Source organism: Triticum aestivum, chromosome 6D (assembly GCF_018294505.1).
Source record: "Triticum aestivum cultivar Chinese Spring chromosome 6D, IWGSC CS RefSeq v2.1, whole genome shotgun sequence".
NCBI lineage: Eukaryota > Viridiplantae > Streptophyta > Magnoliopsida > Poales > Poaceae > Triticum > Triticum aestivum.
This window is the reverse complement of record NC_057811.1, coordinates 91,422,455-91,493,526: the sequence shown is the minus strand read 5'-3', so window position 1 is coordinate 91,493,526 and position 71,072 is coordinate 91,422,455. Positions and strand designations below refer to the sequence as shown.

At 44.5% G+C, this 71,072-nt stretch overlaps 4 protein-coding genes and 2 long non-coding RNA genes across 11 annotated transcripts; 2 read left to right on the top strand and 4 right to left on the bottom strand.

Annotated features, from left to right (window-relative positions):
* Positions 1-22,607: 22,607 nt before the first annotated feature.
* On the bottom strand, positions 22,608-30,518 carry LOC123143787 (kinetochore protein NUF2 homolog). 4 transcript variants are annotated; one of them, XM_044562774.1, is made up of 13 exons: positions 30,188-30,518; positions 27,326-27,479; positions 26,926-27,135; positions 26,538-26,847; positions 26,259-26,438; positions 25,292-25,381; positions 24,704-24,811; positions 24,337-24,390; positions 24,132-24,246; positions 23,858-24,015; positions 23,508-23,607; positions 23,352-23,410; positions 22,608-23,170 (listed from the first exon to the last, which is right to left on the bottom strand). In XM_044562774.1, exons 3-12 carry the CDS (start codon positions 27,099-27,101, stop codon positions 23,391-23,393), a joined length of 1,311 nt encoding a protein of 436 aa, XP_044418709.1. In that variant the 5' UTR covers positions 27,102-27,135; positions 27,326-27,479; positions 30,188-30,518; the 3' UTR covers positions 22,608-23,170; positions 23,352-23,390. The 4 variants fall into 4 exon arrangements, with proteins under 4 accessions (XP_044418709.1, XP_044418707.1, XP_044418706.1 ...); XM_044562772.1 differs by having other exon boundaries at positions 23,512-23,607; positions 27,224-27,479; positions 30,188-30,517; XM_044562771.1 differs by having other exon boundaries at positions 23,512-23,607; positions 30,188-30,517.
* A 6,859-nt stretch (positions 30,519-37,377) lies between these two features.
* On the top strand, positions 37,378-38,073 carry LOC123143786 (histone H2A). The gene has a single exon (XM_044562770.1). It carries the CDS (start codon positions 37,469-37,471, stop codon positions 37,934-37,936), a length of 468 nt encoding a protein of 155 aa, XP_044418705.1. The 5' UTR covers positions 37,378-37,468; the 3' UTR covers positions 37,937-38,073.
* Positions 38,074-39,171: 1,098 nt separating this feature from the next.
* LOC123143785 (DNA-binding protein BIN4) lies at positions 39,172-45,021 on the bottom strand. Its single transcript, XM_044562769.1, has 11 exons — positions 44,564-45,021; positions 42,611-42,706; positions 42,264-42,447; positions 42,098-42,165; positions 41,847-41,897; positions 41,245-41,362; positions 41,035-41,081; positions 40,929-40,955; positions 40,687-40,762; positions 40,285-40,427; positions 39,172-39,646 (listed from the first exon to the last, which is right to left on the bottom strand). The coding sequence occupies exons 1-11, from the start codon at positions 44,606-44,608 to the stop codon at positions 39,560-39,562; spliced, it is 942 nt and encodes a 313-aa protein (XP_044418704.1). The 5' UTR covers positions 44,609-45,021; the 3' UTR covers positions 39,172-39,559.
* Positions 45,022-54,046: 9,025 nt separating this feature from the next.
* On the bottom strand, positions 54,047-56,619 carry LOC123143784 (atherin-like). The gene is made up of 4 exons (XM_044562768.1): positions 56,124-56,619; positions 55,305-55,426; positions 55,131-55,214; positions 54,047-55,047 (listed from the first exon to the last, which is right to left on the bottom strand). The coding sequence occupies exons 1-3, from the start codon at positions 56,603-56,605 to the stop codon at positions 55,201-55,203; spliced, it is 618 nt and encodes a 205-aa protein (XP_044418703.1). The 5' UTR covers positions 56,606-56,619; the 3' UTR covers positions 54,047-55,047; positions 55,131-55,200.
* A 1,437-nt stretch (positions 56,620-58,056) lies between these two features.
* On the bottom strand, positions 58,057-64,326 carry LOC123143783 (uncharacterized). 3 transcript variants are annotated; one of them, XR_006471043.1, is made up of 10 exons: positions 63,890-64,326; positions 63,614-63,797; positions 63,396-63,485; positions 63,047-63,255; positions 62,665-62,797; positions 62,506-62,570; positions 59,289-61,186; positions 58,701-59,196; positions 58,409-58,612; positions 58,057-58,287 (listed from the first exon to the last, which is right to left on the bottom strand). It is a non-coding gene; the product is annotated as an uncharacterized lncRNA (long non-coding RNA). The 3 variants fall into 3 exon arrangements; XR_006471044.1 differs by having other exon boundaries at positions 58,057-58,612; positions 63,396-63,488; XR_006471042.1 differs by having other exon boundaries at positions 58,057-58,612.
* A 381-nt stretch (positions 64,327-64,707) lies between these two features.
* Positions 64,708-65,494, top strand: LOC123141198 (uncharacterized). The gene is made up of 2 exons (XR_006470200.1): positions 64,708-64,922; positions 65,037-65,494. It is a non-coding gene; the product is annotated as an uncharacterized lncRNA (long non-coding RNA).
* Positions 65,495-71,072: the final 5,578 nt, after the last annotated feature.

The window sequence follows — 71,072 nt, the reverse complement described above, 5'->3', positions numbered from 1 at the left end:
TCAGAGAGAAGGATTCATCGCGTTTTACGATACAGAGCCGCCGCCAAGCCCTAAACTCTCTCGGGAGGGCTGATCTGGAGTCCGTTCGGGGCTCCGGAGAGGGGAATCCGTCGCCATCGTCATCATCAACCATCCTCCATCAGCAATTTCATGATGCTCACTGTCATGCGTGAGTAATTCCATCGTAGGCTTGCTGGACAGTGATGGGTTGGATGAGATTTATCGTGTAATCGAGTTAGTTTTGTTAGGGTTTGATACTAGTATCCACTATGTTCTGAGATTGATGTTGCTATGACTTTGCTATGCTTAATGCTTGTCACTAGGGCCCGAGTGCCATGATTTCAGATCTGAACCTATTATGTTTTCATGAATATATGTGAGTTCTTGATCCTATCTTGCAAGTCTATAGTCACCTACTATGTGTTATGATCCGGCAACCCCGAAGTGACAATAATCGGGACCACTCCCGGTGATGACCGTAGTTTGAGGAGTTCATGTATTCACTATGTGTTAATGCTTTGGTCCGGTACTCTATTAAAAGGAGGCCTTAATATCCCTTAGTTTCCGCTAGGACCCCGCTGCCACGGGAGGGTAGGACAAAAGATGTCATGCAAGTTCTTTTCCATAAGCACGTATGACTATATTCGGAATACATGCCTACATTACATTGATGAATTGGAGCTAGTTCTGTGTCACCCTATGTTATGACTATTACATGATGAACCGCATCCGGCATAATTCTCCATCACCGATCCAATGCCTACGAGCTTTTCACATATTGTTCTTCGCTTAGTTACTTTACCGTTGCTACTGTTACAATCACTACAATACTGCTATCACTGTTACCTTTGCCACTGTTACCGTACTATCATACTACTTTGCTACTAAATACTTTGTTGCAGATATTAAGTTATCCAGGTGTGACTGAATTGACAACTCAGTTGCTAATACTTGAGAATATTCTTTGGCTCCCCTTGTGTCGAATCAATAAATTTGGGTTGAATACTCTACCCTCAAAAACTGTTGCGATCCCCTATACTTGTGGGTTATCAAGACTATTTTCTGGCGCCGTTGCCAGGGAGCATAGCTCTTGAGTCACTTGGGATTTATATCTGCTGGTCACTATGAAGAACTTGAAACACGAGAAAACCAAAATTTATCCCTCAACTACGAGGGGAGGTAAGGAACTGCCATCTAGCTCTGCACTTGATTCACCTTCTGTTTTGAGTAAGCTTGCGATACCTAAACCTGCTTCTGCTATTAATTCTGATATGTTGCATGTTATTGATGATGCCACTTCTACTATGCATGATACTTATGATGAAACTACTTCTATACTTGATACTACTGTGCCACTAGGTGAATTTCTTGATGAACAACTTGCTAGGGCTAGAGAGAATGAAATTATTGAAACTGATAATATTGATGAAAGTGATGATGAAGATTCTCCCCCTAAATATGAATTGCCTGTTGTTCCTGAGGGTTATGTTATGGATGAAGAAACTGCTAGAGACTTTCTTGCTTGCAATGATAGAAGTGATCTTAAGAAATTATTAGCTAAGCTAAAACAAAAATCTCTGAATGCTAGAATGAAATATGATCCTGCTTATGCTACTTCACCTATCTTTGTTACTGATAAGGATTATGAATTCTCTATCGACCCTGATATAATTACTTTGGTTGAATCTGATCCTTTTTATGGCTATGAATCTGAAACTGTTGTGGCACATCTTACTAAATTAAATGATATAGCCACCCTATTCACTAATGATGAGAAAACTCGCTACTATTATATCCTTAAAATATTTCCGTTCTCATTAAAGGGTGATGCTAAGACATGGTTTAATTCTCTTGATCCTGGTTGTGTGCGTAGTCCCCAGGATATGATTCACTACTTCTCTGCTAAATATTTCTCCGCTCATAAGAAACAAGCTGCTTTAAGGGAAATATATAATTTTGTGCAAATTGAAGAAGAGAATCTCCCACAAGCTTGGGGGAGGCTTCTCCAATTACTTAATGCTTTGCCTGATCATCCTCTCAAGAAAAATTAAATACTTGATATCTTTTATAATGGACTAACCGATGCTTCCAGAGACCACCTAGATAGTTGTGTTGGTTGTGTTTTCAGGGAAAGAACTATCGATCAAGCTGAAATTCTATTGAATAATATGTTGACCAATGAAAATAATTGGACACTTCCTGAACCAACTCCTAAGCCAACTCCAAAGAAAAGGGGTATTCTATTTCTCAGTCCTGAAGATATGCAAGAGGCAAAGAAATCTATGAAAGAAAAAGGTATAAAAGCTGAAGATGTTAAGAATTTACCTCCTGTTGAAGAAATACATGGTCTTAATTTACCACCCATTGAAGAAAAACATGGTCTTGATAACCCGACACAGGTAGTAAAGGTAAATTCTCTCTATAGATTTGATGAAGGTGATATCCCTCGCTACAAGTCTGCTAGCCAATATGTCGGTAGACAATTGAAACACAATTCTGATATGATTGAACACTTGAGTGATTATATGTCTAGAGTTAAAGGATAACTTAAACTCATTAGTAAACATGCTTCTATGGTTACCACTCAAGTAGAACAAGTACTTAAAGCTCAGAATGATTTGCTCAATGAATTGAATAGTAAGAATAATGACTTTGTTGTTAGAGTTGCAACTAGAGGGGGTAAAGTGACTCAGGAACCTCTGTATCCTGAGGGCCACCCTAAGAGAATTGAGCAAGATTCTCAGAGAAATAATGTTGATACACCTAGTCCTTACAAGAGGAAGAAAAAGAAAAATGATAGGACTTTGCATGCTTCTAGTGAACCTGTTGTTGACACACCTGAGAACCCCAATGATATTTCTATTTCTGATGCTGAAACACAATCTAGTAATGAACATGAACCTAGTGATAATGTTAACGATGATGTTCATGTTGATGCTCAACCTAGCAATGACAATGATGTAGAAATTGAACCTGCTGTTGATCTTGATAGCCCACAATCAAGGAATCAACGTTATGATAAGAGAGACTTTGTTGCTAGGAAGCACGGTAAAGAAAGAGAACCTTGGGTTCAGAAACCCATGCCTTTTCCTCCTAAACCATCCAAGAAAAAGGATGATGAGGATTTTGAGCGCTTTGCTGAAATGATTAGACCTATCTTTTTGCGTATGCGTTTAACTGATATGCTCAAAATGAATCCTTATGCTAAGTACATGAAAGAAATTGTTACTAATAAAAGAAAGATACCAGAAGCTGAAATTTCCACCATGCTTGCTAATTACACTTTTAAGGGTGGAATACCTAAGAAACTTGGAGATCCTGGAGTACCCACTATACCATGCTCCATTAAAAGAAACTATGTTAAAACTGCTTTATGTGATCTTGGAGCCGGTGTTAGTGTTATGCCTCTCTCTTTATATCGTAGACTTGATTTGAATAAGTTGACACCTACTGAAATATCTTTGCAAATGGCTGATAAATCAACTGCTATACCTGTCGGTATTTGTGAAGATGTGTCTGTTGTGGTTGCAAACGTTACTATTTTAACGGACTTTGTTATTCTTGATATTCCCGAGGATGATAGTATGTCTATTATTCTTGGAAGACCCTTTTTGAATACTGCAGGGGCTGTTATTGACTGCAACAAAGGCAATGTCACTTTTCATGTTAATGGTAATGAGCATACGGTACACTTTCCGAGGAAACAACCTCAAGTCCACAGTATAAACTCTATTGGAAAAATTCCATCGATTATTTTTGGAGGTTTTGAATTTCCTCTTCCTACTGCCACAAAGAGATATGATATTCTTATTATTGGGGACGTGCATATCCCCGTTGAGGTAACATAGTGTTATTCGAAATTTCTCCGGTTCCATGTTATTCGGAATGAGTTTGTAAACAAGACTTGATCAACCTTGTTAGTGGATTCCTTTTGATGAGCATGAGATGGATGAAGTTAGAAAGCACAACCTTCTGTACCCTCCTTTTACTTTCTGTTATCTAGTTGAAATAAAGTAAAATTAGTATTTTCTATCTGTTTTCTGAATTATCTGTGCAATAGAAAATTACCCCGAAAATAAAAGTTCTCCAAATGCCCTGAAATTTATATATGATTTTTTCTGGAATATTTGAGAATATCTGGCACTGAGAACACGTCAGGGGGAGCTGGCACCTAGCCACGAGGGTCCAGGGCGTGCCCACACCCCCTGGGCGCGCCCCCTGCCTCGTGGGCCCATGGTGGCTCCCCTCCACTTATTGCAGCCACCACACACTCCTTCTTCCTCCCAAAAAGATCACCAACCAGCTCAAGCACGAGTTCTTGCTCATTTTGCTGCCATTTTTGATCTCCTAGCTCAAAGCACCTCCCACAAAACTGCTTTGGGGGATTGTTCCTTGGTATGTGACTCCTCCAATGGTCCAATTAGTTTTTGTTCTAGTGCTTTATTCATTGCAAATTTATGATGCTTAGGTGACCAGGTTCTTGAGCTTGCATGTCAAATTTGTTTGGTCCCAAGTAGTTCTAATGCATGATATGGTCTCTAGGCACTTGTGGGAGTAGTTGCTATCAATTTTGTTGAGTTTGGTTTACTTTTATTTTGAAGTTACTAAATTTTCAGAAATTTTTCAGAGGAAGAAATATGTTTAGGAAAATGTACCAAGGTGGTCCTTCAAGGAAGCAAGGACCCAGGCTCGCAATGCGCGATGCTGACGATGAACCACCGAGGGAAGCTCAAGTGCAGGCTTGCGAGTGGCCTTCAGCGGACCTCATGGATCGAGCGGGAATCAAGGAAGAATTTTACACATATGTGCGTAACGCTGATCTTGAGAGCTTCGAGGCACATAAGTGTCGTCAGCATTACTATCTCACTGATTCCTTTGTGAGGAGGTTTGAATTTTCATCATCACGCAATTCTCAAACTGTCTTGTTTGATCTCTATGAAAATTCTTATACTATGGACCTAGAGGATTTTACCACTGCTTGCAAACTTCCATAATGGGGTAGCACTAGTGAGCCTCGCAAATCTGAGTTTAGAGATTTTCTTGCTAGTATAACTGTGGGGGAGTCTAGAGATATAACACAAGCTACCATAGGGAGCATTCATTTTCCTGCTATACATTATTTTGCTCTCTTCATAGGTAGGTGCATAAATGATAAGGATGAAGCATGTCACATGTGTGTCCCTGATCTCAGTGTTCTCAGGAGTGCTGTGTTAGGAGATAAACATTATAATTTGGGAGCCATTATCGCACGTAGGTTGCATAATAATAGATTTAATGGAGACTTCTTTGTGGAATTTATGCAACCCGTCTAGCTAATTTTCTTGGTGTAGCCATACGTGATTATGATATTGAGTTGCCTCCTGTTTATTTAGATTATGAGGCTATGGTTCGTCATCAGTTTATTGAGAGGAATGAACAACCTCTCCAGTACCGACTAATCTTTGACAGATGACGCACCTATCACGTCGCTCTTCCTGCTCCCACTTTCTTTGACTTTCAGGCAAAGGGGAGATATTTCATAACCAGGGAGGAGGCAAATGAGTATGAGAGGAGGACGAGGGCAGCTCGCCTCCAAGCTGCAGCCCACGATGCAATCGCCGCTGCAACTCAGTACGACCCCAACTATAACTTTGGATATCCGCCAGGCCAGCCGTGGCAATAGACCAACTTAGGCCAAAAGCCTAAGCTTGGGGGAGTACGTATTTCTCACCAGCATTGCATTTATGTTCACACACTCATGCTAGTTGTCGGTGCTCATACTCTTTCATTGTATTATCCATGCTAGTTTATTTTCCTTTTTCCTGCTTTCTTCTTGTGTGTTTGAAAAACCTTAAGAAAAAACAAAACAAAATTAGTAGTAGCTTTTAGCTAGTTTACTTCCTTGCTGTAGTGGTATTAATTAAAAGAAAACTCAAAAAGATTTCCCGTTCTTCTTTTGCTTGTTGGGAGCTTTCCCGTGTAAATAGTTTTACTTCTTTTCTTTGGGGGTCGATAGGAGAAGACCATAATGAAAATGTTGAAGTGGCTCTTATTTGCATTATTGTTGATTTAACCAAGAGCCCATATTGCCTTGTCTTCTCATGTTTATTGAATACTTGCAGATTCCAGCTTAGTCCAATGCACGTGCACTATTATTATTATTCACATCATTCGGTCGTGCAAGTGAAAGGAAATTATGACGATTTATGATGGACTGATTGAGATGAGAGAAGCTGGTATGAACTCGACCTCTCTTGTTTTTGTAAATATGATTAGTTCGTCGTTCCTGATTCAGACTATTATGAATAAACATGTTTGCAATCACAATTAGAGATCATAGTTGCTTGTGCCATGCTTGATTAGCTATGAGTTATAATGGTTTACCTTGCGTGCCAACATGCTATTAAAATGGTTGTGATGTGGTATAATAGGGTGGTATCCTCCTTTGAACGATTCGAGTGCCTTGACTTGGCACATGTTCACTCATGTAGTTGAAACAAATCAACATAGCCTTCATGATATTTATGTTCATGGTGGATTATATCCTACTCATGCTTGCACTCAATGTTTATTAATTTTGATGCATGTTCATGATTGTTGTCGCTCTCTAGTTGGTCGCTTTCCAGTCTTTTGCTAGTCTTCATTTGTACAAAGCGGAAATACTGCTTGTGCATCCAATCCCTTAAACCCTAAAGTTATTCCATATGAGTCCACCATACCTTCCTATATGCGGTATCTACCTGCCGTTCCAAGTAAATTTGTATGTGCCAAACTCCAAACCTTCAAATGAAATTCAGTTTTGTATGCTCGAATATCTCATGTATCAACTGGGGCTATCTGTATCTTCCATGTTAGGCGGGTTATTCTCAAGAGGAGTGGACTCCGCTCCTCACTCACGAGAAAATGGCTGGTCACCGGGATGCCCAGTCCCATGCTTTAAGCAAACCAAATCGAAATAATTGCAAACAAAACTCCCCCGGGACTGTTGTTAGTTGGAGGCACTCGTTGTTTCGAGCAAGCCATGGATTGATGCTTGTTGGTGGAGGGGGAGTATAAACTTTACCATTCTGTTTGGGAACCGCCTATAATGTGTGTAGCATGGAAGATATCTCCATCTCTCGGTTGTTATGTTGACAATGAAAGTATGCCACTCAAAATATTATTTATCTCTATTTCAAAATCAAGCTCTGGCACCTCTACAAATCCTTGCTTCCCTCTGCGAAGGGCCTATCTATTTACTTTTATGTTGAGTCATCACCCTCTTATTAAAAAGCACCAGCTGGAGAGCACCGCTGTCATTTGCATCCATTACTATTAATTTATATTGGGTATGACTATGACTGGATCTCTTTTACCATGAATTACAATTTCTAGTCAGTCCTTGATCTTTAAAGGTGCTCTGCATTTATGTTTTGCGGTCTCAGAAAGGGCTAGCGAGATACCATCTTGTTATATCATATTACGATTATTTTGAGAAAGTGTTGTCATCCGAGATTTATTATTATTGCTCGCTAGTTGATTATGCCATTGATATGAGTAAACATGAGACCTAAGTGTTATTGTGAATATAGTTAGTTCATAATCTTTGCTGGAAACTTGAATGTTGGCTTTACATATTTACAACAACAAGAGCAAACAGAGTTTGTAAAAGTTTTTCTTTATCACTTTCAGTTTATCAACTGAATTGCTTGAGGACAAGCAAAGGTTTAAGCTTGGGGGAGTTGATATGTCTCCAACGTATCTACTTTTCCAAACACTTTTGCCCTTGTTTTGGACTCTAACTTGCATGATTTGAATGGAACTAACCCGGACTGATGTTGTTTTCAGCAGAATTGCCATGGTGTTATTTATGTGCAGAAACAAAAGTTCTTGGAATGACCTGAAACTCCACGGAGATTATTTTTGGAAATAATAAAAAATACTGGCAAAAGAATCAAGGCCAGGGGGCCCACACCCTGTCCACTACGGTGGGAGGCGCGCCTGCCCCCCTGGGCGCGCCCCCTGCCTCGTGGGCCCCCTGGAGCTCCACCGACCTCAACTCCAACTCCATATATTCGTGTTCAGGGAGAAAAAAATCAGAGAGATGGATTCATCGCGTTTTACGATATGGAGCCGCCGCCAAGCCCTAAACTCTCTCGGGGGGGCTGATCTGGAGTCCGTTCGGGGCTCCGGAGAGGGGAATCCGTCGCCATCGTCATCATCAACCATCCTCCATCACCAATTTCATGATGCTCGCTGCCGTGCGTGAGTAATTCCATCGTAGGCTTGCTGGACGGTGATGGATTGGATGAGATTTATCATGTAATCGAGTTAGTTTGTTAGGGTTTGATCCCTAGTATCCACTATGTTCTGAGATTGATGTTGCTATGACTTTGCTATGCTTAATGCTTGTCACTAGGGCCCGAGTGCCATGATTCCAGATCTGAACCTATTATGTTTTCATGAATATATGTGAGTTCTTGATCCTATCTTGCAAGTCTATAGTCACCTACTATGTGTTATGATCCGGCAACCCCGAAGTGACAATAATCGGGATCACTCCCGGTGATGACCGTAGTTTGAGGAGTTCATGTATTCACTATGTGTTAATACTTTGGTCCGGTACTCTATTAAAAGGAGGCCTTAATATCCCTTAGTTTCCGCTAGGACCCCGCTGCCACGGGAGGGTAGGACAAAAGATATCATGCAAGTTCTTTCCATAAGCACGTATGACTATATTCGGAATACATGCCTACATTACATCGATGAATTGGAGCTAGTTCTGTCTCACCCTATGTTATGATTGTTACATGATGAACCGCATCCGGCATAATTCTCCATCACCGATCCAATGCCTACGAGCTTTTCACATATTGTTCTTCGCTTAGTTACTTTACCGTTGCTACTGTTACAATCACTACAATACTGCTATCACTGTTACCTTTGCCACTGTTACCGTACTATCATACTACTTTGCTACTAAATACTTTGCTGCAGATATTAAGTTATCCAGGTGTGACTGAATTGACAACTCAGTTGCTAATACTTGAGAATATTCTTTGGCTCCCCTTGTGTCGAATCAATAAATTTGGGTTGAATACTCTACCCTCGAAAACTGTTGCGATCCCCTATACTTGTGGGTTATCAGCTACCGTCGAACTAAGCAAAATAAGATGCATAAAAGATAAACATCACATGCAATCAAAATATGTGACATGATATGGCCATCATCATTTTGTGCTTTTGATCTCCATCTCCAAAGCATCGTCATGATCTCCATCACACCGGCTCGACACCTTGATCTCCATCGTTGCGTCGTGGTCGTCTCGCCAACTATTGCTTCTACTACTGTCGCTAACGCATAGTGATAAAGTAAAGCAATTACATGGCATATGCATTTCATACAATAAAGAGACAACCATAAGGCTTCTGCCAGTTACCGATAACTCTTACAAAACTTGATCATCTCATACACTAACGTATATCACATCACAGCATGCCCTGCAAAAACAAGTTAGACGTCCTCTACTTTGTTGTTGCAAGTTTTACGTGGCTGCTACGGGCTTCTAGCAAGAACCGTTCTTACCTACGCATCAAACCACAATGGTGTTTCATCAAGTTTGTTGTTTTAACCTTCTTCAAGGACCGGCCGCAGTCAAATTCGATTCAACTAAAGTAGGAGAAACTTACACCTGCCAGCCATCTTTATGCAAAACTAGTTGCATGTCTGTCGGTGGAACTGGTCTCATGTGCGTGGACATGTAAGGTTGGTCTGGGCCGCTTCATCCCACAATACCGCCGAATCAAAATAATACGTTGGTGGTAAGCAGTATGACTATCACCGCCCACAACTCTTTGTGTTCTACTCATGCATATCATCTACGCATAGACCTGGCTCTGATACCACTGTTGGGAAATGTTGCATGAAAAAAATTCTACGCACACGCAATGATCTATCCATGGAGATGCATAGCAACGAGGGGGAGAGTGTTTCTACGTACCCTCGTAGACCGTAAGCGGAAGCATTTCTTAACGCGGTTGAAGTAGTCAAACTTCTTCGCGCTTCAACCGATCAAGTACTGAACGCACGGCACCTCCGCGTTCTGCACACGTTCAGCTTGATGACGTGCCTCGCCTTCTTGATCTAGCAAGACATTGAGGTAGTAGATGAGTTCCGTCATCACGACGGCATGGTGACGGTGATGGTGAAGTGATCTGCGCAGAGCTTCGCCTAAGCACTACCAAAATATGACCGAGGGTGTAAACGGTGGAGGGGGGCGCCGCACACGGCTAGGCAATTGTCTGGGGTGTGCTAGGGGCGCCCCCCCCCCACACACACACACACACATATATATATATATATATATACTTGCTAAAGTCAGTGTGCGTGCATTATAGCCTAGCCTGCGCTCCGGCCGCACATCGAACCACTGGATGTACGCGCTAATTAGCCGACGCGCGGGCTCGATCCATTGTAATGAACTTACGACCAGGCACGCACACTTAACCAAGCCCACTCTCTGAAAAAATCAGTACTCCCTCCGTCCGGGTGTATAAGTCATTCGCGTAGTTCTAGGTCATCGATTTGAGGAATTAAATATGTGTTATATGTCATGAAAAGTATACCACTAGATTTCCACACGGATGTAGTTTCTAAATATATTTTTTTTGTCACATATAATACATATTTAGATAGTTAAATTATCGACCTAGAACTACGCGAATGACTTATACACCGGGACGGAGGTAGTAGTAACGAGTTACGATCCACGTGCAAGTTAACATGCCCAATCCCTCGTACTCTTACAGCGTAATTGACGATGCTCAGCCCGGCCGTTAATTGCTACCATCAGTAAATTGGGCGTGCAGAAGTAGTAATGATGTTACCATCTAATAATTGACCTGCTGAAGTTGTACGAATTACCATCTTTACAATTTCCTTTTAAAATAATTCGACAAATTACAGTCTTTGCCCATGTCCCCATGACTCGTGCCTTGACCGATCACTAAGCGGTCTGTATTCTTTAATCCCACATGTAGTAATGCATTACTATACAGGTTTTACTAGGTTTAACATCGACTCCATCATAGCGTAGTAATTCTTTACTATATGGCTTGAATCATTTAAGGGTTTAAGAGAGCACAAGTAGTAATGCATTACTATCCTGGTACTCCATCATGGCTTTACTAGGTTTACCATCTACTCCATCATAGCGTAGTAATTCGTTACTACATGGCTTAAATCATTCTAGTGTTGAAGAGAGCACATGTAGTAATGCATTACTATCCTGTTTTTACTAGGTTTACCATCAGACTCCATCATAGCATAGTAATTCGTTACTACATTGTAGCAAGGTTTTACTATGCTTAGGGCTCCAACCAATGGTTACTCACTGCCTCATAAACAATCATTGTCCATTACCATCTCTACTATCCCCGTTACTGCCAATAAATAGTCACCGCAGAGAAGGGATACATCGGACGATGCATAGTAATAAAATTAATTGTGTTACTTTTTTTTACAAACATCGTTACCCTCAACTAGAATAGAGGTGGAGCGCAGCCTTCACCGCGTGACCCGTACGGCTAATTAGGAGAGGCCGGAGCATAGGCTAAGCAAAATGCGCGCTCGCTCACAATAGCGTAGCCGTATATATATGGGAGGGGGAGTGTCGGGGGAAATCGACACCTATGGAATCACTGGTATCCCTTCTACGGTTGGCGGGCGCGAGGTTGTGCAAAGAGCGGGTCTGACAGGAAGCACACAGATCGTTTACCCAGGTTCGGGCCGCGGAGATGCGTAATACCTTAGTCCTGCTTTGGTGGATGTATTTGAGTGTTCTTGTGTTCTTGAGCTAGCTACGGGGTGTAATTTGCCCAAAAGATCCGAATCCTTCTCCTGATTGCCTCAAGCCTCCTTTTATAGACAAAAAGGGGTTGCCACAGTGGCACACAGGAGGTGGAAAGGTGTACAGCGGATGAGTCTATCCTCTGGCACCGTCGGACAAACGCATTTAATGCGCTGCCGACGTGCCCCCTTTGCTTTATCGGGGACGGCAAGGAAGCACGTCCCAGCTGTCGCCGCCTCGCCTGGCTTCGACACGCGCCCGGGCTAACGAGGTGTCATGGCGCCATGTTGGCTGGCTGCTGGGCTGGCGCGGTGGTGGAGCCTTCACGAAGATCTGCATGCCACCACGCAGGTGCTTGCTGGGTCGGTGTAGAGGCCGCTCGTCGCCAAGCAGGTGCCTGCCCAGCTGGTTAAGCTAGCAGCTGCATGGGGATGGCGGTGGTGTCTTGGCAGGCGTGGTCCTGGCTGTGGTCCCGCTGATGCCCTCGGCAAGGGCCTTGCCGTGGCGCTGCGGTCGTCCCCGGCAAGGCGCTTGCCGGGGGTCTCATGGATTTCCTCGGCTAGGATCCCACCGAGGGTCGTCGTCTTCTGGTCCTCATCTGATCTTGCGTGTTTATGATCTTGACGAAGATCTACATGCCACCAAAGAGGTGCCTCCCGAGCCTGGGTTCCAATGTGGTTTGTTGGTGGTGTTGGAACCCGTGGGCTCAAGGGTGGCCTACCCTGCTGGCGTCGGGCAAGTTGCCCCGGCAAGGCTCTTGCCGAGGCTGCGGAGGCCGCCCCGGCAAGGGTCTTGCCGGGGGAGTCCGCCCCGCCCTTTTGCTCTTCGTGCCTCTTGGTCTTGGCGTTGATTTGATCGCCTTGTGCTCTGGCTCCCCTTCCCTGCCCTGCTCAGTGTGGTCGCGGGCGCGGCTCTGACTGCCCGTGCACAAGTAAAGGGGTCAAAAGGAGAGCCCCTACTTTTGTACACCGACAGGAGCCCCCGGGCCTGGGCCACACATAAGCGCGGCGCGTTATTGGGCTAGGCCCAGAACGGTGCGCGGGCAGGTGGGGCGGATCTTTTTACCATAGTAACTTTTCCGTCCGCTGCGCTTCCCCATGACCCGCGTTGAACGCGCGACGTGGAGGGTCGTGCGTGACGTGGGGGTCATGCGTGGGTCGGTCTCCGCACGCATGCGTCACATCGTAGTTAATGGAAAAGAGGCGGCCCGCGCCTTCCCCGTAAAAAGGAATAACCGCGGGCGCGCTGCTCATTTACCCTCTGTGCGCTCCCCAATCTTGGAACCGACGTCCCCTTCTTCCTTCCTCTCAAGCTTTTGCCTTTGCTCGCCGCCGCCGCATCTTCGTCGTCCTTCCCCCTTCGCCTCTCGCAGCCGCCATGGCACCCAAAACCAGTAAAAGCAAGGGAGTGGCCAAGGATGCCGGGGCGAAGGAGCCGCCGAAGAGCGAGTTGGCGGTGCGGCGGACACAGTCTGCCTACTTCCCCACATCGGTCGACGCGGTCCATCTCCGGGATTACTTCAAGCACCTGTGGGGGTGCAAGACGGGGGCAGACGACAGGGCATCCGGCCACGCGCGTCATCCCTGCTGCTTTCGCCGAAGCCGGCCCGAATCGGTACCCATTCTTCGTCGACTACTTTTCTTGCGGCCTCTGCCCCCCCTTCTCTGGTCTCTTCAACGACGTCATGCACACCTATGGATTCCACCTTCTGGATTTTAACCCAAACGTCGTGGCGTGCATGGCTCTTTTTGCGCACCTCTGCGAGGGTTTCGTCGGGGTGCATCCCAACACGGCGCTCTTCCGCCACTACTTCTTCCCTCGGATCCAAAAGGGGGGCGCCATTTCCGGTTGTGTCGCCTGGATCCCAAGGTCCAAGGGGACATACCCGAAGGGCGCTCAGAAGGAGAGGTGGGAGGAGTGGCGGGGCCGTTGGTGCTGGATTGAGGAGGAGGATCCACAAGAATTCTGCCAGGGTCGCCAGGCGCCGCCGGTTCACAAAAACGACTGGAGCAATGTTGACGCCGACGACGCGAAGCTCACGGTTGCCACTACCAGGATTCTTTGCCTCACCGAGGCCGGGCTCACCCTTGAGATGATCGGGGCGGATTTCATCCGCCGCAGAATCGCTTCGCTGCACAACAAGGGGAGGCCGGCCTGGCTCTTTACGAATGCGGCCGACATCATGAGGCTTCGCCCCGGCCTCGACCACAACCTCACAGTGATGTCAGTGTGGTCGAGCGGACTTCTGCCAGCGGCTCTTCCAGCTCGACGTGAACCGCGACGGCAAGGTCGAGCGGTCCGGCAAGGCTGCCAAAACCAGCAAGGTTGCCAAGGGGCCCTTGTTCGGGTTGCCGACGGGGGTGGTCCTGCTGAGCAATAACTCGCGCCAAAACGACATCATCGCCATGATGCCGGAGTTCAACGCGCATGGCCTCGTCCCAAATTGGGCCGAGCCGCCAGAGGATCAAGTGCAGGAGTTCTTTGATACCTTGGAGGAGAAGTACGTCCGCGACGAACCGTGGCTCGTCCAGGACACCACCCAGGCGGAGCTGGACTACATCGCCGCCACGGCGGCGGAGGCGGAGCTCGCCAGGGAGGCCGGCAGCGCCGGCGGCATGGAGGACAAGGCCGCGGCGGCCGCGGAGGAAAAAGAGCTCGCCTAGTGGGCGGAGTCCGCTGGGGAGGCCAACAGCGCCGGCACTGGGGCCCCTCTCATCGAAGATGTGGTCGATGAGTCGTTGGAGGAGGAGGCCGAGGCTGTCGATCCCCCGGCCACGGGGAGAGGGCGAGTCCTGTGGTGGGCCAGCTTTGGCGAGCCGGTCCGGCCTGGTAGGGTCGTGCAGCCGCGGCGAACCCAGGAGGCGTCCGTGCGCCAGACGAGGGCCGCAACGGCAAGGAAAGTGGTGAAGGTCGCGGTGGCGAAGAAGAAGGCAACTGCCTCTTCTTCGTCCAAGCATCCACAGACTTCATCTGCTTCCCCTCCTCCCGCAGATGACGACACGGAGGTTGTCTTCGATTTTGGGTCCCTCAGCCCAAGGAGGAAGAGGAAGGCAACAGAAGAGGAGGTGGAGGACAAGTAAGTATCTTGTTCCTTTTTGTCATCTCTGCCTCCTCAGACTGTGTCGCTTATCTTGATTTGTTTCCTTCTTTGCAGGGATGCGGAAACACTGGCCCAGAGGGTGAAGAGGGCCAGGGCTTCGGCGAGCGGCCAGCCCCCGGCAGGTACTTCCGGTACACCGCTGGTGGTGTTGAGCAACCCGGACAGCAGCCCCCGGCACAGCCCCCAGCGTAAGCTCATCACTCACCCCTCGTCGACGTGTGTTGGGGGTATGATCCCTTGGCGCTGACCTTGTCGTGGTTGTAGGAGGAGGACAGCAGGAGGAGCCACTGAGGGCTGCCCCCAACACGCCGCCCCCATCGACCACGCCGCCCCGAGGGGCGTCCCCGGCAAGGGCGCCAAGCACCGAGCCCATGCACACAGAGGAGGAGGAGGCAAACTCGGGCGCTGGTGGCTTCGCCTCGGCACCAGATGTTGGCGGGGAGGGGGCCTCTTCTTCCCAGCCCGGCACGGGTAAGTTACTCGCCTTCCGTGCCCGTTCTTTTTCTTTTTGAATCTTGGTCTTGGCTTCGCCTCACCCCCTTCTCGATATCCAGATCCTCCCTCGACGGACCGGGAGGACATAGACGCCGTCATCGAGGATGTCGCCAAGGATGCCGCTGTGGAGGCCGAGAACATCGCCACCGAGGAGGCCGCCAAGGGTGCTGCTGAGGATGCCGCCAAGGGATTTGCCGGGGAGCCTGGCAAGGCTGCTGCCGAGGAGGCCAGCCAGGGGCCTGCCGGGGAGGCCGGCAAGGCCGCTGCCGAGGAGGAGGTGGTTGACGACCAGCCTTCCTCCTCTGCTGCCTCTGGCTCAAGCAAGTTCCTGAAGGTGAGCGACGACCTGTTCGTCCACCTCCCAGGGACGGCGAGCACCAGGGCCCCCCCCCCGATGGAGAGGTGTTCGACGAGGAGGTGCTTGCCGCCCTCGGGCTCGAAGTTGTTGACGAGCCGAGCGCCGGTGGCGACGGCTCCCAGGAAGAGCGGCTCCTCTAGGCCATGAGTGCCAACTTCCAGAAGCTCCAGGCGCTCCACCGCGCCCGCCAAGACAAGATAAGATCCAGGATGGCTGTGGCGGAAAAGGTAGAAGCAGATTTCAAGGAGCGCGTTACTGAGACGCAAGCCTGGCTTCGCGACGCCCACCAGGAACTGAAGGGCATCCAAGGCGAGCTGGCCCAGCGTCAGCAAGAGTTCCTTCTGCAACAAGCAGATTTCGAGAAGGCCCAGGAGCTGGCGAGGGAGCAGGCCGCCAAGGAGGAGGCCGCTCGACAACAACACCAGGCTCTACTGAACTCCCAGGAGGAGGATCTTGCCGCCCGTGAGGAGAAACTTGCCGCCACACTCCATGGCAAGGATGAGGAGGTGGAGAAGCTTGTCGTGCAGCGGACCCAGGAGCTGGAGCAGAGGCACAAGGAGGCACTCAATGCCCAGGCTCTGGTTCACGTCGGCAAGGTGAAAGAGCTGGAGGTGGAGCGGGACGGGCTGAAGGATCAGGCCCAGAAGCTAGCCGAGGAGAAGGACACGCTCAACGGTGCCCTAGTGGAGGCGCAGGGCACAGTCCTCGGCAAGGCTGAGCAGCTCTCCAAGGCCAACGACTCCATCAAAGACCTAAAGCTGAAGCTGGAGGGTCTTGAGGAGACGCTCTCGGAGGCCAAGGCCCGAGAGAAGACCCTGGCCAAGGATCTGGAGGCCGAGAAGCAGCTGCGGAAGAACGAAGCCGCCAACCACAAGGATTTTGTGGAGGGCGAGAACCACTGGATCGGCCGCCTCGAAGATGTCGCCGGCAGGATCACTATGTAGCTGGCCACCATGGGGATGCCAAATGTGAGGTACACCCCGGAGCGCAATGCGAGCGCCAACGCCAAGTTGACCCTGTTCTTCGAGGGTGTTTTCAGGGCCCTGGAGCAACTCCACTCCAATCGGGCGGCCTCTCTGGCCCATGAGGCCCGGAGGCTTTGCCGGGGTGCCATGACCAAGGTCCTCACCAAGGTGGCGCACTGGAATCCCAACCTCGACTTCGACGCCGCGCTGGAGAGCTTGCCGGAGGATGCGGACCTCGCGGTGCTCAAGGAGCGTATCAAGCCCATCATCATCCGTGTCGATGGAATCCAGAGGGTGGAGGGCCTGCGCAGAGACTAGGCACCCCGTCTCTCACCGCCGCTGCAGGTTCATGACCAAGACAATTTTTATCTTTAGTTAGAACCGCAGCAACAATTGATGTAATATAACTCTGCAGCACATTTGATATTATGCATGTTACTTTCCTGTTCAATCCCCCCTTTGTATGTTCACCCTACGTTAATCGGGTAGGCTTGCCGGCGCATAAACCCAGGGCGCGGCGCCTTGAGGACGGATCCCCAGTGGCCTGCCGGGTGTGCTTGCTGCTAGGCGAACCACCTTACCGCCCTCGACGCGGCCGCTCGAACTGTCGAGCTGGACTCGAGTCAGAACCGAGAGCGTTGCCAATTGCGGAAGGCTACCCTGTCGTTCTCGACGCGGCCGCTTGGGCTGTTGAGCGGACTCGAAACAGAGCAAGGGCATTGCCTATAGCGGAAGGGCCCCTTTGCGTGCAGGTTTTCCATACATAGGGCAGGACCTTCGAGGACAATAACCTTATATATAAAAAAGAAATTGCTTAAAGTTTCGCACGAATTAGCTTTTCTGTCGTTGCACGGGCGTTCACCGCATCTGCAAATGGTGCTATCAAGCTTGGTCGTCTTCTTCCTTGGAACGACGGACACGATGAAGCTGCTGCTCGGATCAGACCAGATTTCCACAACTGCGCCCCCTACCTGGCGCGCCAAAGATGTCAGTGGAAATCGACACCTATGGAATCACTGGGATCCCTTCTATGGTTGGCGGGCGCGGGGTTGTGCAAAGAGCGGGTCTGACAGAAAGCACACAGATCGTTTACCCAGGTTCGGGCCGCGGAGATGCGTAATACCCTAGTCCTGCTTTGGTGGATGTATTTGAGTGTTCTTGTGTTCTTGAGCTAGCTACGGGGTGTAATTTGCCCAAAAGATCCGAATCCTTCTCCTGGTCGCCTCGGGCCTCCTTTTATAGACAAAAAGGCGTTGCCACAGTGGCACACAGGAGGTAGAAAGGTGTACAGTGGATGAGTCTATCCTCTGGCACCGTCGGACAAACGCATTTAATATGCTGCCGACGTGCCCCCCTTGCTTTATCGGGGACGGCAAGGAAGCACGTCCCAGCTGTCGCCGCCTCGCCTGGCTTCGACACGCGCCCGGGCTGACGAGGTGTCGTGGTGCCACGTTGGCTGGCTGCTGGGCTGGCGCGGTGGCGGAGCCTTCACAAAGATCTGCATGCCACGACACAAGTGCTTGCTGGGTCGGTGTAGAGGCCGCTCGTCGCCACGCAGGTGCCTGCCCAGCTGGTTGAGCTAGCAGCTGCATGGGGATGGCGGTGGTGTCTTGGCAGGCGTGGGCCTGGCTGTGGTCCCGCTGATGCCCTCGGCAAGGTCCTTGCCGTAGCGTCGCGGTCGTCCCCGGCAAGGCGCTTGCCGGGGGTCTCGTGGATTTCCTCGGCTAGGATCCCGCCGAGGGTCGTCGTCTTCTGGTCCTCATCTGGTCTTGCGTGTTTATGATCTTGACAAAGATCTGCATGCCACCAAAGAGGTGCCTCCCGAGCCTGGGTTCCAATGTGGTTTGTTAGTGGTGTTGGAACCCGTGGGCTCAAGGGTGGCATACCCTGTTGGCGTCGGCCAAGTTGCCCCGGCAAGGCTCTTGCCGAGGCCGCCCTGGCAAGGGTCTTGCCGGGGGAGTCCGCCTCGCCCTTTTGCTCTTCGTGCCTCTTGGTCTTGGCGTTGCTTTGATCGCCTTGTGCTCCGGCTCCCCTTCCCTTCCCTGCTCAGTGTGGTCGCGGGCGTGGCTCTGATTGCCCGTGCACAAGTAAAGGGGTCAAAAGGAGAGCCCCTACTTTTGTACACCGACAAGGAGGGGAGGGGAGGCAGCCAAGGAGGTGCCCAAGTAGGCTGAATCCTACTTGGGGTCTTCCCATGGCCAGCGCCCCCCCCCCCCCTTTCTTTATTTCCCGGAGGGGGAAGGAAAGAGGAGGGAGGAGGGTTATGTCTACTACGCAACCTTTTTATTGTAGACTCGTGTTGGGCCTCCAAGCGCAGAGTTTTGTAGGACAGTAGCAAATTTCCCTCAAGTGGATGACCTAAGGTTTATCAATCCGTGGGAGGCGTACGATGAAGATGGTCTCTCTCAAACAACCCTGCAACCAAATAACAAAGAGTCTCTTGTGTCCCCAACACACTCAATACAATGGTAAATTTTATAGGTGCACTAGTTCGGCGAAGAGATGGTGATACAAGTGTAATATGGATGGTAGATATAGGTTTTTGTAATCTGAAATATAAAAACAGCAAGGCACCAAGTAGTAAAAGTGAGTGAAAATGGTTTTGCAATGCTTGGAAACAAGGCCTAGGGTTCATACTTTCACTACTGCAAGTTCTCTCAACAATGATAACATAATTAGATCAGATAACAATCCCTCAACGTGCAACAAAGAGTCACTCCAAAGTCACTAATAGCGGAGAACAAACGAAGAGATTATTGTAGGGTACGAAACCACCTCAAAGTTATTCTTTCTGATCGATCTATTGGGCTATTCCTATAAGTGTCACAAACATCCCTAGAGTTCGTACTAAAATAACACCTTAAGATACACAACCAAAACCCTAATGTCACCTAGATACTCCAATGTCACCACAAGTATCCGCGGGTTTGATTATACGATATGCATCACACAATCTCAGATTCATCTATTCAAACCAACACAAAGAACTTCAAAGAGTGCCCCAAAGTTTCTACCGGAGAGTCAAGACAAAAACGTGTGACAACCCCTATGCATAAGTTCACAAGGTCACAAAACCCGCAAGTTGATCACCAAAACATACATCAAGTGGATCACGTGAATATCCCACTGTCACCACAAATAAGCACATGCGAGACATACATCAAGTGTTCTCAAATCCTTAAAGACTCAATCTGATAAGATAACTTCAAAGGGAAAACTCAATCCATTACAAGAAGGTAGAGGGGAGAAACATCATAAGATCCAACTATAATAGCAAAGCTCGTGGTACATCAAGATCTTGCCAAATCAAGAACACGAGAGAGAGAGAGAGAGATCAAACACATAGCTACTGGTACATACCCTCGGCCCCGAGGGTGAACTACTCCCTCCTCGTCATGGAGAGCGCCGGGATGATGAAGATGGCCACCGGTGATGGTTTCCCCCTCTGGCAGGGTGCCAGAACGGGCTCCCTGTTGGTTTTTCGTGGCTACACATGCTTGCGGCGGCGGAACTCCCGATCTAGCTTCTGTTCTGGGGTTTTTGGGATTTATAGGAGCTGTTGGCGTCGGGGGCAAGTTAAGGGGGCCCACAACGCGACGACAAGGACGGGGGCCGCGCCCTAGGGGGTGCGCCCTCCACCCTTATGGTGGCCTCGGTACTCCTCTCAGATATCTTTTCGTTCCAATATTTTTTATGTTTTCCCAAAATATTCTCCGTAAATTTTCTGCTCATTTGGACTCCATTTGGTATTCTTTTTCTGCGAAATTCAAAAACAAGGAAAAAACATAAACTGGCACTGGGCTCTAGGTTAATAGGTTAGTCCCAAAAATCATATAAAATAGCATATAAATGCATATAAAACATCCAAGATGGATAATATAATAGCATGGAACAATCAAAAATTATAGATACGTTGGAGACGTATCAAGCATCCCCAAGCTTAATTTCTGCTCGTCCTCGAGTAGGTAAATGATAAAAATAGAATTTTTGATGTGGAATGCTACCCAACATATTTATCAATGTAGTCTTCTCTATTGTGGCAAGAATATTCAGATCCATAAGATTCAAAACAAAATTTTAATATTGACATAAAAACAATAATACTTCAAGAATACTAGCAAGGCAATTATGTCTTCTCAAAATAACATGGCCAAAGAAAGTTATCCCTACAAAATCATATAGTATGGCTATCCTCCATCTTCATCACACAAAATATTCAAATCATGCACAACCCCAATGACAAGCCAAGCAATTGTTTCATACTTTTAATGTTCTCAAACCTTTTCAACTTTCACGCAATACATGAGTGTGAGTCATGAACATAGCACTATGGGTGGAATAGAGTATGGTGGTTGTGGAGAAGACAAAAATAGGAAGATAGTCTCACATCAACTAGGCGTATCAACGGGCTAAGGAGATTTCCATCAATAGATATCAATGTGAGTGAGTAGGGATTGCCATGCAACGGATGCACCAGAGCTATAAGTTTATGAAATCTCAAAAAGAAACTAAGTAGGTGTACATCCAACTTGCTTGCTCACGAAGACATAGGGCAATTCGAGGAAGCCCATCATTGGAATATACAAGTCAAGTTCTATAATGAAAAATTCCCACTAGTATATGAAAGTGACAATATAGGAGACTCTCTATCATGAAGATCATGGTGCTACTTTGAAGCACAAGTGTGGTAAAAGGATAGTAACATTGCCCCTTCTCTCTTTTCTCTCATTTTTTTTGTTTTTTTTGTTTTTTTTGGGCCTTCTCTCATTTTTTTGGCCTTTTTTCGTCTGGAGTCTCATCCCGACTTGTGGGGAAATCATAGTCTCCATCATCCTTTCCTCACATGGGACAATGCTCTAATAATGAAGATCATCACACTTTTATTTACTTACAACTCAAGAATTACAACTCGATACTTAGAACAAAACATGACTATATGAATGCCTCCGGTGGTGTAACGACATGTGCAATGAATCAAGAGTGACATGTATGAAAGAATTATGAACGGTGGCTTTGCCACAAATACGATGTCAACTACATGATCATGCAAAGCAACATGACAATGATGGAACGTGTCATAATAAACGGAACGTGGAAAGTTGCATGGCAATATATCTCGGAATGGCTATGATCGAGCACTTGTATTCGAGACCTCGAGGCCCCTGGCTTGTATTATGATGCTTGTATGACTTATTTATGTTTTTAGAGTTGTGTTGTGATATCTTCCCGTGAGTCCCTGATCTTGATCGTACACGTTTGCGTGCATGATTAGTGTACGATTGAATCGGGGCGTCACAGCGGCGGATCGGGACCGGCAGTGAGGATGGGGAGCAATGGTGACGGACGGCGAGGGCTCGGAAGCGGGAAAGGTTGGAGGGAGGTAGGAGGAAGGGGAGGGTTTGGTGGATTTGGTGCAATTTGTGGGGGGTAGGCCTATCAGATTCGACGTGGCGGACGCGCCCGGGCATCAGCATGTCCACCCTACATTTGGGTGGATACGAGGGGTGCTGGCCAACCTGGACGTCCATTTGAGACGCATGTCTGAGTCAAATTTTTCTGACCAATGTGACCGAGTTGTTCGCCCTGATGTTTGAAACTGGTTTGGGATGCTGAGCTGTAGATGCTCTAAAAAGTCTTCAAAGCCTGCCCTCACCTCTTTCCGTCTCAGCATGGCCAGGACGGCTGAGCCCGTGACCACGGCTCGTTGCTACGAAGTGTCAGATGATGTTTGTTTCAGGAATTAGCCTTTGTTTTGAGGCCCAACCTATCTGAATGTAATTAACTATAAATATGTGTGATTCCAAAGTCAGTTTCAGGAATTCAGAGGTTAGTTTTAATACAATGCATGATGACGTTTGAAGTTTAGACATACAAAGTAATCGTATCTGATGACAAGTCACAACCGAAGCGAAAATGGAAGTGCCAAAAATGTGGTGTATATTTACATAGAAGATAACATCAGCACGTAGCATTCGGTCACCTCAATCAATAACTAGCCCCGATCCGAACCAACCAGCGCATACATAATTCAGCACATGAATAGCAGCTGGAGGCACTACTACAGCATCATGCACACACATAAACAAAGATATGTACTCCCTCCATCCGGGTGCATAGGGCAAGTGCGTAGTTCTAGGTCATCAATTTAACCAGCTAATATGTATTATATGTAACAAAAATATATATTTAGAAACTACATTCATATATGTATCCAATGATATGCTTTTGATGAGATATATCACATTTTTAGCTAGTCAAATTCACCCTAGAACTACGTGCATGCCCTATGCACCGAGACGAAGGGAGTACTGGGTTGGCAAGAAGCACAGCTCATGTCCTTTTCCTAGCCCTCGACTTCTTGCTCATTGCGCTGGCTCTCGGTGTGGTTTTTGTTGTGACGGCGGCAGATTGATCAGGGGCAGAGGCGCCTTCCCCTGCCGATTGCCTGCACATTCGGAAACAGCAAAACGAATCATCTCATATGAAATTCTCTGGCTGCAAGTCTATATTGTGAAGCAGGTACAGATCGACTTGGACTATATTCAGTCTGGCTTCTGGTCACAGGTCATGCACTTTGATTCAGTGCACAAGGTATTTAGAAGGCCCCAAAAGCTCGGTGATCTAACCTGCCAACCTCCTCAACTCGCTCGAGGAAAGGGTCAACGCTATCCATGTAGGTGTTGAACTACACAAAGAATTAATATATTTAGTACGTATAGATATATTTTTGAAAAGATGCATGCTTTATTGATGATTTTACGAAGCAGTCTTCTAACTCAGACCTACCGCCTTCACAATGTTGTTGAATTTTGCACGAATTTTCTGCTGTTCTGCTGTGGCAGCAGTCCTTGCTGAAGCAGCTTCCGAACACAAATTTGAAGCCTATGTGGTGACATAAAGGAATGCAATATGTCAGTTATTTTCAGGCATAAATGATATAGTTGACGAAAAAATGTCACTAAATCTGCAGTGTTTAACAGTCAAAGAGATGGACAGCTAGTATTTGTTTCTGCACAAACAGCGACAATAAATGCTAATAAGGCCTCACAAGAATCACCAAATTTAATGATATTCCCATTTTGAAATGATTTTAAGTTCGAACAAGCAATATATTCAGAATAAAAAACATCACCTTAGCGATCGTTGCCTCTACTTTCTTTTCTCTAGGTTCAAGGCACTGCAGTTTACCCTCAATCTCGGAGCTCAAAGCACCCAGCTTCTGATTTTCATCTGCTATTATTTGATTCCTTTCTTTGACTTTCCCCTTGAGACGCTCCTCCATTTCATGTACTGGTTGGAAGGGATTAATGCAAAAATGTGAGGGAAATAATAACTCTCAGAAAGGGAGCAACATAAAATACTTGAGCAGTACTAACAAAATATAATTTAGAAACTACAAAGATAACCTTTTCCTTGCCAATCAACAATCTGTGCGTCAAATGACATAACTGATACACTTTCATCATTAAGCTTCGCTTTGCGAGCTTTAACTTCCTTTTCAACTGTTTTAGCAGCAACAAGCTAGCAGCAACAGAAAGTAAAAGAGTTAGACCAGTCTCGTCATTCAATCAATCCAGCTATGGAATTCAATCATGCATTAGCTGTTCTTACCTGTTCATGTACATCCTGGATTTTAGAGTGTTGCTTCGTCAGTTTTTCATGAGCCTGCGAGATGGAGATAGTTTAGAACGGGATTACAGGGGTATCTACTGGTTAAGCACAACTAGGAGCAGCAGTAAGTGCCACTCTGATACAAAGTAGCACCACCAGGCACCAGCTGTACCAAACGGATAATCCAAAATATCAAAGAGATAATATCATACGAGGAAACTAAATTGTCCTGGGAAACACATGTAGCAAATCGTTTCTTTATCAAATTCCAAGGAAGAGAGTCTGAAATCAGTTGTCGTGGTCAATGTTCATAAGCAAAACACCTTCTAGAATTGGCATGTTCTGATGAAAAGTGGAATTGGAATACCTTATTGCGTATCTCCAAAGCGGCAGATTTCTCTTGATCATTTTGCATTGCTATTTTCTCAGACTCTTTCAACTTAGCACGGGCTGATTTCTTCTCTTCCAAGGCCCTCTTTAATAGGAAATAAAATCCAGAGTCAGGTATGCAAGCTTATACAGATCTCTTATAATGATAATGCCTTTATGAGTCCAAATTGTATTCAGTAAATCACAGGTTAACCAGGCCGTACATCTGGTAGGCTTGATATTGAGCCAAACAATAGGATTTCAGCCCCCCCCCCCCCCCCCCCCGAGCCGAAATGCATGGAAAAATCAATTTAGCAAGTCAATCAGGCCATTGATGCAGATATGCAGTCACCTAGTACTAGGCAGGTTATGCAGATATGCATGGAAAAATTAAGGTAGCAGGTCAACCAGGCTGTTTATGCAGATATGCAGTCACCTAGTACTAGCCAGATTACAAGTCCAAGTATAGGTAATTCCTCGTATAGTCACTAATTCACAACAACATCAGGTCATCGGACAAATAGCACCTACCAAATTTGGAACCTAACCTGTTGCTACAAATAAAATAAAATTGAAGAGGTCTCACCTGAACTTTTTCTGGGGACTTTACTAATTTGGACATCAATCTGGAGTTTTCTTGGGCATGTTTAGTCAACTCAAAATCAGCCTGGGTTATCTGCAGCAGGAAACATAAATGCAACAAATTATAACATTATGCAGCGAGCTTCTTTGCAAATCAACTATCAGCTTAAGTTAGCGAGAGCAATATATCAGATGTTCAATATTCTCATTCACAAAGTATAGCCGAATAACAATTGGTGACGAGCAGATGTCAGGACTCAAGAGTAAATGGCTGATGTATTAAAGACAATGTGCACACAGTTCACTTTGCAGATGGCAAATTGTAGATAGCCTGTCCTATGTGGGGCTGTGGGCTGGAGCATTTCTAATCTACGAAGGAGCTTATGGCTTATCAAAGTCAAGATGGAGCGGGAGATGTGTTAGGGCCAATAGCTCCTGGTCTAATAAAATCTATGGCACTGTAATTAAATATAGTACTACTTAATGTTACAATAACCAATCGCAGATAATGCACCTTGTTGTGATTAAGGCTCATACTTTTTCAAGATACTTTAAACTCCTATTTAGTTTGATATGGCGGATCTCCTGCTTTCAGGTTTCAAAAAGGATCCTATGGGAGATCCGGGTTTATTGGCATCAAAACCAGCTCGAGATTCATCTAGGACATACTTGGAGGCGACGTTTTTGACCAATTAGCTCTAGCCTTGATCTAGAAGACCAGGATCGAAGCCACGCCAAAGGCACAAGGCTGAATAGATTGCACCACAACCACACAAGGCTGTTTATATTCGACCTGATGTGGCAACGTGTGATGTATTTTGATCAGAAACTCCTAGACCATATAGCATGCTTGGCTCTCAGTAGGGACTATACTTTATTTGCAACTCATGATGCCAGAAATCCACAGAAAATAATTAGTTTTTTGGATGGAGAGCGACAATACAGAAGACACAAGGTAGGAATCAGCACACCTTCCTGTGAATCTCCTCTTTCTTGTCATTGATGACTGCGGCCTTTGCTCGCAGGGCCAGTTGCTGCTTGTTGTAAACCTGAACTTTCTGCTGCAGAGCATTGACGTCCGCTTCCAGCTGCTGGGCCATGGGCTCCTCCATCTGCTCTGCGAGCTCATGATCCGCGATCTCCTTCTGAAGCTGCACAAGAGAAACATGAATGCAACTCTAAGAATCTCCGATCAGCCTGTGGGCATTTCCACGAACAGATTAGCTGTGGAAACTGTGAACAGCGAAGACCTGGGCCATCCTGGCCTTGAGCTCCAGAGTGCGCTCGTGGTAGTCGGGGGTCTCGCTGACGATGGGCTGCAGGAGGGTGACCTTCTCCTCCCTGTAGAAGAGGAAGTTGATGAGGGCGCTGAGGACCTCGACGACGCGGCGCGGGGTGGGGCGGGTGAAGTCGGCGAGCGTGAAGTCCTTGAACTGGATGGAGTCGAGGAAGGCCTGCGACTTGTTGTAGAGGCGTAGCACCCGGATGGCCTCCATGTGGTGCTCCGGGTTGTCCAGCACCTCCAGATCGCTGAACCCTAGCAGCCCGTCCTCGCCGTCCCTGCGAAATCCAGCCCGGTGAGCGAGCAAGCGAGGGAGCGAGGGGGGGGAGGGGGAGGCGGCATGCTTCTTTTGTTACCCGGGGGCATCAACGAAGGAGTTGAAGAAGCGGGCGAGGACGCCAGGGAGCAGGTCAGGCTGCGGGCTGGCGATGTTCTCGGGGCGGAGGTTGGCGACGGGGGCGATCCCGTACTGGAACAGCTGCTCCGCGATCTCCGCTGGTGACAGTATCGGGAACCCGAAGCCGGACGCCATCGGGTTGCCGACACTCCTCCTACTGCTCCTCCGGCTAGTAGATAAAATCATAGCTAAATTAGCTCTTAAGGGATAAATCCACTAAAACGGTGACGAGAAGTACAAATGTTGGCATCACATACCATCAGCACAACCCAAAACCCAGGATAAAATTTACAACGGCTTGATGGCTATTGGCACACAAAGCATGAGACGAAGCAAAGGAGAGAAACCGAGTGGCCTACCTATGCCGGAGTCGAAGAAGCGGTCACCGGAGGCGCAGGGGAAACCTGGAGGGGGTGTGCGTTGGTGTGAGCCGAGCCACAAAACGGATCTCCCTCTCCTTAACCGGCTCTTCCACAACTAGTGAACAGTCCCTTGAGCACGCTTGTGCAGGACCTACAGTTGGGTGGTGAAGATCAAGGTGTGAGTCTGCTGAGAATGCCAAAGTTTGAATTAGAAATACATGCTGCCGACTAGACAAGAGGTCATGCATTGCAGGCAGTAAATATGCACATGGATTGAAAAGAAAACTAATTCCTGCAATTTCAAAGGACATGATAAACATAAACATAGAGAGAGAAGACATGCAACTTATTATCCTATACAAAAGTCAGAGGAACTCAGTTCTGAATCATTTCTCCTACACCTTAATATTCTAGTGCAGTTATAGCTGCAAAGTCGCTGTTTTGATGTGAGATTTACAGAGATTGAATAATGGATATTAATTGATCTGGTTTATCGCTAAACAGGAGCAGCACATTGATCTTTTCCCTCGAGCCCGCAACTGATTCAATAATAATCAGGCAATAGGTGGCACTCAAAACTGAAGTAGCTACGGATGCGAAATTGGCAGCAACGGTGACGCACTCCTCTGGTCCCTCCTGTCTCTGCAAATCAAAACTTCGTTTAAGTTTTCAAATGCATGTCTGAAGACCGATATTATTGCATTGTTGTTTGAAGTGTCAACAAGACATGGAGTGTAAATTTCCATGCCACTACAGCAGTGACCCCGCTTGATCTTTTGGATAGATTTCATTTCATTTTACTGAATTATGATTCAGAAATACTGCAGGGTTGCCCCTGTTTAGATACAAGTTAAGTTTTAGAAGTGACCTTGCAACAAATCAAACTAAATGTATCAGTTTCCTCTGTAGATGTTCACTGGTTCAGACTTGATAAGTATGAACCAAGCTGGGAGCTGAGAACTAGGACAGTGAGACAACATTGAACATCATGTCACAATCAAAGCACTCAAAATTTCTGCACTTTATTACCAGCCTCCTACATATTGCAAATCACAGAGCACACACACAGATTTAGTGCACGGAGGCAGTGTTCAAGAGACACACTGATGACATGCCGCCTATGGTCGTCGTCTTTGTGGAGGTTGACGCCGTGGTTGCGGAGTGCACTGAGGATGGCCCAGACCTTGGTGTTCAGTAAATGGAGATAGAGTTATCATAGGTTTGGGAAACCCCAAACCTATGAACTGGGCAGGAGGCAATTTGAAACACACAAAGCTAAGTAGACACTTAGACAGAAAACGATTTTGTCGCTTAAACGTTCAAATGGGAACATGTAGTGATCCCGTGTCTCGAAAAATCAAAAGCTAAATTCTTTGTGTGGGCTAACATAGCAAAACTAATCCAACTATTGAGATGGTTGACAAGTTTGCTCTCAGATATGAATTTAATCTCAAACTGGTCAAGAACCTTGCAGTGGTGCTTTTGCAAAACTGCATTAACATGATTAATGAACATCTGGTTGTGTTGTTTCGCTTTCCCACCACGCCTTGCAGAAGAGAAAGCATAGGAGAGGAAGCAAGTGGCCAACCAAATCCGGAGCAAACCATGTCGATCAAGTAAGCAAGAATGAGCCCATTGTTTGTTTGTTTGCTTGCTTCGGGACAAAGAGGACCTAGATCTTGTTTAATAATTTATCCAAGCTTTACTGTTGTTGAGGTGTCGACTAGCTTCAGCGATGTCTGTTGGTAGCTCCTTGGAGATTCTGCTGTTGCACGTTGCAACAAAGAAGAAGCGCAGAATTAATTAAGCATGTTGGGGGGGGGGGGGGGGGGGGGGTTAGGGCATGTACAACCCAGGTGCTAACACAGGCGCCTAAAGCATCTCCAACAGCTGTCCTAAAATTGGGGACTGAAAAACAGTTTTAGGGCACCAGAAATTTTTCTTCTCCAACAGCTGCCCTAAAATAGGGCACCCAACCACATCTTTCTTCTCCACAATTGCATACATATTGAAACAAAACATGAACTATGGAGAATTTAAACTTTGCAAGATCACCACATATCAAATTAAACTTCAAATCCACGTATCAAATTCAAATTGTCCTAAAAATATGGCCTTCTTCGACTATCAAATATTTTTGACACACAAAAGGGATCTACACTGACAAAGCAACTAGATCTTTTACATCTGAATATTTTACACGACGATTCGAGCTAAAGCTGACTACCCCAAAGAAGATGAAATTGAGTAAAAACAGGAGTTTAAATAATCCAGCAGTGTAGTATAGAACAAGTAAATGCCAAAAATATAAACTGCAACTCTTGAAGAATATAATGTGGCTCTCAAGTTAACTCATCGACGTTTCAAATCTTACCATGAACAAACTAAAACAGCAGCAAAATGCATACTCATATGATAGTCTCAGGCAATATCATTCTAAATTTGCAAAGACAAGAAGTCATCATCCTCACGACTCAAGGATGCACTGGAGATGACTAGATTTTGATATAGCGCAGAAATCCAACATTGTGCAAGTAATAGAGACCAACAACAACTGGTAGTAGATATCCTTTTTTTTCTAAAGAATGAATGGCCATTGCCATACTCTTTGCTGACATGGTTCTGGTGTTCACTTGACCATGTTTTCTTAATTCGCCTGATTCAGCCAACAACCAATAAGAAGACGTCTTTTTCAGGACATGAATCCTACATCTAGAAGTAATCAACGATCCAGCGCAGCTACCACTACTGGCACGAGTCAGAAGCACTGCAGCACTAGCGCGTCACGGAGAAATTTCTATGGCAATCACCAAACCAATCTGAGAGGGGGCGCAGAAGGAACAGAGAGGTGAGCCTCACCTTTCCAGGACGAGGAGGAGGCTGGGCTCACGGCCAACGGCTTGGGCGAGGGCAGCGGGATGAGTTGTTGCTCCTGCTCGGGCTCAGGCCAGCTACGCCGCCGCCTCGGAGCTCGCCGGTGTCCGCGCGCCGGGAGATCGAATGGGGGGCGGCGGGGGCACCGGAGCAGGGACGTGCGGTAGCTGCTCGGGCTAGCCTCCGTCCGTGGCCGCGGCGGCGGAGGAGGGACGTCAGCGGCGGATCGAGTGGCGGCGCGTGGGACGTGCTCCTCTCTGTTCTGTGCGGGTCCGGGGAACGGGATCGGGTTTCTGCTTTCGGCTATTCGGGAGGAAATCCAGCGGCGGGATGAAAGGGGTTCGCCATGGAATTTGGCGGACGATTTGCACGGGGAATCCTATACAGCGCGCAGGTCGGCTCACAGCCCCCTAGCGCGCTGGGCGTTCGTTTGGGCCGGCCCATTTTCCGGGTTTTTTCCTTTCTTTTTCTTTTTTCCATTCATTTTTTCTTTTAATTTTTCTTTTCCTTTTTAATTTTCTTTTAGATTTCTTCTTCTTTACTTTTTCACTTGTTTTGCGAATTTTCTTTTCAAATTCTTGAAGATTTTATTGTTCATCGAGTTCAATTTTTTGTTCATTGGATTTAAAAAATGTTCAACAAAATTCAAACAATTTGCATCAAATTTAAAAAATATCAAATTCGAAATTTGTTCATCAATTTCAAAAAATGTTCATAGAATTCAAGATTTGTTTATCTTTTTAAAAAAATATTCTTGAATATAAATTTTGTTCATCAAGTTCAAAAAATGTTCTACAAATTCAAAATATGTTCATTGAGTACAAAAAATGTTCATCATCGTTAAAAGATGCTAATAAAAATGTTCATTCTTTTGAAATCACAAACATTTTTTAATCCAAGAACTGTTTTTGACATTTCGTGATTCATATTTTTTTTGAAATTTTAGAACCTTTTTGAAATCCTGAATCATTTTAACATAGAATAAAACAAAATTAGAAAATTAAAAAGGAAAAGTAAATGTAAAAGCGAAAAAAAAAACAAGGGGCGTCCCGCACCGCAAATGGGTTGGTCCAAACTGGCACGCCAAGGGAAGGGACAATGCGCGTTCGCACGACTCCTGGCACACACTGCACTATATAGGGGGTCCCAATTTGCCCGTCCGCGATTCGCCATGGAATTGGTGAGAAATGGTGAGTTGGGATGGCCTATTTACACCAACACTCGCTCGATTGGTCGGACACGCAAGTTCGCTCGCTCGATTCTTTGCTCGCTCGCTCGGTCGTTCACTTGTTGACCCGCGATCATTTGATTTCTGAAATTTTCAAAAAATTGAACTTATAAAAAAATGAAATTTTGTGTGTTCACGAACTTTTTCCATATTGATGAACTCCTTTTGTATTTCATGATATTTTTTCAAAATTTCATTCCTTGTTGACGCTACAATTTAAGGCAACTATTGTAGCGTTTTTTTGCTTCCAAGTGCTTGAAAAATATATTTTTAGGCAACTGCCCTATTATAGGGTTGATGCTAGAGATGCTCCAAAAAATGGTTTTTGCACAGTTGCATAGAGAGGGTGAAGGAAGCAAAGTCTTGCTTCCAATACTAGCAATTGTTTGCTTGCGGGAAAAAATGCTCTACTACTGTGTGATGGTGTCCCGGGTAGGGGGTCTGTCACCATTGGACTCCTGGTCTGGTGGGCCGGACTGACCCTGGGTCGATTTCATTTTGGGCTACTTGGGGGGAGGGGCATGGCGATCTACAGGAAGCCTTAGCATACAGGACAATGACTTCGTATTTGTGGAGGACTCCTCTCCACTAACGTAACCGACCAGGACTCATATAATCCTAGGCATATGGTATCTTATACAAGTCGAGGTTGGGCTAGTCGATACAACATATTACATTACAATCTCTTGGTAGGTACATGAATTTTGTACTCCACCACACAACGCAATAAACTATAAGCAGGATGTAGGGTATTATCTCCTTGGAGAGTCCAAATTTGGGTAAAATTATGTGTCCTCGTTACCATCGTTCAAGACGCCTATCTCAAGGTCCCTAACTCGAGATTAACTTTTGCTACATCAACAGTGACCCATGTAGGGCCTGCTAGGTGATCATCGCGGTTTGATGGAAGTTTAGATCGGTTCCGACGCGATCGACGCGCCGGAACGGAGCTGCATCTTCGGCGCCACCATCTTCGTTGCTGACTTGACTGGTCACCTCATTCAAGGCGGAGAACTACGCCCCATGTCGAATCGTTGGTGATCAGATGGGAATCTTCATCGACATCAACTTCAATCTCAACTCGGATCATATAGAAATTCGTCCATGGAGCTCCGGGGCTCAAGGTCATCATTGCCCTCGCGCGATCATGTAGAATGATTTGGACAGCAAATTCATTTTCGTCGTACCACCTCCTCGAGCATTGTTTCGTTGATCCCTTCGTTGGGATTGTGTGGAATTCAGTCTACAACAACCCTGTCAAATTTCATCGTGATCCAACAATGGAATCTCCGACAATATCTGATATATTGAGACCCTATAAGATCTGGAAAGAAATCCTCGTGAGTTCAGAAGAAGGAGGCCAGCGGCCAACTTCAACCTCCTTTGGAAAATCCAACCGTTCAGATCATGCGGAATTGTCTTTTCGACAACCCCTCAAAATTTGAGCTTGATTCGGCAATTCAAACTCCGGGAGGAGCCCGATGAGTGCATCAGTTTTTTAATATGTTTTTTGCGCAGAAACAAATCTGACACGAGTTCATATTATTTCATGAACGGGTTATTGGATGACCTCTAATTGAGGAATTTTCTTGTAGGGTATCATGTTTTGCTCTCAAACACGCGCCTGCAAACGTTGAGCCTTTTTCGAGGTGCTCCTCATCGTCGCCCCAATATCGATGTCAGATCAGACCCCAAAGCCATTGATGTCTACAACGCAACTTTATTCATGTAGACTCTGGTGGGCCTCCAAGCGCAGAGTTTTGCAGGACAACACTAGAATTTCCTGTAGTGGATGATCTAAAGTTTATCAATCCGCGGGAGGTGTAGGATGAACATGGTCTCTATCAAACAACCATGCAACCAAATATAAGAAATCTCTTGTGTCCCCAGCACACTCAATACAATGGTAAATAGTATAGGTGCACTAGTTCGGCAAAGAGACGGTGATACAAGTGCGGTATGGATAATAGATATAGATTTTTGTAATCCTAATAAATAAAAACAACAAGACAATAAGCAACAAAAGTGTGTAAAAACGGTGTCTCGATGCTTATAAACAAGGTTCAGGGTTCATAATTTCACTAGTGCAATCTATCAACAATACTTACATAATTGAATCATATAACAATCCCTCAACGTGCGACAAAGAATCACTCTAAAGTTCCTATCGGAAAGTATGATGAAAACATGTATCAACCTTTATGCCTAGATTACCCCAATGTCGCCACGGGAATCTGTAAGTTGATTACCAAAACATATGTGAAGTGGTCTCGATAAATTACCCCATTGTCACCGGGTACCCACAAGCAATACATACATCAAGTGATCTCAAATCCAAAGTATTCAATCCAACATAGGAAACTTTAAAGAGCAAGACTCAATTCATCACAACAAATATAGGGAGGGAAGAACACCATATAATCCAACTATATTAACAAAAGCTCATAATACATCAAGATCATGCCCTATCAAGACCACGAGAGAGAGAGAGAGAGAGAGAGAGAGAGAACACATAGCTATCGGTACATACCCTCAGCCTGAGGGTGAACTACTCCCTCCTTGTCATGGAGGTAGTGGGGATGATGAATATGGCCTCTAGTGATGGCTTCCCTCCTCCACTAGGGTGCCGAAACAGGGCTCCGGACGAGATCGCTTCGAAACAGAGGCTTGTGGCGGCGAAAAAACTCATCCAGGCTAACTTCTGGAGGTTTCTGGATCTATAATAATTTTCAGCATTGGAATCACTCCGAAAGGAGCTATGAGGGCCCCACAAGCTTAGGTGACACTCCCACCCTCCTGGGGCACGCCACGTGGGCTTGTGGCATCCTTGTGGGTCTTCTAGTCCTTCCCCGAAGCTTTCCCATTACCATTGCTAGTCTAAAGTATTTAAAATTTGAGAGTTTCCTCTAAAGTGTTTCCATTACAATTGCTAGTCTATTTAAATTTGTTAGGTGCTCCACTATTATTAGGATAAGGCAATCTAGAAGCATACCCATTATTTTTTTGCAGTAGGGACTGTAGCTATTACGAGCAATAAAATTGACACCATTCACATCCTTTTTAGCAATAGTGTTTACATTTACTTATAGAATACAAAATTCTACCTTTAGCGCCTTGTTAGATGATACTCTTACTTATCGAAAAGCTACAATTGACCCCCTCCACTTATGGGTTATTAATTGCCTTATTTGTTTATGTTGTTTTTGCCCTTCAATTAGAATATAAGATGTTTGCACTGAATTCAAGGATACACTTTTGGTTGCCGATGTTTTAGCTAGGTTTAGGGTGGGTTGGTTTGGGCTCAACCCAAATACATCATATATTTTCCTGATCAAATTATTATGGTTGATGTACAATAGCTTCACATTACAGTCTTCGATCTTCTGTCCCAGAGGACTAGCACACCAGAAGGGAGGCCACCGTTGATGGGATCGTCCTACACAGACCTAAGAAGCACAAAATACCATTGGCATTAAGAACGACCACCAGCAACAAAGGACCAACCCCACCTGCGATGAGATTAAGGAGGGGGAAACCTAACTCGCGAGCTCCCGACGATGTCTCCTCTGGCCAAACATCACCAGACGGACAGGGAGCTAGAGGAAGAAAACACCGCACTACGCCACCCCTCCGTTGGACGGCGCCGATGATCTGGCATAGAAACTGCAACAACGCCACCCACAACCCAACGCCACAAGTGGCCACGTCAGGGAGGAGGGTGGGCAGCATATCCATCATTTGAAGCTGGCGTCGAAGCCTCCACCACACCGACGCCACCAGGAACTAAAACTACCCTATATACGCGTCAGTGGTCGAGGATCGGGACCCCCCCTTCATCTAGCCGCCGAATAGACAACCGATGGTGGCTAGGATCCATGACCTCACCGGCGGGAGGTAGGGATTTGTGGCTTCCCTCATTGGCTGCCTCTCTCTTCCACAACATAGCCAACTTATTTAGATCTAATTGGCCTATGTCCGGCTAAGTACTTAACTTGAAGTTAAGTTTCTCTTGTGTTAAACTACTATTTGATCATATTCCAACTACACATGGACTTCAATATAAACCTAAAGTCATTTTTTTAGGGCTAGGTTTGTGGTGGGTATATCTTCACAAGGTTTGCAATGGTATATGTATACTTGGCACATCGCTTTTATCAAGCTCTTCCTCATTTTCTTCACCATTTCTCATCATCTTGACATCTTCAACTGGGTTTGGTTCCAGTTTACGTGCAAACTTGGCTATAAGCAAAGTTTGATTCCGTGCAATTTTAGCAACTTGTGGCTTTATCCTCTTAATTCAATTGACTGACTAAGTTATCATGATTCTTCAAAATATTTCTAAAAACTTCATTTTTCTCACTTTGACTAGCGATAATTTTTTTGAGAGTTTCCTCTAAAATATTTCTATTACCATCGCTAGTCCATTTAAAATTGTTAGGTGCTCCAGTATTATAAAGATAAGACAATTTAGAAGCATACCCATTATTTTTCCAGTTGGGATTGTAGGTATTATGAGCAATAAACTTGACATCATTCACATCCTCTCTAGCAATAGCGTTTACATTTACTTATAGAATACAAAATTATACGTTTAGCTTCTCGTTAGTTTGACACTCTTACTTATCGAAAAGATACAATTGATCCCCTCCAGCTATGGGTTATTAATTGCCTTCCTTGTTTTTGTTGTTTTTGCCCTTCAATCAGAATATGAGGTGTCTGCACTGAATTCAAGGATACACTTTTGGTTGCCGATGTTTTAGCTAGGTTTATGGTGGGTTGGTTTGGGCTCAACCCAAATACATCATATAATTTCATTTTTTCAGATCAAATTATTATAGTTGATGTACAATAGCTTAATATTATAGTATTTGATCTTCCGTCCAAGAGGACTAACACACTAGGAGGGAGCCCACCGTCGATGGGACCCTAGACAGACCCAAGAAGCACAAAATACCATTGGCATCGAGAACGACCACCAACAACGAAGGACCAACCCCACCTGCGACGAGACCAAGGAGGGGGAAACCTAACTCGTGAGCTCCCGACGATGTCTCTTTTGGCCGGACATCACCAGACCGATGGGGAGCTGGAGGAAGAAAACACTGCACTGCACCACCCCCTCCGTTGGATGACGCCGATGATCAGGCCTAGAAACCGCAATAACAACACCCACAACCCAACGCCACCAATGGCCACGTCGGGGAGGAGGGTGAGCGTCATATCCATCATTCCAAGCCGGCGTCGAAGCCTCCACCACACTGATGCCGCCAAGAACTAAAACTACCATATATACGCGCTGGTGGCTGAGGATCGGGATCCCCACCTCATCCAACCGACAAATCGACAACCGAAGGTGGCTAGGATCCACGATCTCACCGGCGGGAGGTGGGGATTTGTGGCCTCGCTCATTGGCCGCCTCTCTCTTCTACAAAATAGCCAAATTAGATCTGATTGGCCTATGTCCGGCTAAGCACGTAAGTTGAAGTTAAGTTTCTCTTGTGTTAAACTACTATTTGACCATATTCCAATTACACATGGACTTCAATATAAACTTGAAGTCATATTTTTAGGGCTAAAAATATGACACCCTCAAGTACATCGGATTTTTACGCTACATGGCAATTTTCACCATAAGAACATGGCAAATCCTATACGCAAATATGACATTTTTATCTATTTTCACATGGTAAATCTGGTTGTCAGATTTTAAACATTTCCATTACATAGACCATCGTTGTAGTAGCATCTAGGAGTACGTCAATATGCGAACATGTGCGTGTCGTGCGTAGCTCTGTCAAATGTCTGTTTCTCCTGCTGCCTGGCATCACAGCCGTCCATCGAGCCGCCGATCCAGCCGCCCATTGCCCGTTCACGCGGATCGACGGGCCCACCCCCCTCTTCCTTCTCCTCCCCGTCCTGAATAAATACTCCGCCCCTCGTCTCCTCCCTCAACCCACCGGGCAATCTCCAGTCAAGCAATCCTCGCACATCTCTCCACCTCCCGAATCCTCTCTCCCCCACCAGCGCGGCAGCTCGCCATGGACGCCTCAGCCACCGTAGCCGCCGGGAAGGCGAAGAAGGGCGCGGCCGGGCGCAAGGCCGGAGGCCCCAGGAAGAAGTCCGTGGCGCGGTCCGTCAAGGCCGGGCTCCAGTTCCCCGTCGGCCGCATCGGGCGCTTCCTCAAGAAGGGCCGCTACGCCCAGCGCGTCGGCTCCGGCGCTCCCGTCTACCTCGCGGCCGTCCTCGAGTACCTCGCCGCCGAGCTGCTGGAGCTCGCGGGCAACGCCGCCAAGGACAACAAGAAGAGCCGCATCATCCCCCGCCACCTGCTGCTCGCCGTCAGGAACGACCAGGAGCTCGGCAGGCTGCTCGCCGGCGTCACCATCGCCCACGGCGGCGTGATCCCCAACATCAACCCGGTGCTGCTGCCCAAGAAGACCGCCGAGAAGTCCCCCAAGGAGCCCAAGTCGCCCAAGAAGACCGCCAAGTCCCCCAAGAAGGCGTAGGCACCCATTGCCTAGATAGGTCGGAGTAGCCGGGATGGATGTATGGGTGTGCTTCCGCTCGAAGCACACTGTTCTTGTCGTGTCGTTGTATCTTCTGATCTGTGAATTCAATGGAACGATGAGTTGCTTTGATATTATGTTCGTTTGCCCTTGTTGTCGCTGTGCTCAGATTTGGATCTTTAGGGGTGTGTTTGTCCTGTGAATTTCGTCCATCCAGGGGCTTGGGCGGTCAGCTGCGGAGGTAGGTGGAAATCAACTTCTTTGGCGCGTGTTTGAAATATTTGGCTATGGGATTTCCCGCTCCAATTTCGTGTAGGGTGTAGCACTTGTTTATAAAAATGACAGGAAAATCTGTGTCCATTTTCCCGCTCCAAATTTCGTATGGCGCCCAAAAAAATTGGACGAAATTTCGTTTTGGCGGCGAAATTTCCCACCCGTTTTGTGAGTTTGGCGGGCAACTGATAACTGCATCCTCGCGTTCCCGCCATCTGTGTTGTTTTGGCGATGGGATGCCCCGCTCCAATTTCGTGCCCATTCCGGTACATCCTTTTGCAATCCTGGGAGTCAGCTTCCAGATTCTACGTCGAGGTGGGCTGCGCAACCAATTTATGGACGGATAGCTGCATAGCGTACATGGCAGAAGAAAGAACGGAAGATCTGGCGCCAAGAAACTCTCACGAGGGCGGAGGGCCTTCCTTGTTGTCGCTTTGCTTATAATAGCATTTTAGGTGTGGTTTTGCCATTCATTTCCTCTGGATTTCATCCATCCACGGGCTTGGGCAGTCGATCGCGAAGGCAGGTTTGCCGCTCCAAATTTCGTATAGCACCAGTCGATCTGCCGCTCCAAATTTCGTATAGCGCCCAAAAGGTTTTGGAATAATGTTTGCTTTGGTGGGGAGATTTGCCGTTCGTTTTGAATTCAGCTGTGGGAGTTTGGCGGGCAACTGAAAACTGCATCCTCGCGCTACTGCCCTCCGTCTTGGCAACATCTTTGCCGTCATGTGTTTGTGCAACTGTGCACGTTCTTTTTTTTCCAGTTCTGAAGTTTAGTTCTGGTTCTGGAGAGCATATCTTCCAAAATCTGATTCAGCCAAAAAGGCTCAACCGATGTTTGTTCCAGTTCCAGTCAGCAAAACGTGTGCCGATTCAATTGCATCTTAAAACACAAAAGCATATATGTCCACTGAAATGACGTTCGCAAACTATAAACATTCTGAATTCTATTTTCCCTGCTCTGATCACACAACTGCATGTTACACTTGAATACAATGGAATCACTGCACATGCATAACAAGGCACATCTCCTTATTACAAACAAATATGAAGTGTTTGATTTCTCGATACTGAATTGGCTAACTACCAGTACACAGTATATGGTATTAGCATTACAACACTGTGTTCCCCCTTGTCTTCCTAAAAAAAGTACAACATGGTACACCAATTCAGTCAAAAAAATAAAATTAGCCCAGATCATGTAACATGTGGGCTCACCAACAGCTACCCTATATCCAAACCTGGATCAGTTATAGGGCATCGCTTCGTTGTGTCAGTGCAGAGTGAATCCTCATCCTTACTATTTCAGAAACTAGTTCAGAGTGAATACCCCAGTTCTTCGGCAAGTAACTATTTCTTTGCCTTCTTCGCTCTCTTCGTTGTTTGGGTTTTCCTTGTTCCCTTCTTAGCAACCTTTGCCTTCTTCTGTCCCTTTGCCTATTACCACAAAAATAGTTCAAGTTTGCCATCAGAAACTCGATAATATTGCAATGTGGTAACAAAGTATAGTAGTCTTTCATACTTCCATGATACTTGCTTGGTAATGACTAAAATGCTCTAGCAGAGCTGCTCACCAGCCATCAAGGCTTCAGAGATACACAGCTCGAGAAAACTTTTGGATGTGTCGCTATGGTCTTAACTAACTCGATATATGGCATGGAAATGCCAAGCAAAGAAAGAAGACAGTCGATCACGCTGAATGCAATAAAGGGCATGACAACAGGATATGAGCAAGTACTTAAAAAATGGAAGTCCTTAAATGTCCATCAAAAGTTGTTTTTTTTTGGCAAAGAAGATGCAGTGTATATAATTTCCACAAGGCAACACTTCCAATGGTCAAGTACCTGGTTACGCAATTAAAACCCAGACAACACAGCTATGCTCCTAAGCACAAATGGGGTCTGAGAAGTTACTACATGGAAATATGCTGAAGTAACCGCTAATGTTCATGCTTTGCATTAACGTGTGTAATAAACAGTTCATCACTAGGGACATGTAAGTATCTGAATACAATGGATCAGTCCAAAGAAATTCAAAAACTGCAGATCAACAAAAAGAGAGGCAAGAAACCACACCGCTGGCTTCACGGTTGCTTTCCTTTTGGTTTTCCCCTTAGGTTGATCTTCATTCTCATTGTTTGGATCATTCTGAGAAGCGTTAAGTTCATGAAGCCTATCACCCTCTCCATCTGAATCAAATGTGAATCCATCAAGGGTACCTATATAGAGGATACCGATTGTGAGAAAAACAACTATTTTTAGCAGGCAATGTCTCATAACAATAGGTCAATAGGTACACAATTTCATGAAGATCGACTGTTCTTTCACACTAAGACCATAATTGCAAAAATAGCTTGGATGAAGACTTCTCCCAAATAGTTAAGAACTTAGATGTTAACACAAGAAATTCAATAGCAACAAACTGTTGTCTGTTGATTACGACTGACAGCAGATAACCCAGCAAGACAAAAGACTAACCTTCCATCATAGTCTCTGATTCAAATAAATTGGAGTGAGGTTCCAACTGAATGAAGTCATTCATGATAGCCTCAATCTACAAAGGAAGAGGAGAATTAAAGTAAGCAGTTGCATCCTTTGAAACAGAATGCAACTAATACATCGTCAAATTTACTAGTGAAAATGGGGCTTTAGGTGATAGAAGTGTTGGTTCCACGGAGAAGTTAAATACACATATAGAACTCATGTTATGGTCGACAAACCTTTGCTTCTGTTTGTCCCACGCTGACCTGAAAGAAAAGAGAATGCACAGAGGAATAAGAAACATACCTAAAAGCACAACTGCACTCAAATTTGGATGTAACTTACCACACAAAATGTCCTGGATGGCACTATAGTTGATTTGTACACAGTTCCTGTATGAGCACAACAAGAAAGAAGATATTAATCGTTTGGAACATTGCAAGGAGAAGCAGTTTTCAAATAACTCATCTGTTAATACAGATAAAATTAATGAAAAACGGAAATCAAATAAAGTACATACATGTTTACACAATAATGAAAGTAACCTGGCAGTACCTTTCAGGTCCAGTAACAAATCATGATTTCCAGTCGGACCATTTGAAATTACTATCCTGCCGACAGCTCCAATATCTCCGCTCAAGTCTATCGAGTCACCATCACATTCAACCAATGCCTAGAATAAAAGATGATTATAAGCTTGAGGGAGTACTAATAACAAAGTCAAGGTATGCGCTACTCTAGAGACGGTGTAATAATCTCTTCCAGGCAATCCATATATTCCAAAAGGCAAGATGTCGATATATTTCAATTTAACACACATTACACATATTTGTCTGTTTTCACAACTAATTTTCATAACCAGTACTTGCGCAAACTCCTATTACGTCCTGTCGGGGAACAAGTACATGTAGCATAAAGAAACATCAAAGTCTGGCGAAATCTCATAATCATGATTGCTCTTCTATTGATTGTAACATATGTTTCTCTTTAATTCCCTGGATGCTAATTAGACAGCTTTCTCACAAAGAAAATACAAGCCACATAACAAGATGGATGTTCATGGTACTTCAGACTGCTGGTTGCAGACATTGAACTTTTTATGATGAAAAATCTTTGCAATTAAGCAGTACTAGTGCGGCCATTAGAACTTATCATACCTTTGAACGTTGAACTTTATCAGCAATGGTCAATGGCAACCTCTGGGAGACCTGAAATTCAGAATGTATATTCTGTAAAAAAACTGAGGTCTATAACTATTTACAGAAAAAACAAACCACAGCACAGAATACCACAACACTTGGTAGGAATCAGCTGGAGCTTGACAAGTACAATTTAACGCATAATCAGTGTTATGAAGTTAAACACATAGGAAGGCGTGCAAGGGGAGGCAGGGGGGGGGGTATCTTACAGAATTATCCGCAAGCTTGTCCTGCATTTTTTCCTCATTAGCTTCATCTTCGGGTTGTTCCAAGGTATCTAGGTTTGTTTGACCATGAAACAGTAATTACACGTCACTGGAAGTCTGGAATATTCTAAGTCACTAACTAGAATGGGAGCCTTCTCATTAGTCTTACCATCTCTTTTCGCAGGAACTTTTCTTGCAGCAACCTTTGTTTTTTTACCCTTAGATTGCTGATCATCTTTTTTCCTGGTATTGGCAAGTGAGTCCTCTTCTTCATCAGCGTCACCAGCCCTTGAAGGGCTGTTTCCAGGAGAAGCTTCAGAATCAGATGAGAGCATCAACTTCTTCCTCGGAGCCTATACAAAGAGATTTTGGTATAGATAATAACGATAAAGTTATGAAAACAGGAGCTTGCAACTGGTACATGTTCCCTCAAAAATCCTAGTACATGCATTGAAGTTATAGCTACTGATCCTCAACACCAACCAAACAAGTTAGAAAAGCCTAAAGATAAGGTACCTTTTCTTCTTGTTCAGATGCACCAGTTCTTGTAGGGCTATTTCCACGAGAACGATCGGAATCAGAAGAAAGCATCACCGGTGCAGTACTTGGTGCCTGTATCCAAAAGAGAAGTGCCATTCATATGTGTGTAGCCGTAACTAATTAACAACAATGTAATTGCAAAACAAGAGCAATCCACTTAAACAGAACAGTGGTCTTGGTAAGAACCCGACACAATTACGGAAAGCCAAAGTAGATCAAGAAGAACACACTGGCTTTCGCCAAAGCCCACTGCCACCAAGATGAAAGATAGCACTAGTTACATGAATTGGCGACAGGGCATGATAAGAGGAGCAACGGCGGAGCTTCGTGGGGGCGAACCTGGGCGGTCGCCCCCCCAGCGAAAATGAATTTTTTTAAATACCCCTATGTATTACATACAGCCCACAGGCCCACTCATATACTAGGACTAGTCAACGATGCCTGGAGCCTGGATACGCACGAATCCAAGCCGCCTGCTGAGCCGTAGGTCATTGCCGCCGTGGTTGAGCGTGGGGCCGAGACCAGGCGGCGACCTACTCCAGTACTCCAGTACTCCATCTCCAGAATCCTTTTCCCCAACTAGACCGCGGGCGGCTGAGCGTGGGGGTGGGGCACCGGCGTCTGGGAGCTTGGCCGCCGGCGCCGTGGCTTGCCGGCGTGGGGGACTGGGGGCGACCGCTGGCGGGTGGCCGGACCTGGGATTGGTCGGCTCCTTCCTCCTCCGCTCAGGTTCATCCACAGATCCACTTCTGCCTCGGCTACGGCTGTCCGCTACAGCATCAGGCTCCGTCGACGTTGCGCAGTGCCTCGGTAAGCCGTGTGAGCAGACTGCCCTCTCTGTATCTCTCTCAACCTTTCCCCTATGGAAATTTTGGGAAGTTGAAATATTGTGACCTCCGTAGCTTTGTAGTGGAGGAAAATTCTAATTAGATGTGGTCTTTTCATCTTGTCATTGTTGGAGGTGCAGCTCCCTGTATAATTTTCTGCATCTCCCAGATTTTGTAGCTTCGTTACCTTAGTGGAGGAACCTTTGGTGAGAGAAAAATTAGTGGTCATCTGGTCATTGATTTTGTAAATTAGATTTTGTCAATTGGATTTTGTACTGAAACAGAAACAGTTTTGCTACGTCTCAGTCGACTTAGACTTCGTTATGTCTCAGTCGATGTTATATTCCATTGATCTTGCATTAAGATTCGTACAAAAATTTCTTTTCAGTTTTTTCTTTTTCTTCTCATATACTATATCACTTGAGTGAGACTTGGTTAAGTCTCAGTCGACTGAGACCTTACAGATTAAGAGGGACCGAGGGAGGCAGTGATGCTTAAGGGGAAAACAATTGATGGTTATATAGTATTTTGGGTATAGTTTCTTTTGTTCTGGAGCTGATCTGTGGTGAACTGAATGCTCCATGTTAAATAGCACTTTGTAGTGAACTGAATTCTCTACTGATTATAAATGCATTTTGCAAGCTAATCTGGAGAAGATCAATATAATTATCTTTACTTGATATTTGCAATATCTAACTTTCTAACTTGTTGTATTCGTATGATTTAGTATTTGTTTTTTATAGCTTCGCCCCTCCAAAGATTTCTTTCAAGCTCCGCCACTGAAGAGGAGAGTAACATATGCTAGAAATGGTGGCCGTCTGCAACACAGCACAACCTGTTCTAAGGATTTGCTGTGGGGCTCAATTCCTAACTCAAATCTGCTCCGAAGCAACGGGCACATACATCAACACAGTAAGCAGCAAAGTGGCGCTAATCCGCGTACGAACCCAACCCATAAATATATTCTATTACAACAAATCTACGTGCAGGCTGTTCCCCCGAAAGAGAAAATACTCATTCGCAGCAGTAAGCCAGTCGGAGTCGCCGTCTTCACGGGGAGGATTTGAAGCAGAAGTTTGAGTAGGGAAGGTGAGATGGATACCTTGAAGGCAGTAAGCCAGTCGGGGTCGCCATCTTCGTCCGACATTCCTACCGCCGCCGCCTCCGGCAGATTAGGGAAGCGGCAAGTGACACTCCGAACAAACTCTAGGCCCACTCGAGATTTGGAAGGTTTAGGCGCAGGATTTAGGGGGCTGTGCCGTCGGGAACGAAGCGGAAGCCCTGCTTCCACCGTGCGGCTGAGACCTTTCCCGTTCGAGGCGGAGCTTCTGCTACTAGACGCTGGGGCTCCGACCAAATCACGCCGCCGCCGCCGCCGTGGAAGGTTGGGGAGAAGGGTGTCGGCTTGGAGGATTTCGAGGCGGCAGGGGGGCTTGAGGAGAGAGGCGAGGCGGAGAGGCGCTGGTACGCGGCGGCGCGGGAGATCGCCGGAGGCTGCCGGTGCTGGGAGTGGGCGGCGGTGGCGATTTGGGGAAGGAGAGAGAGGCGTTGGGGAGAGAGACTGCGGCCTGCGGCCGGGTTAGGATGGCCTAAGCGGGCTGGGCCGAGTGCGGCGCGAACTTTGCGCGGCCCAAATTCATTCCAGTTCGGGCTGTATGACCCAGGAAAATACCAGCCCGAGACCAACCCGATTTAAATGTTTCGCTGAAAAGATTTTCCTCCAAAACATCTTAATAAAAAAAATCCCCTAAACACTGGATGTGTTTGTTTTGGGATTTTGTAACGTGACCTCATTACGCTGGTATCACATCCCGTTCAAATGTGTTTGGTTCGGTAGAGACGTAACGCCTATTTGGTTTGGAGGATTTTCATAAGAAACACATAGGAATAAGGATCCCGAAGGAAAATTTTCTATAGATCCGTTCGGTTTGTAGGAAATGTTTACAGGAGTTTCATAGGAATACTATTCATTTCCTGTGTTTTTAAAGAAAATTACACGTCCACTCAAAACTCATCTTACGCGTAGGAACGAGGCGAGTCAATTTTTTAGGATGGCAAGTGCCATCCTATAAAATTCCTATACTAGTCCTAATTCCTACGTCATGAAATCCTCCAAATCGAATGAGCCCGTAATATGTTAACAGGGGTATCAGATCCGGCGTAGTACCTATATCGGAAACCGTCTCTTTTACGCACGAAGCCCCTTTCCATGATGTCGTCTTCCTCGCGGTCTCCTCCGCCCAGGCACTGCCGCCGGTGCACCGCGTCTTCCTCGCAGTCTCCTCCGCCTAAGGCGCCGCCGCCGGTGCACCGCGTCTTCCTTGCAGTCTCCTCCGCCTAAGGCGTAGCCGCCTGTGTGTTAGAGATTTAGGGTTTGTGGCCTACCCCCTATTCCTCTGCGCTTATCCGTGGTGCCGCTCACAATTCGCATCTCTGAGGCTAGGGGGTAGGGACCTTCTTATACTGTCTTTCCAAAGAGTCCACCTCTTATACAAATATAAGATTCCTAGTTTTTCCACTAGTTTCCGGGATAGAGTCCAGATCAAATTACCAACCACGATCATATTTGTCTGTTAATGGATTCTACCCGTTATGTCCCCGGAGCACGCACTTGTGAGCAACGCGCCATAATAGAGTGTAAATTCCTCTAATTATGTAGATCAACATTAGGGCTTTAATCTAATTATACAATCTAGCTCCTTCCAATCATCAGTGTACCCGGGTAGTCTTTTCAATATAAATAGTATATTGTATTCCACTGATAATCGACCAACTTCCTTAAGCATATATTACTTAAGTACATTCCAGCAAGTAACAATTCCATACTAAACATGTAAATCAATTCCATGTATAAATACATGTACAATTCCATAATGAGGTATTTCGAATATTAACAATTCCAAGCAATTTGAATATAGTTGTAGGACACATAAGTCTAACATCACCCACTTGTCCAGAATGATCATTCAAATATTCATAAACCCGTAGCCTTAAAATGCTTACCAAATACCTCATGACTAATAGGCTTAATCAAGCGGCCAGCAACCAGATTAACACTACGTTGAAAATCCAAAGAAATATATAGTGATACCTTCTCTCAGTATGTTTCCTTGCTGTGATACTTAAGATCCCGAGAGACCTTTAGTTTCCGCCTAATTATTCTAGCATAACTGTCCTTGGCGCCTCGAGTACTATTTCCTCGAGTGTAATTCCATCTTTATAGGCACCTTGAGTATTTTGTTTCCTCAAGTGAAATTCCGCATCAATTATTTTCCACCACATATATAATAATATGATTAATTCCACATCGAGTCAAGTATAAGATAACTATGTTGAATAAATTTTCAAAACCACATAAATATCAAATCCAATTACTAAATGAAGTTCCATAATTAACCATGTGTTGAAAGAAATTCTTGACTTTGGTCAGTGAACCTGCATCATATTAGTACTACAAAAGAAATTGAATATGCGTACCTGGACTTATTTCTCATCTTGTAGATAGAGTAATAGTTTCCTCAATGTGTTTACCTTCAATATGAATTTCAGAACAAGTGACAGGTTGTGATGCACTTTCCACAATCTTATATGATGTGTGAGATTCCCTTAGCTGCTCGTCTTTCCTTCCACTGCTTGAATGCAGGATAAATTCCGATTGCTAAGGTATCATAATATAATGAAGATACATATCAATTCCAGTACCATTTATTATTCCTTTTTCCCTCAGGAGTTCAAATATAATTCCTCACTGAGTGTGATTCCCTTTACCAAAGGTATTTTAATAGATTTGCAATTTTCCATAGAGAAACACTTCAAAATGTTTTCTATGTATTTCCACTCGTAAAACATAGGATGCTTCAAATGTTCCTTTCATATGAAAGTTAAAAGATGACCAAGCTTTCACTTCCATCAATGTGACTTTATCATTGCAAACAACAAAACAATGTTAACGTATACAATAATAATGCAAAATACTTTACACTTACATTTGTAGATGATCGCCTTAATTCATTTAGAAAACCATATGACGTGCTATTCCATTGATGTGAAGCTTGTTATAAGACCATACATTAATATACTCAATTAGCAAACCTGTCTTTAGTTCCTCTTTCCCAAAATTCCAGGAGAGAGAGTTTCCACAAAGTATATTTCCCTCGGTGTGAATAATTGAATAACAAGAGTGGTATTATAATACTCTAGTGAGCCAAATATCCTTACAAAAAAGTATCACTTCCAGACAATAGGCTTGCGGTTATTTGGTATGATATTAAGTTCCCAAACTATGCTCTTCCTCATTTGAGTTTATTCCTTCCCGCAATTCTTCCACCCATAGTTGATATTGATTAAAAAAAACTTTAAGAGAATGTAGTGATTCCTCTAAAATTTAGAGTGACATCCGCCAACAACACATAACAATTATCCAGACATGATATTCCAAGCTTATTCCTCCCACTTATCCTAAGCATGTCACGTTGGGAGTGTCACTTGTAGTTTCCATGGGATCAAGATTATATTCTAGTATGATTGTCAATAATTCCACCCAGATCATAAAAATGATTGTGTTCCTATTTTCCACCAGTATTCTTTTTCCAGATAACTAAGGAAACATCCTTTGATCCACTAGAATAACCATAAAAATTTCCAGGTGTGCGCTTTGTAATAACTGAGAATTTCATGTCAAAATAGAAGATTTCCTTCGAGTCAAGTGACTGTACTAGATGGAGAATGATATCAATAAATGATAGTATGCAATGCTTATTTCCAAAGAAACAAGGGAGTATACAAGACAGTCAATTCCTCCATTCATTTGTGGAGTGTACGGTATATTACAATGGTGAATAGTTCCATGCTCTTTACATACAAATGATATATCCTTGAAGTGTAATTCCCCCACCAATCAGTTGTGGTGAATAGTTCCATGCTCTTTACATACAAATGATATATTCTTGAAGTGTAATTCCCCCACCAATCAGTTGTTAAACCTATGATATTATTTAATCAACTGATTTTCCACTTCAGTATAACATGTGTCAAGCACAATAAAACATTCCGACTTGTATTTTGAAATAGTATCAACATAACCATATCAAGTGCAATAATCAATGATGAGATAAAAATAAATAACCTGACCTCTAGCGGGAGTGCAAAGAAAGACACCATAAGGTTACCAAAGTAAATAATGATGTGAAGCCTTTTCTTTTCCCACCTTCAGAAAAGGTGTATATAAACCGAAAATACCATCATATATGCTTCACAAGATACCATAGTCCTCCCACTAAAGTCTAGAATTCCAGAATCAATAAGCTAATTCATTTAGTTCCAAGATATGTGACCAAGTCATTGATGATGTAGATAATACGATTCCAAGCATGTGTTCCCATTGTCGGTATTCCTCCATATGGAGTTATCTTTGCCAAATATAAACAGTTTTGTTTGCCAACTTCCAATGGACATCAAGAAAGATAGACCATTGTGTGAAAAAATGTAATGCATTAATTTTACCATTGAGCAATATTTTCCTCTCTTCCTTTTCCAAACAGTATGACATAGTCAATAGATTTCAAGATAGAACAATAAATCAAATACCTTCTCACTGAAGTTGAACAAGTGTCCTATAATAGTATTGGTGTTCCTCCACAAGGGAGTTTAATGACATGGTTTCCAATTCCAAAGTCTATAAGATTTAGCAGCAATGACTAAGCACACAAACATATATATTTCCTTTGGAACTGTTAGCATGCCAACTAAATTGCTATCGTATTCCAGCGTTAAGTGAGAAAGAAAAATCTTTTTCTATGGAGTGGTTCTCATATTCCTCCACAAATAAGTGATGCTCATAATATACATCTCTTTAACTTCCATCTCAGGCAAGGTTAGTATAATAGTGTGTTCATCAACAATAATTTTCCTCCACAACAGAGTTTGAGGGCATAATTTCCAATTCCAAGTATTTCAAAAATAGCATTAGTGCCGAAATAGACATCATCTACCTTCCTTGGGAATTGTTTATGATATAAATAAAGTTGCTACTGTGTTCCACCTATTTGAAAAAATAGTGAAAGATATTATAACATATAAAGTGTAAACATTGTCAATGGACATACTGTCGAAAAAAAAACAAATTTCCGTTTCTTCGAGTGATCGTTTTCTTCCTCCGTAACAAGAGCAAAAAATAAGATCATTCCTAGATATGCAAGATTTCCATGCTATCTTTTCACCGGAGTAATTGCCATTCCATCCAGTCATGCATGATCCAGGGTCCTCCAGATTATTATTATCCATAAGGACTAGTATTTTTCCCAGGTGTAAATTCCATCTCCTCGTTACGAGTTAAAATAGATGCAGGTGCAGCATATATATGGTCTTTTACGGCCATTAACTCAGGAAGGGAATATAAATTTGTAACATCACAATTAGGAATATCATGAAAAGTTTTATCCCACACAGAGTCTATGTATAAATTATGGGGACACGAATGAACTACCTGAGCATGCGGTATGTCTAGTTCAAAAATTGAGACACTCAACGGAAAAATTTCAGAATTGACCGCAAGCATACTATGCATAGCATGATCCGTTGATTTAGCTTTCCCATCATTTATTATTTCATCGGGGGTCATTGGAAGCAAGTTAATGGTTTTTCCTTCAAACACAAGAGTATACGAATTTGTTCTACCATGATGGGTAACACTATTATCATATTGCCAAGGTCGACCTAACAATAAAGAACATGCTTGATGTGAACTGGGGACCCGATCTTTCGATGAGAGAGGATAACTACGATTTTGGGTGGGACTTGACCCTCACGATCCAGCTACCAACCGTACACGACTGATATCCACGGCAATCGCTGAACCAACTCTACGACGTTATCGACCGAGCCAACGGCGCGATCGACCTATCCACGAAGGATTTTTCCTGCAAGCAAATCGAAGAACATGCAAGAAAATAATAGCTAAGCAATCTCAAAATTGCGAATATGCTAGGATTAATCTCACAAGATGGGTTTCTAATAAGATGTCTTAACGGTCGCACTAGCCGCTACGAGCGAAGACAAATAAAAGTAGCAATATAGCTAAACTTCTCTAAGCAAAACCCGAGTCTAAACCGCCTCGGCCGGATCGAGTCGGCGACTTGGGGCGGTGGCTAATAGCGGACTCCGCGCAGAGAAGACCGAGCGTGCGGCGGCGCTCGATTGCCCGATCTGTAGCAAGGCATCTTTACGAAGAATAGAACAGATCGATCCCCCAAGCTGACCTTGGTTTGGAAATCCGTAGAGAATCGAGTCTGATGAGTACGTCGTTGACCGGCTCGGATGCCAATGTTAGAAATTTAGGGTTTGTGGTCTACCCCCTATTCCTCTGCGCTTAACTGTGGTGCCGCTCATAATTCGCATCTCTAAGGCTAGGGGGTAGGGGTCTTCTTATACTGTCTTTCTAAAGAGTCCACCTCTAATACAGATATAAGATTCCTAGTTTTTCCACTAGTTTCCGGGATAGAGTCCAGATCAAATTACCAACCACGATCATATTTGTCTGTTAATGGATTCTACCCGTTACGTTCCCGGAGCACGCACTTGTGAGCAACGCGCCATAATAAAGTGTAAATTCCTCTAATTATGTAGGTCAACATTAGGGCTTTAATCTAATTATACGATCTAGCTCCTTCCAATCATCAGTGTATCCGGATAGTCTTTTCAATATAAATAATATATTATATTCCACTGATAATCGACCAACTCCCTTAAGCATATATTACTTAAGTACATTCCAGCAAGTAACAATTCTATACTAAACATGTAAATCAATTCCATGTATAAATACATGTACAATTCCATAATAAGGTATTCCGAATATTAACAATTCCAAGCAATTTGAATATAGTTGCAGGACACATAATTCCAACACTGTGCACCTTGATGGCCGTCGGCGAGCCGCCGACCACCGGGAACCTACACAGGTACATGGCGTATGTCGCCGGAGCCGCTGCTCCCAACCACGGCCGCACGTCGGCTGCATAGACCAGGCCACCGGCCGGCCAGCCCGCCCAGTCCTAGCCCTGTATCTAACCTACTGATTGGAGCACGCACATGCACAGGAGCGCCACTGTCGGCCACCGCTAGAAATTTGCTGGAATCAGTTAACGTTACTGTTCATAGAACCAAACAGAGTTTGATTTTCGCCCATACTGTTTACATTGACGGTGTAATTTGATTACGTTTGCGTTTGCGCCACTGCTCACGAACCAAACACCTCCTACGGAGTTCCTGGAAAGTTTCCTAAATTATTATGAAGCAGAAAACATACTTATGACAGGAAATAAACATCTTTGTTATTTTATATAAATCACTGTGCATTGTGTGATGTCTCCTTTTCTTCCTCTCGGCCTTGTTACTGCCAAATCGAAGGTGATTGGGTTTCGGTTGGACGTCTGCATCTTCCACTTCTGACAATTCTACGTGCTAGTGATGATACCTAACCGTTTCAATTCCCAGGTCGGAGAAAGTCAACATCGTCCTATGCGACGATGGGGTTGGTGCTGAGTTGAAGCCTGTTGTAGGATTAGGGCCCAATTGCAATCTAAGTCCTATGTATAGGGTCCTTTTTGTAATATTCAAGGTCTAGGTAGCAATTTCTTATTTCTTTTGAGTCGTTGCATCAACCATAGTTCGCCTAATATTTAATGCAACTCTGGTCACCCGCAAAAAAAAAAAACTCTGGTCGACCCTTCTCTTAATAAAAAAACACTTGAACTCGTTTAGAGGAGACTGGACACTAATGGGAGTAAACATCGCAAGGGCTTCTTCTGTACCATCGACAATGGTATATACTAGAAGAGTTGGACGCTCTTTGCTACGCCATTGGCGTTGTTGGGTTTCTAAAAAAAAAATACTCACTGTGTTTTAAAATATTAGATGTATTACTTTAAAAAAATTCAAACCTTTTTAAGTTGAACCATATTAGTATAGAAATATATCAGAATTCATAATATCAAATCGGTATAATTAGATTCATCACGAAATGAATTTTCATATTTTTTGTTTAATATTGTGGATGTCGGTAATTTTGGCTCTGAACTTGGTCAAAGTTAAATGAATTTGACTTTCCAAAAAACTAATACCCTTTATATTTTGGAATTGATGGAATATTTAGTTTGGGGGGCAATGAGATGATGGAGTGTTTTTTTTATATAATACAATATTTGGTGGGTCTTTTTGGGTGTGATTCTGTGTTATCCGCTAATAAACCCATATTGATGTGGGGAAATTTCTGCATCGATAGTTGCATGTATTATGTTGGTGCTACAATGTCACATGGTGGCTTTCTTTTTTCCAGGTGGTGGGAGGAAGCACATGATCGATATGTTTTTGTAGGCCAGTTTGCTGCTGATTGATTTGAAAAATCATTGGCCCGACCAAAATCGTAAATCAAATCTAAAATTGAATACCTCTACTGAATTGAAGAGTTTCAAAATTAAGAAATATAATGAATTAAAATAATTGAATGAGAGAGCTCCTTGAGAAATTGTTGACCCGATCAAAATTAGTGACTCAATTTTAAATTGAAGACCTCAATTAAGTGTGAGGAGTTAAAAATTAGAAAGCACGGTTTATAGTATGAAACAATTAAATGAGATAGCTTTAAGAAATTGTTGACCCGGTCAAAATCGAATGACCCAATTTTAATTGTAAACCTCAATTGATTGTGAGGCTTTTAAAATTAGGGAGCTTAGTGTTATAGAGGATGCATATGATCTGGCCAGGCTGATTTCTAAGCTGCATATGACATTTGACGTGTCGACAATAGAAAATACAGTTCAGCAGTCAATTGTGTCTAATCTCTATTTTTTTTTACTCAAAAAGAACCTAAGGTGCCATCTTTCACCTACTTTCCTCCCCACCATCCCTTCGTCCAACCTCTCTCCTACACCCCAACCGTTTCATCGATTTTTCCAGGCGTTCGCTACCCCACCAATCTACTATCTAAACTGATTTATACCACATGGATCTATTTAAATCGACTAGGACATTGCCCGTGCGTTGCAACGGGGCATAAATATTTTAATGATGAACAACAATCTTGTGAAACAAATATTACCTTCAAATTTCTCATACACATCAAGCAGCATCAAATTTCTCATGCACATCAAGCAGCATCGAAGCATACACCTCCGTGGAAGCTCCGATCGGACAAACCCAAGTTGATGACATATACATGCAATATCAAAGCTAGAACAAATAGTAATCAATTATGAGACCAAGCACATTGTAGCAAAATCTAATACTGCTTACTCACAGCCATATTGCTTAACTTATGCATCACCAGGAGGGCAATTGATTAGTTCTTGAAGGCACTTAACGTGGTTTCATTGGCACGCAAAATAGTGAGAACATTCTTTCCACCAGCTTCAAAAACCACGTTGCATAATGCCATTCATTCTTCCATCTAGCAAGTGTGTGGAAACACTAAGCTCAATATATACTACATTATATGGTATTTGATAAATCCAGTTACGAACATGGAACATAATTTTTGACTTTTTATAGTTGTCCCAAAAAAATTCACACAATTTATATGTTGCAACACATAGAAAGAGAAAGCATATGTTCAGAACCAATATTTATCACACCAAAATGGATGTAAATAGAAACATCACTTTTTCTTGGAATGGATGTAAAATTCATATTACAACAGTCATCTAATTTCCTAAATGGACCTACACAGACCAGGAAACAATTTTTGCTTCCCTAGAGAATCTTCCTGAATTGTTTCTTATATTTCCATTCCTCCTAATCTCCGGTTCTGTACAAAGCTCTTCAACTGCACAAAACAGAAAAAACAAAGAACACAATTGCATGATCAACATAAGTCGTGTGTTCTAATGGAAAGCGCCGTAATGCAGCAATATAATTCTATGCTGATTACAGCAGAAGTTGCAATATAGGTCGACAAAAAAGCAAGTTTCAAGCACCTGGAAACAGATTATAGTACAAAATTTTAGCATCCTTGAACCACTACATACTAACACAAATTAATTTATCAGTGTTCATGCACATAGAACAAACTGTGTTGCCCACTATAGGGTAGGAAATTAAAGATGAATACTTATTAGAGTGTTACTGACATGTTGAAAGATCCTGCGAAGTTTGAAATTAATCGCATAGATACTGCTGATCCTAAAAATTGAATTGCAACGAAAAGGTGGAATACAAGTAGAGGAAAATAACAGAGATTTCAATGGGCGGGCATGGCCGAGGACATGACAGCTTCAACGCCACACCACCTTCAGTACAGAGATTTTGTTTGAACTGTGGCGGACTCTGTACATGGTCCAGATTAGCTCATAATGAACACTATTAGGTTTACTTCTCCAATTTCTGCTTGCTGCAGCTTTTGTGCTTATGAAGAGGAACCTCAAGTGTTGCTCATGGCCCCAAGAGTTTTCATCGTAACCCATCTCGAAGAACAGGGCAAAGAGATCAAACAACTCATCCAGTCGACATAAACTATATCTCAAACCTTGAATGCAGCTCCACTTTCCGAAAATCACTGACCAGTTCACAAGGACATCTCCAGGCCTGAAAAGGCTGAAAAATACAAGCATATAATAAGTTTCTATGCTCAGCAGTAAAAATACAAGCATATAATAAGCAATCACCAGATAACTTACTTCTCGCCAAGCAGATTTGAAGCATGAAATTTCTGCCCTCATGGACGCGCCATGGAGAAGAGTAAATTCATTAAACACTCGTACCTAAATGAAAGCAGGAATTTGAGCAACAAAACGGGCATGTAGAAAAATATCTCAGCTACTGCGAACAATTGATCAAAAGGCATGACTTACAGTGGATAGACTGAGGTCTCGGCCGTGCATAGATTCTACCCACTAAAATGGCAGCAACACGCCAAGAACAACGACAATTAAGGATCACATCTGTCCATACATGGTCCATACTCCCTGAAATCCTGGAAGAACAAACCGTGAAAAGTTGAAATTAGGAGTAAATAACATATCAAAAGAGTTCACAAATAGAAAGGAGAAAATCCGATATCTGTACAAAGACAAAATTATGTTTCCGTATCATAAACTCTGTACATCCAAATCGCTAGGAAGATCCTCTGCTGGGCTACTACTGCAAGGACATCCAGCATTCTGCTCGTACTTTTAAACACATGAACGAATCAACATGTATGCACTGAATGAAAATATCCTCATGAAACAAACCAAAGGGGGATGAAAAGCAGATCTGAGACTTGAGGAGAGAAGAAATATCATACTGATGTACAATCCAAATAACCTAAACCTGAAAATAGAGAATAGAACCATGTATGCATACTTGTACCCTTTCTGAATCATTAAATACACCATAACTATTTTAAATTTATTCGTTTAGCAATTAGGACACCGTACATAGAAGTAATTAATTACCTATAAACATCAAAAGTTAACTAAACAGTAGGCTATTTACATGGACCAAATCAAATTTGTGACTGGTTTTAAGGTTGGAATTGAACACTTGCAGACATAGACGACTCAAATCAACCTTGACCAATCAATAAACAATCGATTCCAACATACGGAGAAGAATCTAAGTTTCTTGTGAGGCTTCATCTAGGAACAATATCATTCCCAATCAATGAAGAAACACGTCACACCACTTACATGGGGCCGAAGAGGTTCTGGCGGAGGTGCCGAAGACATGCGAAGGCGGCCCCGGAGGTGCTCGGATCTGGCTGATGCAAGGGTCCATAGTGCGATAGGGAAGGCAGGGGCTCAGGGGCGTCGCCGTACAGCCGATGGTGGGGGCGGCGAGCAGCGATTGCTAGAGATGTGCTGGCCGACGAGGTGGAGATGGTGGCTGCTTGGGCCTCCAGCGGTGGCTGGTCTGACCGGCGCGGCTGCGCGGTTGTGCCCCTGGTCGGGGTAGGGAGGGCAGCGGAGGAGGTCGTCGGGCGGCGTACAGGGGCTGCAGCGGCCGGTGGAGGACCACGGGTGGACCAGCGCGGCGGCGAGGTGGTGCCGAGGACGGCGAGCGATGGCCGAGGAGCTGAGGGGCGGGGTGGGGAACTGGGGATGAAGCCGACGCTAACCCTACACCTAGCCATTGTGTGCTTGTGTGTGTCGATGAGAGAGATGTGGCCCATGTGGGCTTTGCGGAGCTTGGCCCATGCGCGCCTGCGCGGGATGAGCGACGACGGACGAAGATTGCGAGCGACGTAAGAGGGGAGACGGAACCTTACATTTCTTTTAGGTAGTAGAGATTTCTGTCTGCCAAATCAGATCAGCATTTGCTATATTTGATAGCATTTATATGGGCACCAATCTACTATTTGAACCAATTTATACCACATCGATCTATTTTAACCGATTTCTATCTGCCAAATCAGATCAGTCTTTGCTATATTTGATAACATTTATATGGGAAGGAATCGGTCAATCTCTAATTAATCTCTACACATATTTGGTGGCACCACATATCAGGCATTACATAATACTAGTAAAACGCCCGTGCGTTGCTACGGGCTACAATGCATATAAATAAATAATTAAATAATTAAATTCTAAAGTGGAAGCTCATTTCTCCCTCCTACGTTCGAGTGTGAACGGACATCAAACGAACATCTAACAGACTCCCCAAAATTCAACCGTCTGAACAATAGGGCATCTTCAAATCCATACATATCCATATGGGAGGAAGAAATATGGTTATCCAGATTATCTACCATGTTATCTCTAACATGTGCGGGCCCAACAAAAAACCCCACACCCACAACGCACCCTTCTCTTTCCCTGCCGAACCCTCACCTCCCCGTTCTGTTTCCCGCCATAGCGGGACATTTTTCACTGGAGCCCTCTCCATTGAAACCAGATAACGCCCATCTCACCTTTGTCATGTCGCACTCTGTTCTTCACATCGTATTTCCCCACGGACCGCCGAGGAGACCCCCGCCAACCGTCCCGCTCTTCGTCTTGTTCCCCTCCCCATGTGTTTGTGTCGATAGGGGGGAGTTGTGCGCCACCTTGACACCCTCCGAGCCAAGAAGGTAGATCTGATGTCTCCTTAGCCATTTTCACGTTGTAACATGCAGTTCCCTTCCCCATGTGTTTGTGTCGAACCAACGTCGGGGGTCAGGGCGCTGGTTTTGGCGATGCTCCATGTGCCCGGAGATTCCGCATGACCCACCGATGCAGTGAAGGCAGGAGCCTCCGCCATCATCGTTGGCCGCCCAGGCTTAGCCCGTCAGCGTCCTCCAGCAACGACGGAGGGAAGGGAGAGAGGAGACAGTGACCCTGGAGGCCGGGGGGATTGGATCCACCTGAGACACCCGACACGGTGGAAACATGGGGCCGATCTACTTTTTTTGTAGAAGCATATATTGAGAAACAAAGCCCAAAGAATGAAAAGGAGAATAACAATGATAATTTTCTGAGAGACCCCACTTCTTAGTGTAAGATTTTCATCTAAGAAAAATAAATACACAACAAGAAGATGGAAGCTGCCTCAAGTTATGAAAGCCCCCATATTCTTGTTAGTACTGTATATATGTCATTAGGGCCTCTCGTAGTGCCTTCAAGATTAAAAAAAATAGAGCTATACAAGAAAAGTAGATCCTTCAAAATTGCAATATCAACTAATATTACACCTATGCATTACTAAGGTCTAAGGAGTATTAAAATATGAGATTTACAGGAAACAAATTGGAAAACCATTGAGATATATATTTCAAAAGAGAAAACATATATACAAGGGAATATATTGCTTCAATTCTCACATTTCAGGCCTGTCACCTCCATCGTAATTGTATGTGTCTTTATCCCTCTAGGACTACAGGAGAAAAATGCATATGCACACGTTAGTGGGTACCATGTTAACAAAAAAAAGTTCTTTCGATTAACAATAGCAGTACCATGAATGTTGTTCCACTTCTCTACAGCGCAATGGTTACCTGTTGATTGGTTTCCTTTAGCTGTCGCTATTCTTTACGGATATATCGTTGCTGGCCTAACTTCCTCTCGTGAAATCACGTTAGAGCATGTGTGACTGGACTATAAACTCCCTCTGTCCGAAAAAGCTTGGGACAAGCTTTTTTGGACGGAGGGAGTATGTTGGACTGGAATATGTGTGTCTCGGCTGGACTGGACCTATCCGGCTGTTAGATACTTGTGGTGTGAGGAATGAAAGGAACAGTGTATACAGATGAGTAAATGGTACTATATAAATGAAAAGGTATCACTTACTATTGCCTGTTGGTCTAGTGAGAAACGATGTAGCTCTTTTGCCACCAAATTATCCTGGAACATGCAAATACAGTACAAAAAATGTTGGATTTGCCCGCTGAATAACAAATTCAGTTAGAATTTCATGTCGGCAGCAATGAAGATTTCTTATTGCCATTACGAAAGGACGAAGCAGAGTAGAGATAGCAGCAACTGGCCACCAAATTTTCGGACTACGATTGTTTGAGAGCACGTGGCAAAATCTTGAAGTTATTTTGGAGCTATCAAATACTGCAATCCATATGATCATATATTACATCACATAAGAATAAGATGCTACTGTAAATGATATACTTACTGAATTAAATTTATCAGATAATCGTTCAGTCACTACAACATTATTTACTACTGCAAACATCTTGATTAATAGATTACGGGATACCTTCAGAAGACTTGATGTAACCAACGTGTGACTGATCCATCCTGTCAAGTTTGTTGGGAATTCCAATAGCATGTACTGCAGGTTATCATCCGAAACAAATTCTGGAATATAAAGAGGGACAACAGAGTTATAGGTTTCAGAAGTGGTATATAGTTTCAAACGATTACCTGATAAACATAGTGTCAGTCTCCAACCCTGCAATAATGACCTCTTATGCAGGAACCTACAAGAAACTGAGGGAAATCCATATACAAAATCCAGCTGTACATTTGACAGTACTTTGTAAGAATGGTAAGATACAGAAAATCAAAGTACAGAACTTGCAAAACAATTTCTTTACTGCATTACGATTAGAAAACACATCAATCACTGCATTTCCAAGATTGTAAACCTGAACCTCCACAGTTTGTACTCCATGACAAAGAGCAAAAGCAATGCGTAGATGCATAACCAAACCACACTGGGATGCCAACATTCACCTGGAAAACCTGCTGGAAGTACAAAATCCCTGACAGCCTGGGGAATCGAAGAATTCACCTTTTCATCTTTGACAGTGTTCATCAAAGATTCATCATGATTCTCTCAATGAACATGCAGCTTAGAGTTGCCATCCAACAAATACCTGATAGCCACATCAATCAGACAATGAGAAACTCGTCGCAAAGAGATTTTGGACGAGTTACAAAACCTCTCTAGTAGAACGCCCGTGCGTTGCAACGGGCTGTCTTGGCGACTTCTTTTTTAACTTTAAGCGCTCTCCTTTTCTTCCCTTCTTTCTTCCCTTCTTTCTTCCCCCAAATAAAAATGCTTCTTGGAATGATACGTGAATAAATTTTTTTACAATCATACTAAAATATCAAGAGATAAAAACATATTTATCAAAGAATATTTCTGCAACATATTGGACATGAAAGTTATGGTGCCTGACAAATTGGAAACAAACTTATGGTGACTTACCACCAAATCTCATTAATATTTCAGAACACAGATATCCTATCAAAAGTAACTTACTGATTCTGAAATTCCCCTGAGGTGGCCACCTTCATCGACAATTTTGTAACAAACCTACGCTTGTAATTTCTATTTTCACCCTTTAGCCACAATGGCTATGTAATCCCACTCATGTGTAAATATCCGCCATTTTTGGGTTTCATATATAAACAGTAGGAGCCTCTCCTGCTATTCCCATTGCTCAAAACAAAAAATAGTTATCCTATCGACGTGTACATGCAAGATCTCTCTCCCCCTTCCTCCCTACCTCGATCTCTCCTCTCTCTCTCTCTCTCTCTCCCTCACTCTTTCTCAATCTTTATAGTAAGCACCTCCGCCTTATACCCAAGGGCGATGTGCATGTCACCATCCCATTGCTCCTTTCGCTTCTTCCTCATCACGCATCACATAGTCCTCATGAGACAACAACAAATCATTCACTCGTTAAGCCAATATGGAGTGCATTATCAAGCGTAGCTTTCCTATTGATAGAAACCAGAGGAAGATGATATACATGCCATTTATAGGATCCAAATGATACAGTAGTTATCATAAATTAGTTGTTGTGTTAATATTCTTTCATGAAACATACTCCCTCCGTCTGGAATTATTGTAGGAGAAATGGATGTATCTAGACATATTATAGTTCTAGATACATCCATTTTTGTCCATTTCTGCGACAAGTATTTCCAAATGGAGGGTACAAAATACATTGCATCTTTGGAACTCACAGCTAATTAGCCCACGACACCTGTGGATATCAGGCTTGATTCATCTGAAGACCGCATCCAAACTCACATTCTTGTTAAAAAAAGAATTGAGCTCCCATAGATTAGAAGTGGCTCTAGATGTTGGGATCACTATTGAGTTTTTCTTTCTATGTAGGCTGGAAAGGGAGATGACCATCTGAGATTGAAGAGTTCTTGAGATCAATAAGCTGCCTGATTAAATCCACCTTAGCAGCTAACAGACGCACCCAAGAAACTTGAAATATATTTCTTTTGCCACGGGGCAAGATAATGGACTCGGGCTCACAGGAAAAGCTGGCATGCGTGCTGATTTCGAAGTCTCTGCACTGCAATTAGAAAGATGCATCATGTAACAAAAAGATAAGAAATCATTGTCCTATCAAGCAATGTCAAAATTAATTCTAAAATAAATATAACTGAGAAATGGATAAAATAAACAAGAGTTGTTCTAATTATACTGCATTGTGTATGACAATTCGAAATAAGCTATTTGATCTATCACTGATTGATCGGATCAAAAGAGCCTCTCTCACTACCATATCAAATACTCCCTCCATCCCGAATTACTTGTCGCAGAAATGGACAGGAATGGATATATATAAAACTAAAAATACATGTAGATCAGAATGGGCACAACAAGCCTACTAAGACATTGATCCATAATTTATTGATTGCCATGATTCAAAACTATAAATACTGGACACACTATTTCATCACAAAAACAAAGGAAGTCATAGCTCGTACATCAGAATGGGCACAACAAGCCTACCAAAAAAAAACCATCCTAGGCTCTAAGACTTTTTCACTGAACCTATTGCTCCCATATCCTACGCAACTCCAAGGCCTAAACGGACTATAATACTCGGTACTAACTACAAACCAAAGGGTGGCGGGAAAATCTACAGAATTGTAACCAGATGATTCGTTGCGCACATCCGTTATAAATGAAAGTGATGTACTGTGACCTTTTCTATGGATACTTGAACATAAAAGGTAAAAATGCAAGAGACTACTAATAGAGCTGCTGATGACAGATCAAAGCCTGTTGATAGAACAGAATATTGCATTTTTTTTATCGAAAATGTGGCCTTGGTTGGATCCTCCGAGCAAGTTTCCATATTCGAGACTAATGAAATTTTACGTTGCTCAGACTGGCAATAATTACAGTCTAATAGCGAGAACACCAGTAAAACCTCCAGCAAAATGGTAGAAACACTCTTAAGATACTGCTACTAATAAACAAATGTTAAAAGCAGGGGTGCCACAATGATGGTTTTAACTAAAGAATAAAGAGCAGTAACATGAACTGGGGTAAGCCGACTCTAGAGACTTGTAATAGAGCTGCTGATGACACATCAAAGCCTGTTGACAGAATAGAATCTTGCATCTTATTTATAAAAAATGTGGCCTTGGTTGGATCCTCCGAGCAAGTTTCAATATTAAGACTAAGCAAGGAAAATTTACCAAGATCAGGCTGGCAACAATTACAGCCTTCGTGAACACCGCTAGAACCTCCATAAAAATGGTAGAAACACTTCAAAAATACTGCTACTAACTAAAAGAACATTAAAAAGGAGGAGTGCCGCACTGATGGTATTAACTAAAGAGTAAAGAGCAGTAAGAACAGGATGTTTAGTACAGTTACCTTTAAATAGACCGAACAATGTAGAATATTTGGTCTTCAACCCACGCCCTTCATGCCCATTGATGCTGCAATATTACGATCGGGGACAAGTCAACATAAAGGGTGTAAGAAATATCCTCCCAAAAGTGAAGACAGAAACAGATGTGGTTACGTAAGTACCATGCATTCCTATTTTGCAGTTAGCAGAACATCAGTGTTGATCTTTATCATCTTGTAAGGTGCCAAAGGACATCAAATTTTATTCTTGACTACTTCTTTTCATCATTAGAAGCTGGGATAAAAAATACATCTCCTGACAACCAAAAAGAGTAGTGACAGCTTAGATCTGCTAGGGATATATACATGATCAATTTGGAATATTCGAACCAACATTCTATGAGGTGTCCAAGTTACAAACTCACACACCCAAACTTTGCAAGGCTGAGAGAGGGGTAACTACCAAGCATCACCCTATGTTGATCAAAAGAACAACAGTATACGCAGGACTCAGATGATCCCATCTCCCAATCACGGCGTTGTGTGCTAGGTTGATTCAACTCACCTTGCGGCGATCCCATCGGCAACGACGAACTCATCGGCGGCACGTGGAGGTTTGCAGGGGCAGATGTCTTCATAGGAAAAAACACACATGTTTCTCTAGTGTACACCATAATTGCATACCAAAGCTTCTTTCCTCACCTCATATCCATCACAATTCGAGCCCCATATACTCAAGTCGAGAACAACACAAACCTAGGCCTGAGCGCTCATCTAAAAAACAAAAACATCACAAAGAATAAGCGATTAGATTTCAAAAAATACATTACAAATAAGCATTATGAACAATTAACTTCAGAACTCCAAAAGTAAGCGATATGAAAGAGGAGGAGACCAATCCCGACGGCACGTACGTCTCCCCCTGATCGTCCTCCACTGCACCCTTCTGCTCGCCCTCCTCGCTGGCATGCGCCTTCTCCTGTTGCCGGCCTCCTCCCCCTCCCCTACTTTTTTCAAACACCAAAAAGAAGTATTCATTCACGTGTGCTGACGAGCAATGTCTCAACTCAACCAGCAATAAAAAAATCCAAGAACAATGTTGGTACAATGTTTCATCAAACAGGTCACATACCAGTAGGTGTTGAACAAGATGGCCAGCAAAAATGTCGCCTTGTGCTCGTGCTCGACCAACACCAGTATATGAGAAATTTTTGAGTTGGTGCTCCAGGAGCGGCAGCGTCAAAGAAAAAAACCTGACAGGAACGAACCACACCCCATCGTTGATATATTTCCATCCCCATTACTCGTCACAGGAGCTGCAGGCCACCACAATGGGCATGAGGTGAGAGGAAGGGGGTGGTCGAGGATGGAGTGGAATGAGGTGCGGAGGGGACATGGGTGAGATTACCTACGTGGTGAGGTCGGAGGCGACGATGCAGGGAGGCACGGCGACGCGGGAGGCTGGCAGGGGTCGTAGTGCCATCCCCATGGCCAGGTCGATCCACTTTCCTCGCTGCCATCCGCCACTCCCATGGAGAGGAGACGGCGTGTGGCGCCCGCCGAGTGCAGCCGAGGCGGCGACCGGCGAAGTAGGGCGGCGCGCTGCCGCTGTCTTCGCCTCCTCTGTGGTATAACGGGCGACGAGTGCGCGAGGCAGTTCGGGGCGCAAGGGGAGGGGCCATGGCGGTGGAGGCGGCACTGGGAGAGGGAGCGACGGGGATGCTCGGGCGCTGGGAGAGGGAGCGACGGCGGCGCACGGGAACGAGCGATGGTTGTGGCGGCGGATCCGCGAAGGCGACGGTGCCAGGAATATGGCATCAGGGGATCGAGAGGAGCGGTGTTTTGTGCGTGGTGGCTTTTTTTGGGTGCGTGCGTGGGGTGGGGTGCGAGAAGGGGACGGAAAAAAACTAACAAAAAAACCGAACGAAAAAAAACGGACGAAAGTGGTGGGACGAAAATAAACCCGGAACGGAGACTACCAACTGAGACATTAGGAGTAGAGATATATGTGCGTGTATCACAATATAATTAATGACTCTTTAATTATTAATAAACATCTATATCTTTGTTTTTCGACGGCAACACAAGGACATTCATCTAGTGATAAACAAACATTTCTCATATCTATATCTACTCGTGCATATAGATATAGATATACGTAGTGATATCTATATCTACTCGTGCATTAGTGTACGACGAAAAGATATGATAAGAATTGATTAACCTCCCCCTTGACCAAAGAACCGCTCTCACGCGTATATATATATACTACGAACACCATCATAGAACACACAAAGCATCCATCAACCAAAAAGACAACACCGTCTAGAAGAAGAGGATTAATTAGCTAGCCAGTCATTCGCCGCGGCACATGCCAGGAACAACACAGTTTCTGTGCTTGGTCGTAGCTCTTCTGGTCTCCCTGTCATGCAATGCCAAGCGTATGTATAGTAGTATTTCTTACTACGTGATGCTTCATTCTTCCATTCTTTCATATGGAACACACACATACTAATTGTTCGTAGTTCCTTTTGTGCGTGTGTGTGTGCATGCAGACACGGATCCTGACACGTACCGTGAATCTATGTGGGAATCCAAGAGACAGGTGCATGATTTTGGTGGGCACAACTGCCAAAACACTTGCGTAAGAAAAAGCATAGATACTGACATATACTGTGAATATATGTGGGAATGCAACAAACCGGTGCATGATCATGACCAGCGCAAGTGCCGAAACTTTTGCGTAAGCATGGGCTACGACTACCTCAGGAGCTATTGTGAGCACCACCCCTACCCGTACTGCTGTTGCCATAAGTAATCTGAATTCGATGACTTTGGGGTGATATCTGGATGATGATGCTTGTCATGTGCTACTTATAAAGCTATAGTTGTTTGTGTATGTGTGTGTGTTGATGTCATCCCATTGTAATAACCAAAGCAGTTCATCATGATTGTCCGTGGAATAAGATGATTTCCCTGCAAAAAAGAAAGAATAAAGATGAGTAGTTTAAATGACATCTTAATAAAAAAAAGTCCCCTAAACACTCTACAGAGTTCCTGGAAAGTTTTATGCAGTTTTCTAAATTATTATGAAGCAAAAAATATACTTATAACAGAAAATAAATATCTTTGTTATTTAGGACAGTAAAACCGAGCCACTTCCGAGCCATCTCACGATTTGGGTAATTTTGGCGGTCAGATCACAGGTTTGAGCATCCTCGGCGGTCTGATCCATCTTCAATTTGCGAACTAGGCCTGTATGTGGGAGCAACTAGTTGACGAGCGCTCCTTCTGGAGCCTCATAACGATCAACGCCACTTGGCGCGCTTTCAGCCGCCCGCCACGTGTCGCGCTCTGGATGCTCCCTCCGGATTTTGTTTTTTTATTTTTTCGCACGCGTTTTTGGCTTTTTAAACGTTTTTTTCTTGTTTTTTCGACGTTTGGTCTTCCACCGGTCTTCCTTACCCTTTGGATAAAAAAATTTCAAAATTTTTTTTATGCGGAAAAACACATTTTCTTTTTCTTTTTCTTCCGCGAGAGTCACGGTTTTACTTCCGTCAGAGGCACGATTTTGCTTTCCCGAGAGTCATGACCGTGACTCTCGGAAACGAAAAAAACAACGCGTTTTCTGTTTTTTTTCTTCCGCGAGAGGCACACTTGTGCTTTCGCGAGAGTCACGGCCGTGCCTCTCGGAAACGAAAAAAAGTGTTTTCTGTAATTTTTTTCTCTTCCGTGAGAGACACGGTTTTGCTTTCACGAGAGGCACGGTTTTGCTTTCGCGAGAGTCACGGCTGTGCCTCTCGGAAACAAAAAAAACGTGTTTTCTGTTTTTTTCCTTTCGTGAGAGGCACGGTTTTGCTTCCGCGAGAGGCATGGTTGTGCTTTCGCGAGAGGCACGGCCGTGCCTCCTCGGAAAAGAAAAAAAACGTGTTTTCTCTTTTTTTTTTCAGCAAGAGGCACGGTTGTGGTTTCGCGAGAGGCACGGGCGTGCCTCTTTCGGAAAGGGAAGAAACACGTGCTCATGGTCGGTTTTTTCGTGAAAAAAAAAGTTCATCAAAACCTATCAACATGGAATCTAGTTTTGAAGATCTCGACGCGAGGAATCCAACGGTGAAAACGGTTCGAGATTTGGACGCACGGTTTAAGAGATAAAATGTTTCGAATAAACGGATCTACGAAAAAAAAGAAAACGCCCAGGTTGCGACAAGTGGCGCACATGCAGCACGCCACTTGTCACGACCTGGGAAGGTGGGAGTGATCTTTGCCATGAGTACTCCTCAATTAGTGATTTCGCTTGTATGTCCTAAGGGGCTGCTGCTCTGGTGGCCAATTTGAAGACATATGGTGCATTGGGCCTTGTATGCCGCAGAAAGCCCAATTAGGCTCGCTCAGAACGAAAAAAAACTCCTATGTGTCGCTCCCTTCCCGACCTCTTTCCTCTCACGCGAATTGGGCACACACCCTAGGGGCGCCGCCGCCGGTTTCCACCGCCCACCACCCACTCCCCTCCACGCACCGCTACCCCTCCCATCACGCATCGCCGCCACCAACCACCTCGTCTCCCTCACACTGCCTCACCGCCGGCCTCTACCCCTATCCTCCACCCAAAGCCATCGACCTCGTCTCTCACCCTCTTCTCCTAATATCATCAGAAGAGAAGAGAAGAGGGAGATCGACCAGGTCAGGCGCTGGCCATGGAGGCGGCCACACCAGCCATTGACGCAGCCACCTCGCCAAGGCCATACTAACAAGTTATTTATTATTCTGTCCGTTTTAAGAGCTCACACTCTTGTCTAACAGGAATGTCTTCACATGCTACATTTAACCCTAACGATATGTGGAGGAGTGTTTAATCCTTTTATTCCATTGTGGTGTGATATAACAAAATTTGTCTAATAGAACTATAGGTGAAATTTGTTACCATCTTGCTGATTTTTTCGTGTTCTACACACTGAAGGCGAGCAACTGCTACATCTTCTGATAAGACTGACAGTTCTAGATTTTGGACATGTTTTGCAAGGGAGTGATACGTCCATTTTGCATCATGCTTTTATATTGATATTTATTGCATTATGGGCTGTTATTACACATTATATCACAATACTTATGCATTTTCTCTCTTATTTTATAAGGTTTACATGAAGAGGGAGAAAGTCAGCAGCTGGAATTCTGGACTGGAAAAGGAGCAAATATTAGAGACCTATTCTGCACAACTCCAAAAGTCCTGAAACTTCATGGAGCATGTTTTTGGAGTATATAAAAAATATTGGGTGAAGAAAGTGCCAGAGGGGGGCCACTAGCCAGCCACAAGGGTGGAGGGCGCGCCCTGCCCCCTGGGCATGCCCCCCGACCTTGTGGGCCCCCTGGTAGGCCTCCGGTGCCCATCTTTGGCTATATTGTGTGTTTTGACCTGGAAAAATCAGATAGAAGCTTTCAGAACGAAGCGCCGCCGTCTCGAGGCGGAACCTGGGCGAAACCAATCTAGAGCTCCGACAGGGCTGTTCTGTCGGGGATACTTCCCTCCGGAAGGGGGAAATCATCGCCATCGTCATCACCACCGATCCTCTCATCAAGAGGGGGTCAATCTCCATCAACATCTTCACCAGCACCATCTCCTCTCAAACCCTAGTTCATCTCTTATATCCGATCTTGGTCTCAAAACCTCAGATTGGTACCTGTGGGTTGCTAGTAGTGTTGATTACTCCTTGTAGTTGGTGCTAGTTGGTTTATTCGGTGGAAGATCATATGTTCAGATCCTTAATGCTATTCAATACCCCTCTGATTATGAACATGAATATGCTTTGTCAGTAGTTACGTTTGTTCCTGAGGACATGGGAGGAGTCTTGTTATAAGTAATCATGTGAATTTAGTATTCGTTCAATATTTTGATGAGATGTATGTTGTCTTTCCTCTAGTGGTGTCATGTGAACGTCGTGAAGGAAATATGCCCTAGAGGCAATAATAAAGTTGTTATTTATATTCCCTTATATCATGATAAATGTTAAATATTCATGCTAGAATTGTATTAACCGGAAACTTAGTACATGTGTGGATACATAGACAATACAAAGTGTCCCTAGTATGGCTCTACTTGACTAGCTCGTTAACCAAAGATGGTTATGCTTCCTAACCATAGACATGTGTTGTCATTTGATGAACGGGATCACATCATTAGAGAATGATGTGATGGACAATACCCATCCGTTAGCTTAGCATTATGATCGTTTAGTTTTATTGCCATTGCTTTCTTCATGACTTATACATATTCCTCTAACTACGAGATTATGCAACTCCCGAATACCGGAGGAACACTTTGTGTGCTATCAAACATCACAACGTAACTGGGTGATTATAAAGATGCTCTACAGGTGTCTCCGAAGGTGTTTGTTGGGTTGTCATAGATCAAGATTAGGATTTGTCACTCCGAGTATCGGAGAGGTATCTCTGGGCCCTCTCGGTAATGCACATCACTATAAGCCTTGCAAGCAATATGACTAATGGGTTAGTTGCGGCATGACGCATTACAGAACGAGTAAAGAGACTTGCCGGTAACGAGATTGAACTAGGTATGATGATACCGATGATTGAATCTCGGGCAAGTAACATACCGATGACAAAGGGAATGACGTATGTTGTTATGCTGTTTGACCGATAAAGATCTTCGTAGAATATGTAGGAGCCAATATGAGCATCCAGGTTCCGCTATTGGTTATTGACCGGAGATGTGTCTCGGTCATGTCTACATAGTTCTCGAACCCGTAGGGTCCGCACGCTTAACGTTCGATGACTATTTGTATTATGAGTTATGTGTTTTGGTGACCGAAGTTTCTTCGGAGTCCCGGATGAGATCACAGACATGACGAGGAGTCTCGAAATGGTCGAGAGGTGGACTAGGAGTCCAAGTAGGACCCCCCCATGGCGCGCCCCTCCTGGCCGCCAGCCTCTCTCCCCCTCCTTTATATAAGTGGGCAGGGGGCACCCCAAAGACACACAAGTTATTCTTAGCCGTGTGCGGTGCCCCCTCCACAGTTTACACCTCAAGTCATATTGTCGTAGTGCTTAGGCAAAGCCCTGCGCAGATCACATCACCATCACCGTCACCATGCCGTCGTGCTGATGGAACTCTCCCCCGACCCTCTACTGGATCAAGAGTTCGAGGGACGTCATCGAGCTGAACGTGTGCTGAACACGGAGGTGCCGTACGTTCGGTACTTGGATCGGTTGGATCATGAAGACGTTCGACTACATCAAACGCGTTAAACTAACGCTTCCGCTTTCGGTCTACGAGGGTACATGGACACACTCTCCCCTCTCGTTGCTATGCATCTCCTAGATAGTTCTTGCGTGATCGTAGGAAATTTTTTGAAATTACATGCTACGTTCCCCAACAGTGGCATCCGAGCCAGGTCTATGCGTAGATGATATGCACGAGTAGAACACAAAGAGTTGTGGGCGATAATAGTCATACTGCTTACTGATACGTCTCCGTCGTATCTACTTTTCCAAACACTTTTGCCCTTGTTTTGGACTCTAACTTGCATGATTTGAATGGAACTAACCCGGACTGATGCTGTTTTCAGCAGACTTTCCATGGTGTTATTTATGTGCAGAAACAAAAGTTCTCGGAATGACCTGAAACTCCACGGAACATCTTTTTGGAAAATATTAAAAATACTGGAAGAAAAATCCACGTCAGACGGCCCACACCCTGTCCACGAGGTTGGGGGGCGCGCCTGCCCCCCTGGGCGTGCCCCCTACCTCGTGGGCCCCCTGACGCTCCACCGAACTCAACTCCAACTCCATATATTCACTTTCGGGGAGAAAAAATCAGAGAGAAGGATTCATCATGTTTTACGATACGGAGCCGCCGCCAAGCCCTAAAACCTCTCGGGAGGGCTGATCTGGAGTCCGTTCGGGGCTCCGGAGAGGGGGATTCGTCGCCGTCGTCATCATCAACCATCCTCCATCACCAATTTCATGATGCTCACCGCCGTGCGTGAGTAATTCCATCGTAGGCTTGCTGGACGGTGATGGGTTGGATGAGATCTATCATGTAATCGAGTTAGTTTTGTTAGGGTTTGATCCCTAGTATCCACTATGTTCTAAGATTGATGTTGCTATGACTTTGCTATGCTTAATGCTTGTCACTAGGGCCCGAGTGCCATGATTTCAGATCTGAACCTATTATGTTTTCATGAATATATGTGAGTTCTTGATCCTATCTTGCAAGTCTATAGTCACCTACTATGTGTTATGATCCGGCAACCCCGAAGTGACAATAATCGGGACCACTCCCGGTGATGACCATAGTTTGAGGAGTTCATGTATTCACTATGTGTTAATGCTTTGGTCTGGTACTCTATTAAAAGGAGGCCTTAATATCCCTTAGTTTCCATTAGGACCCCACTACCACGGGAGGGTAGGACAAAAGATGTCATGCAAGTTCTTTTCCATAAGCACGTATGACTATATTCGGAATACATGCCTACATTACATTGATGAATTGGAGCTAGTTCTGTGTCACCCTATGTTATGAATGTTACATGATGAACCGCATCCGGCATAATTCTCCATCACTGATCCAATGCCTA

Bases quoted from the DNA above. Each gene is read 5' to 3' on its own strand.
- LOC123143787 (XM_044562772.1), bottom strand. From the start codon at position 27,101: ATGGCGTCCGGCTTCGGGTTCCCGATACTGTCACCAGCGGAGATCGCG. The intron at 26,848-26,925 runs GTAACAAAAGAA...TGGATTTCGCAG, and splicing joins TCCTTCGTTGATGCCCCCGG to GGACGGCGAGGACGGGCTGC. The intron at 26,439-26,537 runs GTCTTCGCTGTT...TCTCTTGTGCAG, and splicing joins TCAAGGCCAGGATGGCCCAG to CTTCAGAAGGAGATCGCGGA.
- LOC123143784 (XM_044562768.1), bottom strand. From the start codon at position 56,605: ATGGGCCACATCTCTCTCATCGACACACACAAGCACACAATGGCTAGG. The intron at 55,427-56,123 runs GTAAGTGGTGTG...TTGTTCTTCCAG, and splicing joins CAGAACCTCTTCGGCCCCAT to GATTTCAGGGAGTATGGACC.
- LOC123143785 (XM_044562769.1), bottom strand. From the start codon at position 44,608: ATGTCGGACGAAGATGGCGACCCCGACTGGCTTACTGCCTTCAAG. The intron at 41,082-41,244 runs GTACTGCCAGGT...GTGCTCATACAG, and splicing joins TTTGTTACTGGACCTGAAAG to GAACTGTGTACAAATCAACT. The intron at 40,763-40,928 runs GTTTGTCGACCA...CTTCCTTTGTAG, and splicing joins TGGGACAAACAGAAGCAAAG to ATTGAGGCTATCATGAATGA.
- LOC123143786 (XM_044562770.1), top strand. From the start codon at position 37,469: ATGGACGCCTCAGCCACCGTAGCCGCCGGGAAGGCGAAGAAGGGCGCG.